Raw genomic sequence first — 60,948 nt, forward strand, 5'->3', positions numbered from 1 at the left:
GTAGGCTTACCAGCACTTTTATTTCTTTGCTGTAAAATGAAAATACAGCTAAATACACAGATAAATAATGCTTACTATTGCTGGGGAAACAATTTCCTTTTCAGCTTTTTATACATTGCCATAAATCTTAAGATATAGTTTTCAGAGTTGCACAGGGTATTTGACTATATCCTTCTTATTTAAATTGCAAATGAACATATAAATGCCAAAGGCCTGGATTTTTAAAGCACCTTGAGGGACTGCTAATCTTATTCATGATTCTTTTTCCCATTTAGGGAAGAAAATATTTGAAGTTAGGATACTAGCAGTGGTGTCCAGAAATATCACAATCTTTTCTCTCTGTAAGACAGAAAAATATCATAAAAGTATATATTAGTGACTAAAAAGCCTCATTTATAAATTAAACAGTGGTCACTACATTGCTAAAGCTACTATAGCCTGTAACTGTGATTAGGACCCCCTACACCAAGAATTGTACATACAGTGTAGAATAAACCATACCCCCAAGAAAGCATAAAATCCCAGAAATGAAACATGAATGAAAGCATTGCCCTGATAAGCTCACATATGGGAGACTGAATGAACTGCTGTGGAGGCTCCTAAAGCACCACATATTAAAAATACTTATTATGGCTTCAACCTTTGTGCCAAGATTTACTTCATTTGGGAATTTAAGTGCCATGTAAAAAAATTGTTTACTTTAAAAATAATGAGCCATTTTATTTCTATTTAATAGGAATCCAATAAGTTTGACATCTTCACTGTTCAACAGAAAGCCATTTTATATTCAGTTCCACTTAGAGACTGCAGTGGCAAGGGTTCCTTGGGTCTCATGATGCCAGCCTGGCAGATCCTAACTTGTTTTCTTTGCCAATGTGTGGAAATCACAAAGTTACCTGGGACTGGCACACCACAAAAAAAAGTCAGGCTTAGTGATGATGTGCTGTGCAAAGGCAGAAGTACTGACCAAGGAGCTGTAAAATGCCAAGAGGAAATCATGATGAGAAAGACGTAGCTTGAACTCATGTAATTCCTGGGAATTAAAAAGATGACAGGCACACTGATGCATTGCTTCCCACAGTTCACTCCTGAACTCTCCATGGGAATCAGGCACTGCAGCTTTTGCTTTCTGACTTGAGGCCAATCTTCTTTCAGAACAGAGCAGATTCAGGTGCTCAAAAATTAATCTAATAACTCAGTATTAGTATTAAAAATTAATCTAATAACTACAACTAATGTAGGCTACAGACTTGAATTCCCTTCCTTCCTTCCTTCCTTCCTTCCTTCCTTCCTTCCTTCCTTCCTTCCTTCCTTCCTTCCTTCCTTCCTTCCTTCCTTCCTTCCTTCCTTCCTTCCTCCCTTCCTCCCTTCCTCCCTTCCTCCCTTCCTCCCTTCCTCCCTTCCTCCCTTCCTCCCTTCCTCCCTTCCCTTCCCTTCCCTTCCCTTCCCTTCCCTTCCCTTCCCTTCCCTTCCCTTCCCTTCCCTTCCCTTCCCTTCCCTTCCCTTCCCTTCCCTTCCCTTCCCTTCCCTTCCCTTCCCTTCCCTTCCCTTCCCTTCCCTTCCCTTCCCTTCCCTCTCTTTGCTTCCCATTTGTCATTCCCCTTTCTGTTCCTCTCTCCCTCTCTCCCTTCTGTTTTTAGCCACCAGCCAGTAAAACCCTGTACAATAATCCATTGTCAGCCTCTGTTGCCTTTGCTGCCCCAAGCTGTGCTGAACAATTAAAAATTCATGGAGGTCTGCAAGAGAGAGGGCAGGTTTGAGACAAGGGGAGAGCCTACAGTCCAGTGAGAGCATTAAGTCAGGGAGGGTGAGATTTGCTTCTCCTTTCCAATCAATAAGTAATATAAGAATTTAATTATTTATTGAAGTAGATATTAGGAAGCTGATCTCTCTTCTCCATGTGACACTGATATGTTACTATTTCTGGCCCTCATTTCTGGAGTGAATTATTTATATATATAAACTGCCTGTGAGACTTTGAGTTTATTTATGTGGTGTCACACATAAGGGGAAGATTGTTCCACATTCATGTACACTGTGATGGGCTCTGAGATCAGCACTGCCATTTAGGAACAAGGCATTGGAATCATAATATGGAGAGGCATGCTAGGTCCAGTGCTCAGCAAAGGTCAAAAAGAAAATCAAACATTTGAAATTACATTAATAGGAAAAGATCATGAAAGAAAACAGTATTAAACCATTGATTACATCCATGGTTCAATACCAGAAGTGTCATGGACAGTTATGGTCCTCTGACCTCACAAGATATGTACTGGAACTAGGAAACCTTCAGAGACAAGGAATTCTAAAGAATAGAATGACTCAAGCAGACAATGACCTTCAACATGGAAATTAGGGCAGCTAAATCAAGACAAAGTCTTCAAAATCATGTGTAGGATAGCGAACTGTCATTTGTCTTATCCAACATAAGAAAATCAGGACCATCATATTAGGGTGGGAGAGGCTGACAAAAAACAACCAAACAAAAAACCCGAAAGAAACAAAAAAATCCCAAAACATTAAAAGCAAGAAGGAAGTTATGGTTGTATTAGGCCTGTGAAATTGTTTGCTTTAGGGTATCTTGGATGACAAAATGTATTTTGCCAAGAGGAGACTAACAAGCCTTTGGGAGGGAGATTAATTGATGATTACTAAGTGGACAAATACCAGCAGGGTTTGGGAATTTTCCAAGCTGAAAATTGTTGGAAGCTGGAAGAGTATGACCAGGGGAATTACTGCATATTCCTGCCTTCTTTGAGCTCTTCCACAGGAGCTCACTTTTCTCCACTGTTGGAGTCGGAGCAGTAAGATGTGGTCTGACAAGGACAGCAATTCCTGTCCTCTGTGATCTTCCTTGTGCATGGATCTGCTTCAGCAGTAAAGATGAAAGAACTGGAAAAAAATATCCTCATATCCAGAAAAGAAAGGGTAGATGTCTTGCATCACACTTCAATGACCTTCAGGACATGCACAAGAACACACAAGAAGCCTATATAACTCTATGGAGCTCAGTTTCAATCTTTCAAATCTCAGAATAATTCTTTAGTCATTGTCCAGCAGAGTTTGTTACTGAAAATTCTGTGGAATAAATGACATAATTTTGTTACCTGATAATTTTGTAGCCTAAAAGCTAACAGCAGTAAAACTTTCTGGTGTACACCCATTGATTTGTTGAAATATGTGTGGGTCAAATGATTCATCTTGATCCTCACAGACGTTTCTCATACTCTTGAAACTCAGAGGATGCACTTGGTTATTTAGAGATTAAAACTTTTTTTTTTCACCACCAGAAAACATATGGGCAAAAAAGAGAACAGATACTGTTGTACCTGCCAGTCTGAATCAGCAGTTATGGAAAGCTGCCTGCTGTTGCCATACTTGGTGTGGACCTGAAATCCAAATAAAGACATACACGTTGATTCCAAAGCACAAGCAGACCCAGTTTTAATAATCACTTGGTCAGAAACATTTGGAGCAAGCCCTATTCAGTCTGAAGATTAATTCTTAGGAATTCTGCCTTATAAATTCACTGTAAAAGAAAGCCAAAGACTATAATTTCTTTAGCAGAATCCAGCTTACTAAAGAAAACAATAATAGCATCACATTGTGGATGTGATGTTGAGAAGCCTGCATTAAGAATATTTCCCAAAAGTATCTTTTTCCTTTTGGAAGTAATCTCACATGTTGCAAGGACTAGAGACAAACTTGTGAATCCAGATATGTACTCTGGTGCTCTTCAGACAAACACATTGCATACTCACTTCCATTACATGATCAAGCTCCATTTTAAAAATATTAAGGTTTCTTTCCCTCAACAACCATACAGCAAATTGCTTTAGGATCTTGTTGGTCAGATAGTTGGACAACTGATTAACTTCTATTAATATAAACTAGTTTATAATTTAATCCTTATCTTGCACTGTTTCAGGCTTCAGACACTTCCCAGATTTGTGTTGCTGCTAAAGGATATTGAGATATGATAGATTTTCAGATTTCTACAATGATAGAATGTATTCCTAAACATCAGTAAGTGATGAAGGGACGATCCCATTTACACTCATTTTTAACATAAATATTTAACCACTTTCTTCCTACAGTCTTTAGTACCTTAATGTTCACTGTGGCTGATTTGAAAATCTTGTGTTATTAATAATCTTTGTAATCTTCATGGAGATTCCAAGATATATCTCTCTAGTGATCTGACTGATATTATTATTATCATTCTTTTAAGAATTAATTTTGCACTAGGTGTAAACCAGTTGTTGTCAACATCCAGAATCAACACACAATTTTAAAATACTTTAAAAAGTATTTTGAACTTACTGACATGCCTTCTGGTTTGGGGTTTTTTTGTCAATTCCCCACTAGTTTAATGTTTAGTCATAACTACAATTTTTATTCTGGTAATTTGTGTCTGTCTATCATTCGAAGAGCTGGAATGAAATACTGATTATATCTGACATGCCAGTAGCATTTCCCCTTCACTGAGGGTTCTCAGTGTTGTTCTTATTGGAGGACCTCATCTTTATTATACTCTCAGGTTTTTGACCAACTTATAAATTCTAATATCCTCAAAATTATCCTTGAATATCTCATTGCAATAGTAAATAGTTTGTGTTTTCTTCATCAAAGTCATTATACTCAATTTCTTTCACAATCTGCTTTGTGGTAAAGAAGGAAAGGGGCAAACCTCCAGAGGTGTTTTTCAAGAGCAGAGGAGGTTTTTCACATTGCAAACTGGCAGTGACATTATGCAGTGCTGTAGGAGGAGTTCTTTTCATGGACAATGCCCTGGTGGCACGCACCAGAGGAGCAATGGCAGCAGCAGGGGCAGCTGAGGTGGTAGCATGTTTTTAGTGGATGAAACACAAGAACTTGCCAAAACTGTGAGAATGTGACCCACAGGAGGACTTGTTGCCAGCTTCTTCTCTTTTCTAATTTTTTCTCTTTCTTCTTCGTTGTATTTGACATTTTCCTGAGACTCAGTTTTGTAACTCTAAGTACCTTATGGTGACAAACAGGAGAAATGGGGCCTGCTCTGATATGGAAAATAGACAAAGAAAATAGGCCAAAAAAAAAGTTTCAAATCCTGGAAAAAGCATTTGTGTAGTGCTTACGACCCTCCTTGTCTTCAGTTGCTGGTAGAAGCTGAAGCTCTCCAATTCTTGCACAGTTGTTTGTACACAGAACAAAATACTGTTGATTTCTATCCCTAATTAGAGTTGCTTTATTTTTCTCTCCCAACCTTTGCTTGAAAACGAATATCAGCCTTGGCTCTTTGTGGAGAGCAGCAAAAGGCTGCCCATGGGCTTTGGTGCTCCCCGTGCTGTGAGCCATGCAAAAGCTCAGTACCTGCATTAGTGGAGCAGCACCTGTGGGGACATGGGTGAGCAGGCGGCCTCCTTCAGCTTCTCTCCCAGCTATTTCCACACATGCAAGCAAATATTTAATGAAGCACTTTTAATTTTGTCCGTCCTATCATGTCACACACCAGGCATTTTCTCAGATCAGCCCAAATGAGAAGCTTAGAGAGAGTTTTCTAATAAAAGATTGCTTCACAGGTGAAGACAAGAGCTCTGTTCTCAGATGGTGAAGCAAGGGCTGCCCCTTAGGTTGAAATGCTGTATTTTGTTTGAATAATTGGGGGGATTTTTTCACACGTGTTTAGGTTGTCACTGAAGACTAAAAAACGTTAGCTAATGAAAGTTATTACTTCTACATTTGAAAAAAAAAATCCAGAATTTCAAAATCAGATTCCTTCTGCTGTTTCTCTGTGACTGAATGAGTTTATTTTAACACATGCAGATACCTTTTTACCATGTCTGTCAAGTGCTTTCAGGCCTATTTTACAAAGGAAATAATTGGAGGTTTTTGTTACAATTATTTTCAAGGTATGTGCAATACTCTTTGCTCTGCTAAAGAAAAAAAAATTCTGTCCTAAAATTTTAAAATCTAATTAATCATTTCTGCTCATTTAACTAGTTATGTGCAAATGTGTTTTCACTGTTACAGTTGTACAGCTTGAGAAGTCTTCACATGATTTTTTTCTCTGCTAACACTTTCACACCTGATGGAATTAAAGATGTACTGTACAAGGACACTTATCTAAAAATTATTATCTGTTAATTGTGTGCATCCATGCATGCCTCTTTAAGGAAATGCTCTGTGTCTCTGCAACAGTTTCTGACTATCATGTGATGCAGGAATTACCATGGTAACTGCTTGGATGCATTTTTTATTGTACAGCACAATGAGAATGTAAGAAAAGCTGTGAAAGTTGGTGGCAACACAAGTTACTGCTGCCCTTGGTTTGTGTAGCAAAGACCTTTTAGCACTCACAGTGATAAAAGCATTGCTATTATCTTAGGATAGAATGTTTCTGTTTTATACATGAAATCCAAATTAGGCATATTTTATTGCAAAATTAATTTGATTTTTTGTACATTTGTGATTTATGGCTCCGAGAAACGCATTTTCTTGCATTTAGGAAAGAGAAAGTGAAGAGGTCCTTTGCTCATTAATCTCAAGGATAAACTATTAGGCTTTCTGTAGTCTTCTGTAACATTTGTATGGAAATGAATATATTTCTCAAGAAAGGAATTCACAGACTCCTATCCCTTAAGGGAAATATATATTTCATGTTTAATGCTCTTTAAGAAATATGAACGCAGAAAATTCAGTAAAATTGCATTTTCTCATATAGGATTACCATGCTTGATAAAGCATTTTTCTTTGAAATGCTGCATTTTGAGTGAGAGGTGTAGAACCTGAAATACAGATGTTGATTTTTAGGAGATAATGGCTGTATATGCCCCTAATAATATCATTTTAATATCTTGTAAGAGTTGCTTTGTGTGAGTGCTACCAGGACGGAGCAGCAGCCTGTGCATGTAAATCATTCCCTGGCAGTGGTTCTGATCCCTCGAGGAGCATTTGCTACTCACTCACTGCATAGCTGCAGAGCTAAGAAGCTCAAAGAGGTCTATTGAAGGGCCCAGTGAAATCTTGTTTCTTGCAGTTCACTGCTGAAAGGAGAACAATAAAAATATTATAAATGGAAAAACAAATCTGTGCCTTGGAAGGGAGGCTCCAAAATGGAGGTAGAGAAATCATTTTCCCCATTAAATCATTATTTAGAACTGGTTGTAAGTCCTGTGAATTGTTGAACACAGTGAGCACTCACAGCCTGATGTTCAGGAGTCCCATTTACAGAAATGAGTGCAGAGAATGTATTTCCCTACAGCTCAGCCACAGACTCTAATGGGCCAAGCGCTCTGTGAGAATCAATAATTAAATTGGGCTGAAATTAATCAAACTTCAATCCAATTAATCCAAATATGGCTCTATATTTAATTCTTCCTCAAAAACATAGTTCTCCAGTGCTAGAAACTGGGAACTGTCTCTAGCTCTGCCTACCACATAAATTTGTCCTGGTCCTTTCAGTTTGCAGTTTTCTGAACATAGTTTTTCCAACCCATGATGAATGCTGCTTTCACAGTGATTTGTGCTTGTACTGGTGTTTCATATCAAGATTGTTACAATTTCACATATGCTACTTGAAGGATATTGTCATAATAAAATTTAAATTTCACGGGTTCCACAGTTGCCACATCTGAAGGTAGAACCATTGCCTCCATGTAAATTCTAAACAGGCAGAGGGCAAAGAAAATGAAATAACAAAATATTACATCTTGCCTGAGTTTCAACAAAGAATTCTGATCTTAAAAGTAAGCTATCTTTTGCTCCCAGTGTTTCTCCCTGTCAATATCCCAGTCTGCCACCTGCTAGATTGAAAAGCCCCACAAAGCTGCATTATTTTCCAGTACTGAGCCATGAGCTGATGTCACTACTTGTATAAGACAACAATCAAGTGAGTTTTCTCATCAGTTAGTTCCAGTAATGAAATTATCTATGTTCACAGTACTCACCGGCAATGCACCTCTGCTCAGGGGGTCTCTACTCTGTATTTATTTCTATGAATTTTTTTTCCAAACTTGCACTGATTTTTATTTGGAGAAAAAGATTTTACTATTAGTTTATTAATATATGTCTTCTCCTCCCACTCAAGAACTGTTAGAGATAGTGACCTAAAGGGAAGTATTTGAGCATCAAGTTGCATACCCTATGTGCTAATGCTCTAAAGGGAAAAAGGAAGCTCCATGTGTCTGATGTTTTCTCCAGTATTGATCATTCTCTCAGTCTGCAGATCCTCTTGGGAGGTTCACAGTGATAAAAGCTTCTCTGGACAGAAATGCTTTTACTGAATATTATAAAACACTGCCAAAAAATAATTAAAAACTACCAAACAAAAACATATTAAAAATACTGTTTAAATAGTGATTTTTTAGGACTTAAAATATTTGAAAAAGCAGAACTTAAAATAGCTTTAGAGCTCTTAGCAATGTTGTTCTTCTGTACATTTTGTGGGCAAAATCAGCACCACATGTATCAACTGATCCTTAAAAAAACCTTATCATACATGTATAGAAAGATATACACGCTGACATTCCAGAAGCATGTCTACCTCATCTATTTCCTAAATGTCAAGTGCTTAATTAAAACATTCTTTTAAGAACATTTCTACAATATATTTACTGTGTATCTGGTATCTTTAAAAGGAAAAAGGTGAGAAAATCTCATATTGTGTGAGGTTTTAGCAGACTTTGCCTTGTACATTGTCAGGGGGGAATAAATCCTTAGACAGTATGTTAGTGCCACTAAAAATGACAACATAAAATTCTGTATGTTGTAATCCTGAAAGGGGCTCAATCTGAGCCAAAAGCATTCAGCTCTCTCCATGTCTTGCTGAAGGAACGGTGCTCTGCCAAGCCAGGTAAGAAATTTTGCATATGGTCTTCATCAGATGACGAAAGGATAGAAATGTTTCCTGGTGATCTCACAGCATATCCTATTTCCCAGTCTTGACAGTGGCTCCCAGCAGCTTCCACAGGTTCTCTGTACAGTATCTGATGTGGCTGGAGTGATTGTGCATATCTGTTTGCACACTGTCCATATAGTAGAACTAGTTGGCTAATTATGACACTTTTCAGTATTTTTTCCTGAAAAGAAAAGATTGCAGCAAAAAATTAGGATTTTATAACAGTGCAAGCTTTGGGTAGAAAGAATATAGAAATATATATATATAGAATATAGAATATAAAAAAATAATTTATGAACAAAGGAAATTAATTTGGTCCAAAGGTTTTCCTCTGTATGCAATTAATCTACTTCCTAATAGAAAATATTCTCAGAATATTAACAGAATGTTTTGGGTTGGAAGGGACATACAAGGATCATCAAGTCCAACTTTTAAGTGAATGGCTCCTACTGAACTCACAACCTTGGTGTTATTAGTACAATACTCTGACCAGCTGAGCTCATCTCAGGGCCATGACATATCACATACTAGTGACATTTTCTTTTTTATTATTATGTTTCATAACCTTTTCTAAAGATTGCTAAATGTTATTTCAGGTCCAACAATATATATTAAATACGTAATTTTGTTTTTACATATTTTCAGTCTGGTAATTCTGGAATAAGAACGAAAGGAAATCACTTCACTGGGGTGGCATTCAACCACCTCAAGTAAAACATCATCCCCTTTTCCTAGTAACTTGCTCACAATCCTCTGCCTCAGCCAAAACACATTTGTCAATTAATGGAATTTTTAATTAATTAAAAGTTGGTTTTAATTAATTAAAAGTTGGTTTTTCTTTATCTACACGAACTGTTTTCTGTGTAATCAATTAGCCAATGATCTTTATGAGAGCACCAGTGCTACATTAAAGAGCACCCAACCAAAACTGAAACAGTGATGTACATGTAACAGCATAGCTATGCCATAAAGATCTCCAAGATGCATTTTGGAGATAAATGTCTCAAGCTAATAACCAATCATGTTTCCACATTTCATCTGCATTTTGTCCTCACATCTGCCTCCACTGGGAGCAGTATTCATATTCCAAACCTGGGGCAGATGTTAGACCCTTCCCATTATTATGATTTTATTTTTAAAAAGGCAGCTTGCCATAAAACATGCCATGTATTTTAAAATTCTCATGTGAAGGGAGTGATGAGTAGCAGATGCATGGTTTGAAGACACAGCTTTTGTAAGGAATCCTTAGTTCTCCCTCACTGCTCCATGACTAATTCTTTCTCCTCCAAATGCCAGATTTGTTACATGAGCAGAGCATGTGACTAGGGGGACAGGGAAAAAGTCATGTATGCATGCCTAACTTTGGTGGTGAACATAAAAAAAATAGATTGCTGTTTATTTGCAAGGCCTTTTTGCACCAGAGTCCTGACAGAAATATTTTGAAATGGAGAAAAGGGAGAAAGATTTGGTTTAATAAGCTTTTCTGATACAAGCAGAAACAGGTGTTCATGAGAGAATAAAAATGAAACTCAACACACTTGCCATATTTGATGTTGAATTCTGTTTAAAATTTTCACTCAGGCAAATATTTTTCTTCTGAAAATCCCAAAAGTAATTAATTTTTCTGAAAGGAAAATCTCAATAGTTGCCATGTCAAGCTCCCATCATAGAAACAGAGAAAATGGCTTGGGTTGAAATGTCATCTAGTTCCAGACCCCCTGTCATGGTGCTCGTTCTTAGTATATGGAATTCTGTATCTAACCAGCTTGACCCAGAGTGAGTAGATTAGCAACCTTCAGGAATCAGAGACAAAGGATATGAGACACAAGTCAAAGTATGCAAAGTGTGAATAGCTAGAAGTACACAACTAGACTTTGGAGAGTTTGGCACATCGTGTTGCCAGCTCTTCTTTGATGTTATCAAATATAGTAGCCACAGTGCTAATTTTTGTACACTCAGAAAATGGAGCTTGTAGCCAAATTGTCTCTTTAAAAACAGGTGTTTGAAAAAAGAGATATTATTAACTAAAAGATGGGCAGGCAACTCAGAAATACCAGAGAAAGATAGATTACAAAATTCATACTCCTGCAAACATTTCATTTTTTATCTAAACAAAGGGCAACACCTTCAAATTCTATACTTCACCACTATATTGGTCGCTGTGAGATAAAAAAATATTTTTATATTCTCAGTTACTATTTATTTTATATTCAGTATTTTTCTCAGTATTTGGATGTCAAACTGCTCTTTGTCAGGTGTACAGTATGTACAATTTTCCCTCTTTGCTCAGAACCATTCATAATTCATTGCCTGGCTTTGACTAACTGTATCTCTCATGAATTTACAAATAAGTGAAATTTCTTATACTCTAGTGGCTCCTTGTGGAGTTGCCTTTTTCAGACTAAACTGCGCATGATTCACTGTTTGTTTAAGGGGTTTTTCTTCTACATTTGCTATAATGTATATAGAGGTTTTGATTCTTAAGTAAATAGCTAGGAAAAATGGCCCAAATATTTGAAGACAGAAGTTCTTTATAAAGTAGTTCAGCAGTTTCATGATATGTATTTTTAAACTGATTTGTTATTTGGGGTTTTCCCTGACTTTTTATTCATTGTGTTTTAACTCATTAAATGTGCATAAATAAAATTTTTTTAACTGCAGCTGATATGGGGTCTGTGTTGTAAACTTTAGTCATTTAATTTATCACAAATTGCTCTTAAAGATCACAATTAAAGTTCTCAAATTAATGCCCTATAAGTTAATTACAATTTTTGTGTTTTGATCTTGTTTTCTATTAAAGATGCAGTCAAGGCCCTCCTGGTACATAGGTGCTGAGGAAATGTAGATCAAGGGCTGAAGTACTAGGACACTGTAGTGGTGAGTACTACTGAACTGTAGTCATGGAAAATAATAATTCTGTCTTCAAATTAGGATTTAAATGGGCTGATGACACTGAACAAGGAAAAGAAAATGTATTCATTAGTTTATGCTATTGCTTTGTGTACTGAGTGACATGGAGATGTCATGAAAAACTATATTAATTCATTGTGCATTTTTTCATCATATATGTGGAAAAGAAGCCAGTCAAGGTTGGACATGCAAATTTTAATTCTGATGTTTCCTGACTGCTAGCACTTGCCTTTACAGTCTTCAGTCTTCACACACACACATATAGACATACAGAGTAGCAACCAGAATTTCCAGTGACTCTGTTGCACATGCTCAGTTTGAGGTCTGAGCATCATCTGGGGGCAGCAGAAGACGGGAAGAATTAGAAGGTGGGTTTATTCTTCTGTCTGTGGACTTTAACCTCCTTTAAAGCCTCAAGGGGAAAAAGCGAGATTTTCTTTTCTTTAGGTTATAATAAATTCAACAACACTAAGTAGTAAGGCGATTGCAAGTGCTAATGCAAAGGACATAAGGTGAGTTCACCTAGAATTAATAGGGTTTTAAAATCAGAACTGCTATTTCATGTAGGCATTTTCATTTCTTCCATTTAATACATAAATTATGTCACATTTTTTTTGTGCCGTATCAGAGTGGAGGATTACCTAAAATATGTTGCTTTTAGAATCAATTAAGTCAGAAAAGACTTCTGAGATCATCAGGTTCAGCCTATTACCAAACACCACCATGTCATTCCACTGGGAATTCCATGGAGTGGAATGATGTGTCATTTCCAATATGGAAAGAGAATGACATGTCATTCCATGCCATTCCATTCCCATATTTCCACATGGAAATAAGTTCCACATCCAGTCTTTTCTTAAACACCTCCAGGGACTGTGAAGGTGGGATTGGTAAAAGAGGATCCTCCTGAAAGATGTAAAGTCTAGGATTGCTTGCTTGGCCTGTTACAGGTTAGTTCAAATCATGGGATCGAATCCTAATGGTAAAGTGTGCCTGTATTTTCTTAATAAAGCATTTTATCTTCTGCGAATATAATATGAGCATGTTGCAAAACTTACCCCAGACTGTGATAACTGTCAAAGTTGCTACTGACAATCTATGTTCTTTCTACAGATAATGACTGAGGAGAATGACATCTGCAAACCAAAGTGTCCTTTAATAAATGCCTTATTAGGAATATGATGCTGTTTTTTGTCATACATTCTATTGATCACAAGAAAAACAGAGGCTTAATTAAATTTGTTTTTCTTACTGCAACAAGATAAAAAGTGCTTTTGAGATTAAACTGTAAACTTGTCCTTATTAGTGCCCAAAAGCAGATCAATAATTCATCTCTATTTCTTCCTGTAGTTTGTTATTAATCACAAATGAATGGCCACACACACCAAATGAAGTGATGGACTGCAGTATTTTTCCTCAGGAGATCCACATAATTTCATTTCAGATGTCACCAGGTGGCCCCTGCATTGTCCATTCAGGCAACAGAGGCAAAGCCACAATGTCACACCAGGCTTCAACCTACTCTGTAAACACTTTTTGTTCATACATACTGTAATGTATGCTCATCAAAAAAGGGTTTTTAAAGAAATTTTAATTCCTAATAAAAATTACACGGACCTTTTATTCTGGAAGTGAATGAAGTTGCCTAAAAGAGTTTTAATATGTGACAGGTTTATACCCTGTTATTAAAATAGTTAAAAATCAGCAATGGAATTTTGCTAATTGATTTTATTGTCTTCTCTGATGTTTGGTTTTGCATCCTGTTTTGATATTGACCTTTAAATCTCTCCTCTGAATCATCTGGAGTAATCTTTTCTGTCCTGTTCTTTCTCACACCTTCCTTTTTCTGCATTTCTTTGTGAGATTTTTGTGAGATTATTCCAGGAAGAATCACATGGTATGTGATTTCATTGTAAAGGAAGGGAAGCCCAAGCTGCTTGAAATGAAAGAAGCAATTCCACAGGGAATGGTTAAGCCATGTTACCAACATCCTGCTGTTAAAAAACTTGTTTATGACTCCCTGTTTTATTTTTATAACATAATCGAAAGTGATATATTTTCAAGATTAAATCAATCAATAACAAAATAATAAATTAAGCATTTCCAGGTGGGGCCTTCAGACCACTTGTTAGTCAAACCAGGAGGCTTTTTTTCTGATATTTCTCTGGGCTGTTTAATTATTTATGGGATTGTCTTTCTCGCGTGGCTTACCTTTTTTATTACTGACACAAATTTAGGTGAGCATTAAGGCAAATTACCTAAGTGATGCTGTAACCAAAACATCTGGAACATCTGTCATTTGGGCACCATGGCAAGTGGAGATGGAGACATCCCTTGGAGAGCAAGAGCCACACCTTCCCCTCTTTTGCTCTGTGTCACACAAACTTCTGTCTTCTTTGCTTCAGGTGCTCTCACCAGCTCATGCTGAGTAAGGAGCAGAGACAGGAGTTTGCAGAAGATCAGTTCAGAGACAGAAGGATTTGAACATTTCTTGGAATATGAGAGACTGATAGCTGAGGCTCTGGATTCACTGCAGCCACAGCCCCAGCCCAGGGGAATCTCAAGCTGACCCACTTCACTGTGAAGTCCTGTGAAAATAAATCTTCCATTCTAACAGACAATTAACAAATTCCAGGGGCTTTGAATTTGAGGAAAATATATATAGTAAGGGCCTTGTCTCTATTTCTTCTCTGTTGAAAGAGAGCGCAGAGTGGATTCTGGTGAGCAGAAGCACGGTGGAGACTCTCCTAGCTGGTGGTGACAGCTCTAGAACAGAATTTCAGAGCTTGCCCAGAGCCAGTTTCCAGCAGTGCTCGGTGTGACAGGGACAATTCTGAGGAACTCGGGTTATTTTCGTTGCAGTGACATCAAAACACACTGCCTACATAGGAGCAGAAGTGGGTATTTTGGCACTTGATTCTCCAAAGTGTCATGGTCCGTGCAATGAAGTATCAGTTAGGGAATTGATCTTAAATGAGTGCCAATAGTTAAATGTTAAATAGTTATTGTTAAATATTTTTAATTTAACATTATGATAAATACATTAAATAAAATCAATATATATGTTTTATTTAACATTAGAAATGCTGCTATTTCAACACAACTCAAATTATTTCAGCTTGTATGCTTTCTGTTAAGTAGTTTTTGTGTCCTCTCAAATTAAATTAATGCACAAGAACAAATAAGCCACTGATGGCCCAAAGGATTCTATTCTAAACAAAAAGTGGAGTATTTACATTTAGTAATATAAACAGTAAATTACTGTTGCATAAGGCTGGCATTGTATGAGCAAGTTTCTAGGCTAATAAAAATATTCTAAGGCAAGAAAATAAATGAAGTAGAAAGTGCTTTTTAGAAAACTACCTTTTCTTTTTACTTATATGAAACACAGACACACAAAAATATCCTTTAAAATAATTTGCCTAAAAATTAAATTCTGATTTCTTAGATTTTCATTTCTGTCTTTTTCAAAGCTGAATGTCTTCACTATATAAAAATGATAGAGAAGTGTCTTTAATTGGGTGAGTATGATTGAGATATATGGAAAAAAATCAAAAGTATGTTTGCTCAAACATATATTTGGGAAGTAGATTTAATGTATATCATTTTTTATGTATTTCATTTTCAGGTTATTTAAAATGAGCCAAAAAATTTAGAGTTTTGTCTGAGATTATGATTATATTTTTATAATCATTATTATATTTTGTTTATTTTTTATTATTATATTTTAAAATTATATTTTATTGTCACAATAGAACACAAAATAAAATGACGCGGACACTGGAACTCCGAGGTAAGAAGAAGGGAAGTTTAATTTCTGACTCCAACATTTATAGACTTTCAAAAGTGACAGTGGATTGGAGGATGAAAGTGCCACCTCTTCAATGACACTGGACAAGTGTCACTGACATCAAATTTCTCCTCCTCCAGAGGGGAATAATTAAATAAAACAATAATAATTTACATAAAAGTGCATGAGAAAGTTCATTACAAGAATGTAAACAGCAGAAGGCTTAGAAGAACTTTGAAGAACAGGGTGACATTATTATTATTATTATTATTATTATTATTATTATTATTATTATTATTATTATATTTTTGTAATTAAAGAGCATACATCAACAGTATTTTAATGTTCATGCAGTGGGCAATACTGTCTCCCAAAGCTGAGCCACTTCTTCACAGTCCCATCACGCTTGCAGTCAAGAAAAAGCCACTGAGAGCCATCACCTTCAGGGTCCCTAAGCAGAGGCAGGTGGTCAGTGTTAACCCTACAGTGCTGCCTTGTGGTTTTCTGTGTGAAAAAAACCCCATACACACATGTATGTGCCAACCAGCATCTTTTATACATGCATTCATCATATATATATACACAATATATATACATATGTACATATATGCACATACACGTGATGTATACTGCACATCACATGCATCACAGTTCATTTGATGTTTCCTCTATGCAGGGGAAACTCTTTGTGCTTTATTGACTCTATGATCAGACATAATTCCACAGAAAAACACAACTGAGAAGAAGGTTGACCTTACCTTTACTTGATTCAATTTTAATTCCACTAAGCAACATTTACAAAAAAAGAAAAATATTGGAATTTTCTAGATTAAAAATAAAAAGAATTTTGTTGATTGTTCTGATGTTTACCTTGAAGAAAATTATCATGTTCTCCTCACAAACTCTTTTAGTGCAGGCCCATTGGGGGAGTCTAGCCAGTGTAGGCACACTCAATGGATTATACAATAAAAACTCTAATTAAATGGCAACATTCCAATCTTAACAATGCAATACTTTACCTTTTATATGCTTTCTCATCATTCATTTTCTGCTTCCAAGCATCATTTTTGAAGAGGGTGCGAGCGCAAGATGCTGAGGGCAGTTAAGGTCTGCAAGTGTCCCTGAGGCCCTGGCACAGAAATGTGTCAGACACAAGGCTGGGTGCCACAGAATGTGGCAGCTTCTGAGCCCACCTTAACCTCAGGAGAGAGTGAAAAGATATTTAGGTCTTTGCACTCAGGTTTTTTCTCCTCACTGTCCCTTCCATTTCAAACCATTCTATGATTCTCTGTGAAAAACAGAAATTTTGTCGGCTCCTCTGTAAGCTTTTCCTCAAGTTTCCTACAATGCTTTATTTCCTGTAATTTCTAACTTCTCCATGTATTTTATGTCTGACTTTAAGTCTGTTTCATCCTTATTTTTTACCTACCTTCTTACAGATAAGAGCCTGTCACACGTTAAACCGTTGCTAAAAATGTAATTTTGTATTGATTTCTAACCTCTCACCTGTGGTGTTTGAAAGAAACTGTTTCACCTGAACCAGAAATTGCAAGGATTATATGTTTCTAATGTTAAAATTTTACCAATGAGACATTTGCCAACAATAATTTTGAACATTAATTCCCAAACATGGCAGATTTTGTCTAAGCACTTGACTCAGTATAATTAAGCACACAGGCTTCTGTAGAGGCTCATAAGTAAACAGAAAATACTTTTCATTTTTGCTGTGCTTGGGGTTACAGCTGAGTGAAGAGACATCAAGCAAAGCTAGAATAGCAACATAAGACACACTAGCTGGATAGAGAGGACATCCATAGGTAACTAATTAAAATATCTGATTGCAGTTCTAGGTCCTTTGATTATTTACTCTTACATCTCCCAGCACAATGAAAATTATTAATGCAAAAGACACAAATTTCACGGAGGTACAAAAGCAGCTGCTGTTAAGTAGTTAATCTAGACTTATACTAGCCTTTAAACTGCTTCACAGCTTTTCATGAAAGGAACAAAGCATTTCATCTCTCAGAGGCAGCAGCTGAGACTGTGATGCTATCTTTCTTACGGTGCAGCTTTGAACTGTGACATTTATTCTGACTTTCACCCTCATTCCTATTCCTAGCTTCATGCTGAAAGAGAATTTAATTCATATTTGCAGATATTCTTTTGTAACTTGTATTCAACCTTTACCTTGAGGCTTTCTTTTTCCCCTTAGGCAAGTTTTTTTTAAAATTTGATCAATTGAATTTCATGATCACTTTTGAAAGTAAAGAACACTTTATGATAGCTTTATCTCTGCAACAAAGAGTATGTGTTAACAGGAGGGATCCCACTGAGGGAGATTCAAATATTTTAAGACTTGTCAATTTGACTGATTCTGTCTATATGGAATCATTTGAGGACATGAAGATGAACATCTGAGGTGTTATTGTAGCCCATCTAAATGCAAAGCTTCCTAACAATTTAAATGGAGCCTGGATTCCACCCCTTCCTTCTACTTACCTCGTTGAAAAGATAACCAAGGAATAAATAAAAATGTGAGGAACAATTCCATTTTTTTTTTTTTAACATATTAAGTGAGCAGGGAGTACCAGATGGGGAGCAGAACAGAAATTGGTGACAAGACCAAACCATGAGGTGACTGTGGCCATGGTCTGATTGACAAACAGGGGGGATTTGAGCTTCTGAGATTTCCAAAAGGGGAGGACTTGACCACACATGTGCCACAGGCCTGCAGAGCAAGCCTTTGAACCTCTGCAGAGGAGAAACCTCTGAGCAGAAAGAGCACAGCTCAGAAGAGGCTGAAGAGGTACATTTTAGCAATGCTACTTTATAAAAAATGAAGTGGCAAGAGAAAAACATAAACCTATTTACTGAGAAGAGATATAGAAGAAATATCTAAGTGAAGGGTCATGTCCCCTCAACTCTCCTTTTTCCTAAAGCAGACAGAGCTGCTGATGCTTGTCTTTGAAGAACCGAATGATTTTCTCCATCTCCCCCTTATTCCTTCTCTGTCATGTTCCTGATAATTGCTTCCTGCATTTTCACATGAGTAGGAGTCTGTGAAGAAGCAAAAACCTTAGGACCTATCATGCTCCTTCTTTTTCCCAAAAGAATGGATTTTTCTACTCTGCCATTGAAAGAAGAAGTGAAGAAGACAAAGCAGAAGCAGAGAGCTAAAATAAGAATGTGGAGATTCCTTGAGTAATGTAGCACTCATGGACAATTGTCAGGTCCTTACTGAGGTGTAGCTGGCTGAACAGTGCAGTGCCTAATGCCTGGATTAAAGTCTCTCCTTTGTTCCACATAATTCAAAGGTCTCAAGCTAAGAAAAAAACCCTGCCTATATTTAATGAAAGGAAATTATTTAAATAATTCTAAGATAGAGAACCTGTAAGATTCTGAAAATTATGAAGAATTGATTTTTAGTTAGTTTGTATTTTCTGAGCTGTCCATTTACCACAATAAATACAACAGTAATTTTGAAGCCCCTTGTTATCCTACTTATCCTACTTTTGAATCTTTCAGGTGAAAAGCACTGGGCCTGTTACTGCTCTGGTTAGTGTTCTGAAGCCTTGTGCTCAGTTTGATGTTTCTGAATTATTCTACTTGGTGAAAGAAAATTATTGAAAAGCAAAAAATTTTATTAGAAAAATACTTATTATTTAATATAGGGTTTCTTAAAGTTACTGATTGCTGTGGGGTTTATGTAAAAAATGGATGGAAAGTAGTATGTTTCAGTTAAGGAGCCTTGTTGGGTAATCAAGAAAAGGAAAAATTCCACAAACAGTAATCTGTACCTTTTAATTTTCTTTCATCTGTGCCATCTTTTTCACTAACACAGATTAATCTGTCCTTCCTGGGTTCATGCATCTCTCACACTGATCCTCCTGCTCCTTTCCCTTGCACATCCATGCCAGCCATCCTTCTGAGAGCACAAACGTCTGGAGACAGGTGCCTCTCTCACCAGAGCAAGAACAGAAAATGTGAGAGGTTGGGTGTGGAGCAGAGCTCCCAGCTGAGAGACTCTCTCCATGTCAATAGCAGAATTTCTTCTGCAGTCACTATAACTGTAGCCATCTACATTAAAACACATTTAAAAATTACAAGAAACTCTAGTGGTCCTTTTTATATAAAAGGATAAATAGAGCATTTTATTAACACTTTTTGCAGCAACAAAAGTGACACAGTCCACATCTTTTTCATTAAACACAGCAAAAGCTATGGTCACGTTTTACATCACTTTGAGGCACAAAGCAAAATACTTCTTTTCTTAAGGTCAAGGTATGATTTGCATTAAAAAAAAGGAGAAAAAACAATCCTCAAGTTGTATATTGCGGTAGCAGGGTTTCCAATCACTAGCACAATACAATGAACAGACCAAGAATCCAGAATGGATTGTTACATACAATAATATTCATTTGGTTGAATTAAGAAATGGATCATTGTTGTCATTTTAGAGTATTAAGAAGTGGTCTGGTGTTGCTAACTTCAGTTGGTTCAGTTTGGTTCAATCCCAACAACCCCAAGTATATACAACAAGCTAAATGTAGGTTAATATATCATCTAGAAGGTTATGCACTTCATAATGCATTGCACTTATTGCTTGGTACACTAATGTTGCAGTCACTGTTGAGTTATGCTCAAAGGACAAGCGTGATGCTTGTTGGCTTCTTTCATCCAACACTAGTTATTTACCACTTTGGTTTATTGTGAGATTTTATGTTACTCATATTCAGTGTCCATTATTATTACTAGGTTTGATTGAAAGACAAATACATCTTTTATTTCAGGGATTTCTAAAATAACAACATTTTCTATAATTACAGTATCTTCAATAAACATATCTATGTATACAACTGTGGCACAATGTGTAAAAATATGAAAGCTATTAAGGGAAGAATAAGGGTTAAATTATTCTCTGTTTCTTCTATTGGTTTCAAAATATCCTGCAAAACAAATGCATCCTTTTTATAGGGCTATTTGCTCATAGTAAACTTCTCTTTGGAATTTTGTAAAAGACTATATTCTTTTCTATGTTATATTGGGGTATTTTTTTCTCTTTCTAAAGACACAAGTACAAATTCAGAATATACTGCAAAGAATAGAATAATAAAGCTTGTATTTTGATAAAAGGATTTTCCAGGCTGCCTGAAAAGTCAGACTCAATATTTTATATTGTTTTTATATTAGTTGATAAATGCAGGGAAGAACATGACAATGTCTACATTTTCATGAGATTCTGTAAAGGATAGAAATAAGGATTTGTGCCCAAAACTTTCAGTATAAAACTCCTAAATAATTCCTTTATTTATCACAGAGTAGCCTGCAGCATGTAATCACCATAAACATACAATACGCCCTATTTGTTCTTTAGGCTTGATACCAGTAAGGGAACTGGATCAATCCTCATCAACACCTGGGACTCAACCTTTCTTCTTCAAGAAAGCTCTTGTCCTAGACTAAACACACAACTCCTACATTGCACTGAGTAAATGTGTGTCTTTAACACAACCTCAATACAGTGTAACAAATATATAAGTGCATTTTTAATGATCAAGTAATTTTGGCTTCTAAAAAGAGCATTAGATGTGCCAACTTGGTTGCTTAGTTGTGCTTTAATCTGTAATTATGAGTTTTAGCTCTTGTATACTGTAAAGTATTTACTTGCCTCTATAGTTTTGACCAGTAAACCCTTAAAACTCTAATGTTTATAGAACAAATATAACTTAATGAAAGTGATAACATCACAACTCATACAGATTGCACTTTGATGTATTTTTTTTACAGTAAGACCTTCCTGTTTGATATGTGTTTACATGTTTATACCACATTTTATTTCTGTGTGCAAACAATCACAATGAATTTAATCACAAACACTACAAAATATACCAAATATTTAGGTTTGTTATGAATAATCTCTTTCCTTGTAGTTGTATGAGTCTTGTACTTCCTCTTGTACAAATTCCTCTTTTTTCTCCCAGCCATTAGGCCAGCCACCATTGACCTGGGTTGTAGCACCGTAAGACTTGGTGGTACCATAATTTACATAATTCTGAGTAATGTCCCCTGTCTCCTCAGCAAGTTCATCTTCATGAATAAAGCCACATTTCTCTTCACTTGTCTGTTCAGGGTCTGCCCAGGGCTGTTTCTCTCCCGAAGCAAATATGCCATAGAAGATCACACCTCCATAGTGCACCAAAGCAGCAATGAGGAAGACATACTGCCACTCTTCACGTGTCTGCAAAGAAGAAATTAAAGCAGAAATGAGGAAGACATACTGCCACTCTTCACGTGTCTGCAAAGAAGAAATTAAAGCAGCAATGAGGAAGACATACTGCCACTCTTCACGTGTCTGCAAAGAGGAAATTTGCCCAATCAGAGTAGCACATAGATTTACCTAATTCTTCTGAGCTGCAAGATTTAAATTATGGATTGGGGTTGTGAGAGCACAGCTAAAACATTCATGTGTCCATTTCAGAAATTTTTATATCCATCTTTCTTTGAAAAATTTATCAGCCCACAAAAGCATCAACCTAATGGGCATATAGTGAAGCATGCCTCAAATTTGCATCCCTGGATGCAAGTCCCAGATTCCAGTATGGATATCCTGGCAAGTTGTATTATAGAAAGATCTTTCTCTTGAAACCAGTTGTACCGAACTGGAAGATTTGAAAATGGTATTTCCATTTACCTTGTTCTTTGTCATTGCTCCAACAATTATAGGGCAAACCATTCCAGACAAGGTCCCGACTCCATTAGAAATGCCCATTAAAATGCTAGCATACCTTGGGGCAATGTCTAAGTGGTTGACATTGAATCCTGCAATAGAAAGGTCAGTGAGTGTTCACACCAAGAGCAGAGCAGTACTTCAGTTGAGAAAAGTGACGTGGCATTTTTACTATAACATATCTGGGCTGTTTAATTGCATTTCATTATCTCTGAAAGACTTACAATGCTAAATACTCCTAGAGAGACTCTTGGTTTTCATTTCCTTTTAAGAAAATATTTTAAAGGGACACCAGGTTAATTTTCTCCCAAAACTGCAGTTTAAGAAAACCCCAAAACCTCCCAGCAGTGTCTGTGTGGAGTAGAGAACTCAGTAGATATTTAGACAGGGAAAGAATTTGCATTTCACAGTCCCTTCCATGACCATTTCATGCTGTAAATAGCATGTCTTTTCTTCTTCCAGTATGTAACATCTTCTCTTCCTATTGCCCACATTTTTCTTTTTGTCACACAGACCAGCAGAAGGGAGTTATTTTCTATTCTTCAGTGTTAAATTGGAGAAAAAACCAGTATCTATAACTGAATTACTAATTGATTTTGAAAGATATTTACTTGTTCTCTTGCATTTTCAGCAGCACAATTCTGTTGAAAATGTATGGAGTAACTATTTAAATAATCTAAAGAGACAGAATGAATTGTTCCCGAAATAAATACTTAAATAAGCGAAAACAGAGTCCAACCCTTTGGATACAGACGGTATAATGGAAAGGACAGGCAGTGTGATATGGCCAGCTTGGGGAAAGTGCAACACACTTCCCAAATTGTACAAAAAAGGAATGATACCTTGCAGAATGCGTGACATTAAGGACAGATTTGATTAGAGGAGATTTGAGATGTTTGGCACAAATGAAAGAGAGCCTGTTTGAGACATAAGGAAGCAGCATGGGAGAGGATACTAAAATCACAGTGGGAAAACAAGGGGAGGCCAGGTGACTTCTGTTTGGGATGGGGAAAGGCAAGGGGTTGATGAATCAGCAGGAAAGGGGAATAGCTGAACTTTAATTCAGAAAAGAAATCCCAGTAGTTAGGCCCCAAATAATATAATACTAACAGGCCCCAAATTAATAAAATAATACAATATTAACAAAGAAATAACCAGTATACAGTGGAAAAAAATAAAAGACTTCTATTTAAACAAAATTATGTACATTTAGGTATCATTATGTAATACCAGTCCATTTGTCTTCTATGTTTGATTTCAAGAAAAAACTGTCATGTACATTAGCATCCTAATGAGAAGAGGGTCTAATTTACTGCAATGAACATGGAAAAGATTGAAGTATTCGAACAGAAATAATCTAATATAAAATCTGTAATACCAAATGTACATTCCTTTATAATGATCATAAAGAATATCTATTTAAATAAATAATATCTATAATATAATCTATAATATAATATTTATATTATCTATCTATAATATAATATTTAAATATTATATATATTTAAATAAATAATGTCCTTTGGGAATTCCAGAGTGAGTGGGCTTTTTAATTACTTTCCATGAATAAAAGCAAAGATAGATGTTTTGTCTCCTAAGATAAAAAAGTTTAGTGTTAATAGTAATAGAATCTTACCAGATATGGCAAATCCACTAAAGCCTACAGCAAGCACTAAGAATGAAATAGCCACTCCTTTGCTGTGTGAATATCCCACCACGAGAAGAAGAGTTGCTTCCATACCAAAACCTGGTGAAATAATAAATAAAACCAGACATTGAGTTGCATTCCCTCTCAAACACTGCAGGCCTTAGGATGCCATGATGTTCCATAGGAAAACAAATAAAACACTACCTCAGAGTGGGATACAATCAGGTATTTCTTTCATCTCTAAAAAACACATGTTCTACCTTTCTCAAATGATACTTATTTTACTCTTTATATGCTAATTTATTGCCACTGTCTGTCATTTTTAAGATGAAAATAAACACTTGTGCTGGGGTTAGGTCATTCCAGTCAACTCCCACGGGTAACCTGCTTGTGAATTTTCCAGCCCTTACCACAGCTAATGTGGCTTTGACACCTCAGAAGTCAAGGATGAAATCTCAGGTTGTTGTCTGGGCTTTCTTAGTTCAGAGGGTGCTCAGATGAGGAGCTAAGGCGGAGTAAGTAGCTAAGAGTAGGCAAATTCCCCTCCATAACCTCATGTATTTCTTTAATAGTCTAAATGGTTTTCCAAATACCAAATAACTCTATGGAAATGGCCAATGAGAGCACCTGTGTTTTCTTTTATTTAGTAACCACATCTGCACTGCATAAAAAATGCAGAAAGTATTGCCTCCTGAGAACATACAACCGTGCAGTTTGTCTCTTTATTCTATACAGAACACAAGATGAACATCAAATCCCTTCAAGAAACATTCAAATAAAACAGAAAGGCTTACCTCCACAGTTCATTATCTTTCTGACATTAGTAGTTGAAACAATCTGCCTGCTTCTTAAAAAGTCAGCAATTTGTCCCCCAATAGGAACAATAATTGTCATCACTAAATGTGGCACAGCAGATAAGATTCCCACCTAAAATTAAAATTAGAATTAGCAAAGTATAAACCATAAGAAAATTGTGATTCTTCATTTTCTGAAGCATTCAGCAGCTAATTAATTATTTCTTTTCAATGTCACACTCTGTGTTAAAGCTTAAAGTCTTGGGCTATGAAATGAACAATGTGATCTGAAGATTTTATTTGATTTGATTTTATTTCATTTAATTTTATGAAGTACAGTGATAATTTTTAAGACCTTCTGATGCCATGACACTTGTTTTTTTATAGATTGTTTTCATAGTTTATATTTAAGCTAAGGCTTTTTCCCCTCACTTACAGTCCCTGTGACAGAATTTTCAGAAAATTCACGATCAAAAGTGTGAAACTGAATTGCTGCATTTCTTTCAGTGTTTAGTGCAGCTTTGCAGCAAGCCTCACATGCCCAGACAGATTCCCTGTGGATCATCATCATGTGCACAATGGCCATTTTTCTTTGATTTCTGACCAAGCTGCAAAGTGTACGTGGGCAAAAGATGTGTGTGAAAAGCTTTGTATATAGTGAAAGATAAAATACTGAATTTCCACTGGTGGTATTCAAAGTGCTCAGCATACATGGCAAAACAAGAGGTAGTTCTTTTGTGATGACTTCTCCAATAGATTTTATAGATTTCTTCTCCAATAGATTATTCATATTTACCTCCCAAGTCTGATCCAAACTTCACATGAACGCCATGGAGCCTCAGATCAGCCCTACATCTCACACTTTGCCTCTGTCTTTGCTCCTTTCTGAATGAGAAAGGGGGAGCAGCTCTCACCACATTAAAGGTGCATATAGAAAGGTGGCAAATTTATTATAATATCCTTCCTGGAACAAGATGGCCCTGCTTTTTAAAAGGCACCTGGAAAAATCCATTTGTCAGTGTTTTCTATAAGCTTTGGTGGGATTCTGCAGCCCCTGGGGCATCAGGGATAGAGTGTGATGGGTCTGCTGACACATTTCTAATACCAAGCATGATCTGGTTTTGAGCACTCAACTTGCAATGTAGCCCCAAATAAATCATCACTAAATCTCACCCTGCCTCCACCTTTCCCTATCCCATCCTTTGTCACAGTTGTTACTTCACTTATTCGTGCTGGTCAAGGAAACAGGAACTGGGATGAGTAAGATTCAAGATGTAAATCCATGCTAAAGATGTGTCACACTTTTTTTTCCTGTTCTTAATAAATCCTACAATACTTAAGTGTAGTAATACTACAATACTTAATACAATACTTCTTAATAAATACTACAAATACTAGCTCTGGTATTTACTTAGTTAAGACAGAAGCTTCACATTCTTGTTACATACCTTGCTTATTTCAAATCCAAACACTTCCTCAAAGTAAGCAGGCTGACTAATTAGCAGCAAGTAAAAAGTCCAGCTTCTACAGAAGTTTGCAACTATTATTGCATAGACTGGCATAGATGTAAAAAATTTTCTCCATGGTGTTTTGTATTTCTGAAACACAGGAAGGGGATCCAGTTACCGTCTTGGTCATTATCAACTCTGCATCTTTCCTTACCCTTTTCTTCAGCTGTGGTCCAACAAGCACATCTCTGCACAGCATATAAACGTTACCACAAAATGCACAAAGGGAGAAACTCAGGGATGCTTAATTGTAACACAACACTCATGCACAAGTGCTTTTATCTCAGTCATATAAATATGTACATGGACATAAGACCAAAATAGTGATGTCTTTAAATAATAATGTCTTTAAAAGCAAATGTTGCTGTATGTAAGGAAACAGTTAGATTTGACACTAACTACATGATTCCTTTCAGATTTACTGCAAACAGGCATTTTAGCATTTAAATCTTAATTGCAGTATTCCACCTTTCTTTTTTTTTAATCAAGTCTCAGCTGAAACTGCTTGGTCAATATATTTTTTGTTTGTATTATTGTATTTTTAAAATAAATTGCAGAAAGAAAAAAAACAAAAACAAAAACGAAAGACAGATGGACAACCCTGCTGAGTCCCAGCACCTGTCCACAAGCCCAGGCTTCCACCCATCTGTGTTGATCCAAGCACAGGATCCATACCCAGATAAGTGCTTGAAAATCGCTTCAGCAAGAATTCAGGCTCAATTCAGTCTACTATTGATTTGAATACTGGCTTTTCTTTAAAAAACAAACAAAAACCCAGCCTATAGATAGATACGTGCAACACCTTGTACATCTATTAAATTACATTTAAGTGAGAGGTAAGGATTAAGTGATTTAATTACTGAGAAGCCAGCCAGAAAATCTAACTTGATGGTATGGGAAGAATTTCAGCTTAAATATTTTAGAAGCAACTAAACTATTGATACAAGATAATCATTTTGAAAAAAAAAAAGTTTAATTAAAAAGCCACAGTAAAAAATAGAAATTGTACAGTCCAAATTAGAATTGTATGGACATCCTTCAAAATAACTCATTTCACATCAGATTTTCAAAACCATGAGCCCTACTGGATGCTGTTGAATATCAACTGAGACAGGCCCTCAATAGCACCCAAAAGTTTCAGCTATCAAAAAATGACTCTGTAATATTTTCAGTTGCTTATTTAATACTAAACCAAGTTTTTACTAAGTCAAAAATTGTTAATTCCTCAGTTCAGTCAAGAACCAGTGTTCTGACCAAATAGGAAATATAATGAGGGTCTACTGGGAATGGATGGTGTAAAAATTTAAGCAGATGAAGTGAGGCTTAAACAAATTTTTTTTAATTTTCCTGAGTGAGTGAGCACACATGCCAATAGTTTCTTTAAAACTTTTCAGCAGGTACAGAAATAAGATGATTATTAGCACAGTTGGAATGTTAAGTGGCTGGAAAATTCAGAGTTCATACATGGTTTTTAGGTCATACGTGGTTCGTGAGAACTAAACCACTACACAACTAACATTATGAGAGGCTTGATAACATGTCTCCAGCAAAATGAGAAATAAAGGGAATTGTTCTGAATTGTTCCCTGCAATAATGGGAAATGTTCTTATGGATCTTGAAGCATGCTCTATTGCAACTTGCAGTTTTTCTGGCAGACAAAACATAAAATAATAATGATGGGCATTTTCTGGTGTTCTGGGGACCTCAAGAGACACTGAGCAGTGCTTTTCCTGCAGTTTGCTTTTAGGAAGAGGAAAACCTTCCATAAATTACTTATATAGGAAGGAAACTGACTTTTTCAGCTCAAGATATAAGAAAAGTCTAAATAAAGTTGCAGTTTCAAACGTAGCTGTACCTCTTTTTTATAATTTGAAGTAGACAAAGAGGCATAAATTCCATGAGTCATCTGCTAGAAGAACTGTGTTCTCTTAGTGCAAAAGTGGAATCCACCCAGAAATCCACCAGCAGATTTAAAAACTTCCCATGCCCCAGGAACACATTTGTTCAAATTGTTCAAAATGCACTTTTCAATCTTATGGCGAGTGTTTGATTTTTTTGTTGTTGCCTTTTTTTGGTTGCTGGGATGCTCATTTTTCTTACTATCTCATTGGAAACCAGTGTGTGGGTAATGTTCTTACTTCCATTGCACCTAGGAGGTTGGCACTCTCTCCAATGCTTTCTTCTATGTATCTCCTTTCTTCATCTGTGATTGTAGGATGCTTTGCAGGACTCTCATATGAAACCAAAAGCCAAAACATGTACCAGACTATACCAAAGCTCCCTTTGGAACAGAAAGAAAGACTTAAAAAAGAAATGCACAATAAAGCAGCAAACAAGGAAGAAAAATCTGTGAAGCATTACAACAAGTTTAAATGGCAATTGTTGTCAGTGCTTCTTTACTGAGTTTTCTCAGTAGACATAACTCTACAACAGAGAGTTTGGTCCTGTGAATAATACTTGTGCAAAATGCATGCAGAACTATAGCACAGTGAAGTAATCTTTGCTTTGTTTACAGAATTATTTCACTGCAAGTGAATATTCACTGATCTTAACATCAACTTGTACAATGAAGCAACTTCCATTTCATTTCACCAAACTGTAAATGAAGGCCCACCCAGCTTTAAGATGCTGATGTTTGATTACTGCATTAAATTTTTACCTGCAGAATAGAAGACTCTGCCAACATTTTCAACATAGCAACGCACTTCCTGAGTAGTTTATTAAATTTCTATAATGCTTCCACTTAATTCACATAAACACAGTCTGAATTCCCTTGGGGCATTCTTTTCTGTCAGTGTAGGTTAACATAACTGGTGTGGATAAAGTTATGTAGGTCTTCAGGTAAAAATCAGGACAACTTATTCAGGGCAGGTACTCTAAATTTGCAGTTTTACCGGTGTGAGAGGTGTTAATGTGAGCAGAGATACATAGATCTGCCCAGAAGTTTGCACTGCTTGTGCTAAAAGTAATGGAGGTTTCAAGGTGAGCTAGCTTTTCTTATTTTATTATCTTGCTTTCTTACATACTCTTTTTAAATTCTATTCTCTCATTGCTCTTTTCTCTAGACTGTATTTTTAGATTAAAAGTCCCACTTCTCTGGGGTTTTTTTGTCCTCCTAACAGTAGCTGTTACATTTTTAGAAAGGGTAGAGGAAGGTGAGACAATCCTGGAGTGAGAGGAGCAGAAATGCATACCATACACATAGAACACAGAAGACCACCCAGTATATTGCACTAGAATCCCAGCTAGAGGCATTGCAATCACAGCTCCTGCATAGGAACCTACGAAACAAGACATGTGGGTGAGCAGGGGGGAGTAAATCACTTTCAACACTCTCGTGCATTACAAGAGGAGGGAAGGCAGGAGGACAAAGTTACTCACCACAAAAGGAGGTGGTTGCTAACCTACTCCTCTCTAATGGGGGGGCCCACTTGCTCCAGATGCCGTGGCAGGCAGGGTAGGTGACCCCCTGGGAAATGGGGGTACCACAGGTTAGCTAAAGCTGGTCAGGCACTCACTTAATTGTCTTTGCATGAGCTTTTGTCTTTAGTTGCTATAAACAAGAGGTTGAGAATGCTTTGCACCTTTACAGCAAAATCTGAACGCAGCCACAGAAAAACGTCAATATTCGAGTTGGGTTTTGTGTGTCACTTCAAATCATTACAGAGACTGTATGAAACAAATATAAAACATGTTTCCTTTTGTTCCCCCTCCCCTCCCAGGAAAGAATTCCAAATCGTTAAAGAGTATTAGTGCACAAGAACCAGAGTCAAAGGAAGGAGGACAACACAGATTCTTGAAGTCTTTCTAATGCAGGACTGATTTATCCAGCCCTTATTTTTTTTTTTAACCTAACATTTAAAGCAAAATTTAGGTAATACTGATTAAAGTGACACTGCTCTAAAACTAGAAAATAAGATCTATAACCATTCAGAAATATGCTCTTTAGAGAGGTTTTTCACTCTGTCTTTAATGAACCTACTTGAGCATATAAACTAAGTATTTGAATGATATTATTTGACTTTATTTTAAACCAGCTACCTTTTAGATCTCTCTTCAAAACCAGCCTTTAACTTAGCAATAGAAAAATTAAACCTGCAGTGTTGAAATTTTTAAAGGTGTTACACGAAATATACAGTAATTTCTGATTAAGATGTCCAAAGGTACACAAATTTGTGATTAGAAATTATGGTATATGCATATACACCATATATGTATTTTTATATAGGTCATATAAAATAACCTATATAAAGGTTATATAAAAAAAGGAAAGGGGAAGGGAAGGGAAGGGAAGGGAAGGGAAGGGAAGGGAAGGGAAGGGAAGGGAAGGGAAGGGAAGGGAAGGGAAAGGAAGGGAAGGGAAGGGAAGGAAAAAAGGAAAAAGGAAAAAGGAAAAAGGAAAAAGGAAAAAGGAAAAAGGCTCAATTACTTTTTTCCCACTTTTAAATTATGGTAAGTCTCTTATTCATTCCAACAAAAACATGGCATGGTCAGGACTTAAGATATAACCTTAGGTTTTTGTTAAATATTTGCCCTGTGATGCTGACCAACAAGTAATTGTTGAGAATTACACCAGTCTAAGCCTTCTGCAGTATAGGAGTTCAGTGAAACATCAGTGCTAAATGCATACCTCACTGGCTTCTCATTTTGCCATGACATTTTATAGCTGAAGGAAAACCAAATAGCAATAATTCATACATTGAAATCCTTTACACTGAACATCAGTAATAAATTTAAAACCATTTCTATCTTCCTTGCAGAGCTACAGTTGCTAGTTAAAGGCTAACTAACACCATGACATTCACTAGTTTTACAGTTTTCCACACCTCTACAAGGCCCTGCAGGATCCTCACGAAGATGACACATCCATAGTGCACCCTGGCTGCAGATGGGATTAGCATGTTCAGGGAAGATGTCAGCAGTATAGCAGCACCAAACACTCTGCAAAGGCAGCAAAAAAGGGGAAAGTAAGTGACCTCAGTGCTCTCCCAACTGATTTGCTCTCCATACATATGCTCATGTATCAATGTAGGTGTTCCCTACGTGTCTTCTTTATATGGGGAATATGCTGACTGCACTGGAAAAGTGTCTGCTTCCATCTAGTGTAATAATCTGTCTGTGAGACCCAGAGCAAACATGGATGTGTTCATCTATTTAGCATCATTTCCTAAGGAAATATATCTTATGCAATCACAGGTATAGATATTAATTTCCCTATAAACACCCACTTTAATTTTCACACTAATTTCAACCAAATCCGATTGAATTCTCCACCCTCTAGAAACAAAGTTAGAATTTGTCTCCAAAGGGTGTGCTAAAAGAGATTGTCAGTAAAAGAATTTCTCATGTGCTTTAATTGTAAGAAAGTGACACCATACATTTACTCCTCATAAAGCAGAAGAGAATTCACTTTCATACAGGCCAAAAGCATGGGGAGGAATTTCAGAGCTGGGATCTCCTTAGGGGATAATCAATCTGGATTCATATATCTGTAGAAACCAGATAATTCTTACTGCTGTTTTTTCAGAGGCTACTCACTGAAAATTTCTCATTTTGATTCCACAGCACCCTAATTTGAAATAAAGCACCTTACAAAGTCTAAATAAATGCATGAAGTGGTGATTCATTTTCAATTCCACTGATTTGATGGGATTTTTATTTGATTCGATTAATATCCAACTCTTGTAGGAGGAAACCTTTTTCCAGCATCATTGTGTCTTTTTTTTGTCTAAAGCTGCATAATGCAAATATAAATCTGATGACATATGACATCACAGTATCTGATGTGGAACTGATTTGACAGAAACCTTTGACCTCCACTTGTGTTCTTCAGAAACTGGTACAGTGCCATAAGTCACTGAGAAACAGACCCAGGGCTAAAGATGCAGGATGAAAATCCTCCTCAAAGACACAATGTTCCACAGTCTGTATTGTGAAAAATGCATGCATTTTATGATTGGCTTTTCACAAATATTGAAATGAATATGATATGTGTTGTGTTAGAAAGTAATGATGTATTAATTCTCTTAAGTAGTGTGGTAAATATAATTTTAGGTTAAAACATAATGTTAAAATAGAAACTGTGCTATGTAGGATACTTTTTTTTAAAGAAAGGACTCACAGCAAGATAGCAGCCACAGGACACCTGAATCTTTCAGAGAAAGAGAATTTATTGCCCCATTATCAGAAGAAACGAACTTCTTCCCGCCTCGAAGGTGCTGTCAGGATTGAGAGGAAGAAGCTGACACTGCCCAGACAGAATCCTGTGTTTGAATGGAATTTATGCATCATGGATGAGGTGTATGAATATGCAACAGGCTGTTGCTTTTAAGGGTTAATCCTCTGTTAACGTGGGTCCTTTTTCGGGCTTATTTTGTCCAGAAAAGGCACCCGGACATCCGTAACTCTTTGTCTCTATTGTCTCATATTGTCCTAATTCAATTTGTCCAAATTATTATTACTCTAATTGTATTACTATTTTTATAACCATTTTATTACTATTAAACTTTTAAAATTTTAAAAACAAGTGATTGGTGTTTTTCACATACATGTAGAATCACAGTCTGAAACAAATCTTCAAACAGCAAGCTGAGGATATGCCACTTTTGTTTGACCCATATTGAAGGGCATGGTAAGGAATCTTCAATAAAAAGCCCTAAATCTCCTCTCCTCATTGTGCTCCCTTTGATCTCTGTCTCAAGTTAAACAACATTTATCTGTCTGTACAGCATATTTCTGGCTCTGCTTGTTAGCATGTTCAATACATTTGCTGGGACTGACTGGGCACCTGATTGTGTTGCATTGTGAGGACTATTTTGACCTGAATTGTCTTCTACTCTTGATTTCCTAACATGTAAGTTTCTACTCCAAAACTACATGCACTTCATTTTCTTACAATTTAACATCTCCTTATGCTCACATAAACTCCAGTGGTGTCTTGGCCTGGTAAAATCACTTGAAGATAGAATATTAAAAAATGCCATCTCTTTACAAGGATGAGATTTACAAAATGGTTGCAGTAGGTAACTGTTCCTCCAAGGAACAGTTTTTTAATCCTGTATCTGAGATCAGCCTCTACTTGCACACGGCTGAAAGCTAATTTTCCCAGAACTGCCTCTGTCCTCATGTTTACTGAAGAGAAGCTGTTTCCTTGAGTCTGGTCCTTCTCAAGACAAGGAAAATGCAACTGAAGGAATGATCAGAGACATGCTTCTCCCAGACTGAAATCTGGCCTGCATTTAGGCGCACAAGCACTGGGGAATACTCAGTTACACCAGGGTGTAGATGGTGAAATAATTCTGCAGCACCACTTGTGAGCCAATTCTCTGTCTGAACTATGCTTCATAAGAATGATTTCCTCTCTCTCCCCAGAAATCTAAGGATTTAAAAGTAGAATAAGTTAAATTATGATTCTTGCAAGAAATGGCTTTTTTATGCTTTTTGTGAGTGTCTATTAGAAGTGATGTCATGCATGGCTATTTTAGTGAGTCCATTTCCTCTATAGCTCAATCAAGAGCAAATAAACCTTCCTATATTTGCTTTGTATCTCTCAGCACACAATCATAAATATCATAAGCATTTCTCCTTAAGGCCCCTTAATCTTCTTAGGTTTATTTCCACAAATACTAAATTCTACCTAACAAAATACTGTAATATAGTGGTGTTTTTTATAAAACCTTACTGTTTCATTGCTTTAAATATCTCACTTAGCAATATTTATTATTATTGATATAAAACAAAACTTATTTTGAGCTACATATTTTGTCAATCAAAATATATTTGAATGCAGCTCACATTTGAATATATTTAGTTGGTAAATGGAACATTCTGATTGTTCCTAGGGCATTTCTAAACTATTTTGCTGACTCACACATCAAACCCTCAAATTGTGCAATCCTTTTTTTTTTTGCTTACATTTTTTTTCTGTCTATTAAGCTAGTGATTTATGATCCTTTATGTTTAATTTCTGCACCTTGCTCAATTTTTCTACAACACTAACTCCAGCAATGGGTTAGAAAGTTTAGATTTCTGATGTTGCCATGGCAAATTAAATGTGTGTGTGGTTCCACTGTCATTTCCAGCTTGTTTAGGAGTGTTTGTTCCTCTCCACAGCCCACTGCATTTTTGTACAGTTTTCTACAAGTGTAGTTGTACACGTTCTACTTGTCCAGCTTTGTACAAGTGCCACTTTGCCCTCTTGGTGTTCTGGTGTCACACTGAGTGAAGAGCTGTGGCCCTTGCTGGACACACATTTTTAAAGCTGCTGTGCCCTTGGTACCTCCCCAGCTGTTTGCACAGCTGGGCTCTGGAGCGAGCCCAGCCTTGCTGCAGGGAGTCCCTGGCTGAGCTCAGCCTTGGAAATCCAGGTGGCTGCACTTTCATTCTGAGGTATCCTTGCAAATCCATTTCATTCTGGGCACACTCCAAACCCCACAAAAGCTTTTAATGCCATGGCACAAAGTGAAACCTTTAGCAGGCTGAAGGTAAACTCTGGGAAAAGGGAGTTATAGCACAGAGATGGAGCAGGCGAGCCCAATGGCACTGCCATGATTCTGGGCCCTTGCCTTAGGATGGAATTAAAATGTCATGACATGTCTTCAGCAGCCCCTAGCCTCGCAAAAAAATTCCTTTCTGACTCACAATCAGCAACTACATCTGTAAGAAAATAAACACATACAGAAGAAGACAATAAATACAGTAGTAGTGTGTCAAAGAGATGGGAAAAACCCCAATAAATTCTGGTCCTCATAAGTGACCAGAAGCAGTCCTGAAACAAAAAATTATGCTTTTTTTATCTATTTCTATTTCTATTTCTAGACTGAGTAGTTCTATTTCTATAGCTTATCTATTTCTATTTCTAGACTGAGTAGACTCAGTCCCAAAAATCAGAATCTAACATTGATCTTCAGTGTTTTGCTGACCCTGGCCTCAAAGGTCATGAACTGTGACTTAATCCTCCTGCAATATAAGGAGTAATAATAGCAAAATCATATTTGAATGAGAGACATTTGGGATAGGAGAAGAGAAAGAAAATTACTTTGACAGCTCAGAATCAGTGCTTAGAATGGAATGAGGTTGCATGGGGAATTAATCTGTTTGGGTTCCAAGTCAGTTGGCTCATTTTTCTCTTTTAAACAAAAGAAAAATAAGTGTATTTTTGGATTTCTAATCTCTGCACCTGCGCAGCAGCCCTATTGTCATCCACCTTTGTCAGGAAATTCACATTCCATGAGCATTCTGCAGTGTTACAGATATTCTGCAGTGTTTTACAGATATTGTTACACAGCTGGAAGCAGAGTCAGCTCCAAAAGTGATCTGAGCACAGAGCACAGGCAGATGGATGGCAGATCCAGTTACACACAGGATAACTGAAAGTGAGGAGTCCTCATTAGAGGCATCCTTTTACCCCAGGGACTGGGAATGAAAATTGCTGCAAAGGATTCATGGAACATAAAACTAAAGGCCCTTTTAGGTGTGTATGCAGTGGAAACAATTCCTCATCTGAGCCTCCTGTATTTTTATTTATGTCAATTTTTTAATATATTTGATAAATTCCACAATTATTGATGTCTCTATTCTCTGGATAATGACAAAACACTGAAGATCAATGTTAGATTCTGATTTTTGGGACCGAGTCCACTCAGTCTAGAAATAGAAATAGAATGAATCTTTTCTAAAGCATATGAAGTACCTTAACTAAATTTGTCCCTTAAAAAAGATTGAAAAGTAACTCTGTATATTTAAAATGAATTTTTAAACCTTTGTTTAAACAAGAAAATGCTGTAGTTTTAAGATGTGTAAATATATGCTGTATCAGTGAATTATTAACATAATTTCATTACAATTCAAAATCAATAAAGAACAGTAAGTCTCGGTCACTTACAACTACAAAACACCATTGCATGTATTTAAACAGATTTGCATTGAAAAGTACAAAGGTATGGAAAGTGTTCAATGGCTTCCATAGAAAATTATCTCAGGACTGTAACTGAATAGTTTTTCCCTCCAAAGTGCCACTGATCATCATTTCATGGAAGATCTATCTGCTGAATAGGAAAGTTTGATTATTTTGTTTGTTTTCTAGGGAATCAGAGGGTGTGGGTGGGTGTGTGGGGATGTGTGAAAGCATTTTGCACCACTACAATAAATTAAATTCAAAATATTATAAATTGGTTTATTCTGACTGTAAACAGGAGCCTATGGAAAATATAAACCATGGTCCTTTCTGAAAAACCTCTGATTTGACAATTTCACATGAATATTGATCATATTCTAGAGGAGAGTGTTTTCATTGGATGAAGTGTGTGTTTTGATCAAATACTTGATTTGTAAACAGTGATAGAACATTTTCCCTAGTCATAGTTACAAATTCATTAGGTAAATTTGTTAGGTACATAGGGTGGAAAACAAGGAGGATTGAAAACACAAGCTTTCTTCTGAAGTTTTCCCAACCTAGTTTAAAGATTAGACTAAAAAAACCCGCCATTATAAAACAAATTTAATTTATTTGGATTCAAGCCGGTGAGTTGGTTTGCCATTTTCCTTACAGAAATCACATGAAATATGTTGAAGAAAGACTTATTTTATGAAACAGATATGAAAGTTAAAGCTGGGTTTTGACTGTCCTTTGCTGCTCTTTCTTGAACAGTGCTTTTTTGGGAGAGTGCTCGTGTGGCAGCAGCTCTGAGCAGCAGAACATGTGTCACATAATGCGACTTCTTGGACTATTCTGTCAGCTCGAGCTTTCTGAAATGTATTATTTCACTTTATTGTCTTTATCTGTGACACACCTTCTCCTGCAAAGGGCAGCAATACAGCATAGAGTGGCTCTGCTGTACTTTCATGCCATCCAAACCATATTCGGTCTGAGAGGCACTGCAGGGCTCACTGCTGCACTAAATGCTTCATTCTGTCCACTAAAACACAGTGTCCACAAAGAAGGAGGACAGGACCTAACTGGAATGTCTGTGGGCTTACAGCAGCTTCTCAGAACCTTTTCTTCTGCAAATGTTGCTGGCAATGACACTTTGTGATCCACACCTCAACTTAGATTTTTCTTTGACTCTACAGAAATTTCAGGGGATACCTGGCACTTAATATTTCCCTCCTTACAAAGCATATCTCTACCTGTACCAGGTGTGATGATCAGGGCCTTCTAGGACTTTGATACAGAAAATGTGCATTTTGATGGCCTGAATTTGCTATGGTTCAATCTGCCAGGTTGGAAGATAAAAAAATCCCAAAATATTAATGAGATTTTTAGCAAAACAGAAGATTCAAGGGACTGGATCAAGCACTGATGTGGAATGCCATGCAAAGATTAAATCCATGTGTATCAGCAAGCCAGAAGAAGTCCTTTACATTTCTGCCTTCTTCAAAGCCCACTGATGCCACAGACTCATACCAAAACCACAAACAGTTTTCAGGCTGTGCCTTCCCTTGCCTGTTCACAGGCCTGGTTTTTGATATGTCAGTGTATATTTTATAAAAACTTGGGCACTGTTGGATGACAGCATCACTGGAATGGATGCTAAATGTAAAAGAATCCTGGGTCATTAAATTCAAATTATTGTTCTTACCAGCAAGTGCATTTACATTATCCTTTCATAAACAGATCTGTTTCCATCTGAGAAGTTACAAGCATTTGGCCTACTTAGCAGTTTTTCTTTTTCAACTTTTCACTTCATATATCCAGTATATATCTTCTACATATAGAAGACAGATATATATATATATATATATATATATATAAGACATATATCCAGTATATGTCTTCTACCCTTGTTGTTTTATTTTAATGGTTTTAATCCCTTCAGTTTCCACAACCTCAATCCTGTTTTCTTTCTTTTGCATCACTAAGCAAATCAGATCCTCTAGATCTTGTCTTGCTTTTTTCCTTCATTCATTTGCTCACTCTGCTAATCCTCTCTTTCCTGCCTGAATTCAGCTGGGGAATCTCTCAACCTGTGGTTTTGTTTTACAACTCATTCTATCTATATATGTCTAGCTAAAGCTCTGACTCATTCCTTCTAGCTCATTAGCTTTGGGACAGCTTGCTCTTTAAATTTGTAATCTGCTAAATAATGTTTCAAACCAGGACTGTCTCTTTCAAATCAGCTTACCAACATGCTGGTAAGCTGATATATAACACACTTATCACAGCAATCACCTGTAGGTTTAATTCTAAAATGCTTTGTGGAGTTATTTGGGAGGATAACTACTCTGTGTTGGACTCAAAAGCTGGACATCTGTACTGCTTTTTGGGGTGTTTTCTGGTTTATGGGGCACAGGTTACAGCTGATTGTATCAGGACTGCTCAGAGCAAAGGCAGATTCCTTCAGAGCACAATGACAGTGACATTAGTGGTTTTATGCAAACAACCTAAATAACATTTTGTTGCATCAAACCCGGTGTACAAATTGTTTTGGACTGAAGTAACAAAGCAAATAGAGGTGCTTAAGGATACTTGTTGCACAGAGTGTGTGCAATTAATGCTCTGAAGCATCCCTGGGTTTTGTTTCAGAGACAGTTTATTATTATTATTATTATTATTATTATTATTATTATTATCATCATCATCATCATCATCATCATCATCATCATCATCATCATCATTATTATATTTATTAGATACCACTGTAAATGCAGTGAGGATTTGTGGAAACTCGAGACCAGAAGAGAACTGGGGGCAAAGTTATTTGACAGCATTATTTGACATATCTGGGTGATATAATCCTAATAAATAAGAAGTTTCTTAATCAGCTGGTTCTGAAAGGGGTGTCCTGACATGGGGGTTGGAACTGGGGGATCTTTAAGGTCCCTTCCAACCCAAACCATTCTAGGATTTTCTGAAAGTATCTGGTGTAATTTTATGAAAACTGTGTAGTGGATTTTATACAAATAAAGATTTCAAAAGATTTTCATCAGTGGAGGATGGAATGCAAAAAATAAGCTCGAATTTCAAACATAACCCTACTCCTGTAGTTATATCTCAACAAGGAGGGTTAAATTCAGAAAACTTTAGATTTAGTCCTGAGAAAATTAGTCAAGGATAAATGTGGTTCTCTGCATTTTGTGTCATGAGGATTACTTCCCTTCTGTATTTAATTAGTTCCAAAATGCCACAGTTGTCAGTGCAGCGTTATGCAGCTGCTTCTCAGCACCAGAGAAAATAACATTTTAGCCTATAACAGTCTAGCATGAGGTGCCTTGAAAGCTAAAAGTTAAGCACCATTAATGATGGTTTACCTGTTTCCAACGTAGGTAAACATAAACTCTGCCCTTGCTGACTCTGAAAAAGTAATTTTTGCTTCATAAATAATCAAGGAAAAATAATCTTTCACTGACTGTGAAAAGATTAATTTTGCTTGATAATAGTGTGATTTTTTTCTTTTTTTTTTTTCTTCAGCTGTTCCACATGCATTTTCTGCTTTTCTTCATATTCATCTCCTTGACTGCAAACTGTGAGTAGCCACTCATTTGGAAGACTCACACTACCTGTATTGATTTTTTTAAATTATATACCTATCATCTCACTTGTTCATTTCCTTTGTAACCTAAATACTCCTGATAATATTTGTCTTAGTCTAGTTGTCTTTTTCAGTCTGTAATCACTCTGAGAACCCTGTGGTAATCACATATCCTCTGAACAGAGAGAGACAAAGCTGTCCCAGGATTTTCCTGGGAAGCTGGGAGAAAGCTCAGGGAAAGAAATTAAAAAAAAAAATTATCTCTGTTTCTGTAATTGTTGTTTATAGATATGATTCTCTGGTGGTGTTCACAGGGGTCCCAGGATGAGGGAAGAGATGAGAATTTTGACTCCATGTTTCAGAAGGCTGATTTATTATTTTATTATATATATTATATTAAAAGAAAATGATATACTAAAACTATACTAAAGAAAGAGAAAGGAGACATCAGAAAGCTAGAAAGGAATGGAATGATAATAAAGTCTTGTGACTGACCAGAGTCCCAACACAGCTGGACCTGTGATTGGTCATCAAGTAGAAACAACTCACTGGAGTTGTTGGACCAATCACAGATGCACCTGTTGCATTCCACAGCAGCAAATAATATTATTGTTTTTCTTTTCCTCTGGGGCCTCTCAGCTTCTCAGGAGAAAAAATCCTGGCAAAAGAATTTTTCATGAAATATGTCTGTGACGTGGTTCTCCAGAGTGTGCTACTCATAGCTCACCAATAGTGTGAGAGAAGATTCCTAAAGGCCAATCAGGTCTTAGGTCCACCATTGTTTCTATAAGAACTGTAGATTTTAATAATAAAGAGCCTTTTCATGCCTCCTGATGATGGAGTCTCTGTGTCACCTTTGGCTGTCCCAATACCCCTTTGGTGATAATAACCCTGCCTCTGTTAACTTTTACTTATGTTTATATTTCAAATTAACTAAGTGGAACTGAAGCCATTGTGGGGAGACACTGTTTAGCTGTTCTGTGGCACCTACAGTCATTCTGACTGGTACAGGCTCTTTCCTGATGACTCTGTTGACCCATCTCCTGTAAACATCTCCCTGTGGAATGCTCACCCTGACAATTGATGTTTTCCTAGATGATAGACAGAATGCAGTGTTCTGTTCTGATTTGGGCCTTTAATTTGCATAAAACAGCACAGGGATAACAAAACTGGGATTGTGCCATGAATATTGGAGTGGTAGATGAACTCAGACACCCAAAAAACCAGAGACAATAATCTGCCCTTGCCATTAGAGATGAACACTTGTTCCCTAGGCTGAACGTGCTTCATAGGACAATTGCTGAAAACTGAACTTCTTTAAAAACAGTCTGTGGCCAGAAGCCATAGTAGAACAGCTTTATTTGGCTTTCTTAAATCAAGATAAAGCAGGTTATTTTCATTCCTATGTGTGTATGGGAGGAGGGGGATGTGTCTCTGTGCTCCTCACACTAAATCCTATTATGAGCCCTTCATGAAGCATTAATATGTAAGAGCCGACCTCCCGCCATCTAATCCAGTTTAATAAGGGCTTGGATACATTATTAATTTTTGTCACACATCTGAGGCCCCCTTTTATCAAGCACAACCCCCACCCAAATCCCTTGTTGCATCATTAAATTGTGAAAACAGCTTCATCACTCACGACAGAAAAATGGAAGGTCCCTGAACCATATGGCAGAGGGAGCAGCAGCACCAGCACCACTTTCCCCAGTGCCCTTCTTGGACACTCTGGGACTCAAAGGAGCCTGCAATGCAGCAGGGTGACAGAAGCATCCTGGGGGCTTTTTGTGCAATTTTGGCTCCTTTGCCTGGGAACAGATGAGCCCCACAGCAGTGCCAGGGTCAGAGAGCAGCTCAGCCCGCAGGATTTGGGGCTGGATGTGAAAGGTGGGGTTGGCAAGCGCAGCTCTGGGGGTTCCCTCACAAGGCAAGGTCAGCTCGAGTCCTCAGAAGTTCAGAAGTTGGCACTTGTTTAATCAGCCACTAATCCCCTGCTCGTGCTGTGAATTAATCATTGTTTGCAAGTCAGAAAACACACAATATGCCTGCCTGCTGAAAGAATGGAACAGTTTCTCTTTTTAAAATAGGGAAATGTAAAGATGTGGACTTCTGGACATCTTTCTACTTGTATTTCTAAAACAATACCTTACCTTAAATGTTTATGCTTGTTGTAATTAAGGCAGAGTTAGGGAGATTCTGATTCCACTGACATGCCAATGACAGTTTCAGGGGAAATCTGTGGGACTCTGAGACAAGATGCACTGACAGTTGTCTGAAATATCATTCATTTTATTCATACAAATAATCCTATCAGATTACTTGCTGGGAAGAAGGACTTAGCCTTTAATAACACGAGGAATGGCACTTGAGAAACAAAGATTAATTTGAAGTGAAATGTTAATTTGCATAATTTCATTCAGATTAGAATGACAATGATTAAGAGTTCAGCATAGATGAGAGATAATTACATTGTGGAGAAATGCAGTATAGTCATGTAGTTACATTTTTTAATGTGAATGCTGCCAGGATTTGAGATTTGACAGATAATAGGAAATATATGTCATTACCACAGGTGATTTTAATTTTTAAAAATTGGCATTCTATTCTGCCCTTTGGGTCTCTGTGTCAGAATGTTCTCATGTTTGACTACACACAAATGAGCTAAAATGGTTACTCAGCTTCATTGTATAAAAAATACCCTGTGATTATTGCAGATTTACTTTCGAAAAAATGCTTGGCACATACAGTCAAAACTGATATTTCTATTTTAAATTTGTAACTGCATCGGGAATTAATTCTCTATTGCATAACCTAACAATGCCCTATTAATTTCAAAGAATCTTTCCTGATTTACAGCAAATCTTTAAACAGTTCACTTAGGAAATCAGTGAGGAAATACTGCCACAGCATTTCAGTACTGCTCTTGGTAGGGCAAGGGGTTTGTTATAGATTTCCAACATAAAGGATATTTAAAGGGTGGATCAGAAATTTAAAATATAATGATAGTCAAATTATCTTGAGATGAGGTGATAAAACTGAGCACAGTTTCACACCTTCCCATATGTGTGTGACAGCACAGCAGATAATTTATTCACAGACAGCTGCAATAGCATGAATGTGAAATAGGGAATATTAATTTCAATTTATTAAATTTCTAGATTATAAACAAAACATGTGCTTACTTATGGGACCATGTAGCCTAAAATTCACTGTAGCAACAGCCCTCAACACTTGTTTATCCCTTATATTTTGCTTATTTATCCCTCTACTGCAAACATTTCACAATAGCTAAAACATAACTTCCGTTATAGGAATTTCAAACCCAATGAAAAAGACTACAACAGAATTTCTCTGGTCGGGCCAGTGGTGGGTAGTCACTATTGTTACTATTTAGGCTTTTTTCATTTGCATGGCTGTCAATTGCTGATTCTTGTCATTCCTTTCCAGAGGACTAAAGCATACACTTATACCAAGCAATTCTTCCAGTGGAATTATTATGTATACTTCCAATCAGATTACCTCCTAGTAATCTTTTTATATACATGTATCCTGAATGCATAGTTCTTGCTGTTTTTTTCACTAAGCATCTCTTTATACTGTCATTTTTGAAGCAATTAAAGATCTCTAAAGCAATCTCTAATTTTTCAACACCCATGCTACTACTGTATACTGTTTCTACTGTGGATCTGTCTAAAAGCTATTTATCTTGAGGAGGCCATTTTTGCTTTAGCCACACTCTCTCCTTCCTCTCAGTCTCAAGCACACATGAGCCATTTTAAAGGCAATTGCAGATCTCTAAAGCAATCTCTAATTTTCCCACACCCATACTGATACGAATGTGTCCAAATTACCCACAAACATCCAAGGCCAACATCACTGACTTAAACACACTCATTGCACTAAGTAAAGAAAAATAAACATTCTGGGATGGCACTGATTACTTTAGTAGAGTCATGTTGGAAGCTTGTGATGTGTTTCTATTCCCACATGGCCCAAGATCCCACTCAGTGAGGCTCCTTTTCAGAGGGGTCCCTCCCTCCCTGATGTTACCTTGCACTCAAGTGTCATCTATTGAACAGAATTCAGTCAACCAAAGGTTTAATATATCATCTGAACAACTGGATCCTTTGGGACCCACAAGTTTATCAGCACTTCTGCTTATTCCCCAAATGATGGAATGTGAAGACCACAGCAAGTATCAGCAATATCATGATGGAATCTGAATTTTGAGAGGTTCATAAACTCTAGATGATCAGACAATCATCAGTCTCCCAACGTGAAAAACATCACTAGTCCAGTTACAGTCACTGACTTGGCTGTGGAAAACACAAAAAGAAGGGAAGGTTCCATCACCCCACGTGGGGCAGACACCCCGGGCAACCTGGGCTCCCCTCAGGATATCTGGGCAGTGAGATGCCTGGGAATGATAAAATACACCCGAATCATGGATGCTTCCACAGGAATAATACCTAACTAGATAAAATACACCTACCTTAACTGGAGTAGTCCTCAGTTACTGTCATAAATGTAAATGTTTGTGAAGAAGAGAAAAATCTGATTCGATATGACAACTTGTGTGCTTCTGCTACTGACTTTTCCTGGCAGTGTCCCCACCATTGTCTTGCAAATCTCTGTAGTTGCATCACTTTACATCTGAATTGGTTCAAATGGGTGTTCTGGTGGTGTTTGGGGGAATGAAGACAGCTTTGATTCTCTGGGTCAGATTCTGCAGCCTTTACTCAACCAAAACTCCAATTAATCCTGAGTAGTTACAGACTGTGTAAAGATGCGAAAATGATTAAAGGAGGAAAAAAAGGTAAATAACCCTTTAAATGGCTGTTAATGGCTATTTGGGAAAGCCTTTTAGATTTCTGAACCATTATCTTGTAAACAGAAAGACAATGGACACCCCAGTTTAAAAATTATATGTTTTGATTTATTTGTTTTTAAGGGTAGGATATTGGTGTTTGCTCAGTTACAGAGCATCTCTGTGTTTGTAAATACTCGTTTCTACTGTAGATCTGTCTAAAAGCTATTTATTTATTTATTTAGGAGAGCATGTTTTGCTTTAGCCACACTCTCTCCTTCCTCTCAGTCTCAAGCACACCCAAACCATCCTGTTCACCAGGCTGAGCCTCTCTGCCCATGCAGCCTACCCTTCATGCTGCGCACCCCCGAGAAGAGCTAAGGCTGAATACGGCTGAGTTTAGCACCCATTTGCACTTAGTGCCGTGCTGGTTTGAAGAGTGGCACTAGGACCTTTGCTGCTTCTGCAAACGATGAGCCCGTGGCATTAAGCAGGGATGTGAAAGCCTCATGTGTCTCGAATACTCAGTGGATCTAATTAACAGGTAGACTCGCACCCTGGGTGCTTGAAAAAATGCCAGACACCATAGAAACGAGTCCTTAAGTCCCCGGACCATCTGCACTTTCTTTTCATTGTGGAAGTCTCATTTAAGCATGTTTTTCGACCATTCTAAATTCATTTATGCTTTAATGAAAAACTCCCACTGACGGTTTTCCTTTTCATTAAAACAAAAATCATAAAATTCTTTAATTCAGTCACAGGAGGAAAAAAAAACCCAACAAAAAACCTCTCAAGCTTTGATGAAATAATGAATCTTTGAATTTGCCTCTGAACACGTGTTGTTTGAATATCGCTGCCACAACCTCCTTAAGTGACCGTCTAAAGGAAAAGGAAACCAGCATGAGAATATCCCCCGCAAAGCCGGGGGGCTGCTGGAAGGAGCACTGAGCAATATTGATGAAATGTGAAGCATGACACCATCACAGAGGAGCTCCCGGATGGCTTGCAGGCTGCCCTTCCCTCCCTGAGCGGGGTTAAATTGGGGTGCAGGGGAGCCCCGGCTGCGCGGGCTCAGCCCCTCTCGCATCCCTTTAGGCACTGTTTTTAGTTGCTGTTACCTGTTCGCTGCCAGCCGGGATGAGATGTACCCTCCGGGGATCTGCGTGATGATGTACCCCCAGAAAAAAGAGCCGTGGATCATGCCGACCGTTTCAGGATCCCAGTTAAACTTCGCTTTCTTCCATTGCAAGGCAGCGGGACAGAAGGAGAGAAAGACAAGAGGAAGCTGTAATTGTGCCCCTCGGGAGCTTTCACCCGCAGCGCCATCCAAGGTGTCCCAGTGCCCCGTGCCAGGTCAGCAAACAAACCCAGAACAGCGATGGAACCAGCACTGCCCGTGCCTCCGGGGACACCGGAGGGGCCCGTGAGCCCCGAGCCGCTCGGATGGGCTCGGATGGGCACGGCTGGGCTCGGATGGGCACGGATGGGCACGGATGGGCTCGGATGGGCTCGGATGGGCACGGCTGGGCTCGGATGGGCACGGCTGGGCTCGGATGGGCACGGATGGGCTCGGATGGGCACGGCCCGCACTCACCTCCTGCCAGCCCTGCGGGGCTCGTCTGAGGGGTTTGGGTGTTTAAGACTCATCCGCGTTTGCCGCATCTTTCTCACCGCTCTTTAACTCGCTTTAAACCGGCTCTGGTCATTTAACGCCTTTTGAGAAAGCCAATTCGCCCCGGTGTTTTCAAACATTCCTGCTAAACCTCCCCGCCTCCTTTACGAAGAGATGCACCCGCTAACAGCCCCTTATTCGATGCCCTCCTTCTCCCATCCCCTACGTTTATTTTAGGAGATATCTGCGGTTTTCAAGGCTGTGTGGGACAGGCACGGCGTGGGGCGAATTGTTCGCACAATAATAGCACAAACTGGGGCTAGGAACTGAAATGGAAAAGCGGGAATAATCGGTAGAAATTGTTTCTGCGTCAGGAACGGGATTTCCGTCCTTGGAGGGGCAGCGGCAGGAGGAGGGACCGGGGCTCAGGTGGGGAAATGCCGCGGAACCACCCAGAGCCCGTCCCCACCTGTGCTCAGGTGCTGGACTGCGAGTTGTACTGGGGAGGACGTGGGATTGACGAGGGAAAAGTCCCCACCTCTTTTATAATTTTTCCTCCTCGGTGTATGGTGCTGTTATTGACCATATCCACGATGGCCACTCCCAAGTTACAGCGGATCCCGAAGGAAATGCAGAATCCCAGTCCGCTCATGATGGCAATGATGTACCTCCGGGGCAGCCCGAAGCACGTACAGTCGCACAGCGGGGCTTTCTTTTCGGGCACTTCCATGGGCTTCCCATCTTCCGTCAGCTCGATGGTGTCCCCGGGCTTCTGCCTCTTCTCTAGGACTCTGCCCGACACAAGAAGGGAAAGTCAAGGCCCGGCCGCCTGAAGGCACAACAATTTCGGGGAGCTGCAGGCTTAAAATTCACCGTTCCCCTCGCTCCTCTGGCTTGGAGATTGATTCGAGGATTTATTCCTCGCTTCCCATTCACCTTCAACTGTTCTTTAGCAATGACCTGTGGGAGTGAGGATTAGTCATCCCCAGCTCCCCCCAGCCCTCCGCAGCAGCCCAGGGAGGAGCTCTGGCTGGGAATTGCTCATCTATCATTAAAGACTTCTGCTGAAATATGTAGGGCGCACCAAGCAGACATCATCTGTAACCACTGCAGAGGCGCCATGTTGGGCAGCCAGAGGCACAGACACAGAAAAAGGAGGTTTTGTTGCCTCCTGGAGGTTTTATTGCCTCCTCGCTGTGCTAGAAACGCCAAGGGGGTGATCTCGGGGCGCACCTCGCTCCAGGTCTGCGAACAAAAGAAATGTTAAGAGAGAAAGACGGGAGGGAGGAGCGAGGAGGAGAGGGCGATGTTGCTGTTTACTTTACATTTGCAAAATGGCTGTCAGTGAAAAAAAACCCAGCAGGACCGAGAGCTGGCATGGCCGGAGGAGGCTTCCCCAAAGATCTGCGCGCTGGGAGCGTGTGAGCGCTCCGCAGGCTTGACCTTCCCAGAGCAGCTGTAAGCACCATCGCCTTGCCCTCACTCCCTCGGTTTTACTGGGAAACGGTGTCTCCTAGAGAACGATCTGAAGGAATCTGAAGGTTGTTTGCAGCTGTTTCCAATCAGCTGGAAAATACCACGAAAGGTGATTTAGAACATTCAGATTTTTTTTTTTTTAATCTTTTTAAATGCTGGGTCGGTAGCAAGAAAAACCGGGTTTATAGAGCAAGTATCCCATATTGAATCCCTTAATCTTCTTCTGAAATCACGGAGATATTAAAAACCAGAAAAGCTAACCAATTTTATCGTCTTGAGAAGCAATTACGTGACACTCTGGACTCTACAACCGCTGCCTCCCAACTCTGCTGTAGAAGCGTTTTCCCACTCGAAGGAGCATTTCTTTCACGTTAACTCATCCGGCTGATAGGGCAGTAACAATTACCAGAATAAGGCTTAAAAGGTTATCCGTGTTCGGGAGAAAATACAGGGATTTTCTCCATAAACTACTCAGCTGAAATTCTCCTGATTTTTCTTTTTTGGGCGTGTTATTTCCATGCTTAAAGATCGCGGCATTAAGAAATGTGTTAAAGTTGTGAATAAAATAAACTACCGTGGGTTTCTGTTCAAAATTCGTTCGTATGGATAAAGAGTAGGAGTGTTTTCTCCCTGAATGGGCGTCTTGTCTTCGGAAATAGGCTGGAAATCAATGTGTAAGAGGCAATAAAATGGTTTAGATTCTAAGAAAAATAAACAAAGTACTTAATTGCCGCGAGCTGACAAAGATTAGCAAATCACGCGTTTATTAGTCGAGGTGTGAATTCAAACGGAGTTTTGCTGGAAAATACAAACACCGTTTCTCCATTATTCACTGTACAAGTAGTAGGGATAATAGTTTTATTTAAATTTCGTAGACTCTATAAGAACGAAAAAAAGGTGTATTTCCTAAATTATATTTTAAGCAGTTATTCTGGATTATCCTTTTTTATTATTATTAATTTTCAACTATTGAAAATGACTTAAATGTAAACCAAAAACCGTAGGAAATTAATTGCATTGTTGATGACTTTAATTTTGCTTCTGGCTTTTCTCAATGGTACACTTCCTATGAAAATGGAAGCCTTAATTTTGTCTATATCACTTCACTGATATGTCCCCTTCCCTTAAAATGGCAGCAGAAGTTGTGACTCATGCTGTGAAACAGCCTGGTGTCTGTGCCCAGCACTGCCGCATAGATATGGAAAAAAGATTTTTACGTGACCTACCCTGGGCAGACAAATCCGCAGTTACCTTATAGCTGCAATTCGGAAAAAAAAAAACCCTAAACCAAAAAACCAAACAAACGTAAAAAACCAAAACTAAAACAAAACAAAACAAAAAACTCAAACAAACAACCAAAAACCGAACCAAACTAACCAAACACCCCAAGCCAAATATTTCGGGGTCATTTCTAGCAGACGGAACAATCGAAAATTGTTGGAATTTCACAGACTATTCTCAAACGTTGTGGAGGTCACTAAAGTCATCAGATTGGATGGAGAACGATGTGTGAACTTTAGTGCATGCACTTCATAGGCATGCAAGAATCTAGGTTTATTTATCTGTGTGCACAAGGCACAGATAGAAGTGTTCTTTACACACATAAATATAGAGAAGTGATGCTTTTGAGTTTAGCAATCGCAGCTGTATATAATTTATAGGACAAGCAGATGCTTCTAAAGGCAGATGGATAAATAATTAAACACATTCCTCTATATGTTTCAGCTTCAGGAGAAAAAAAAATCGTTCGGATATCAATTATTTATACATCTCCATGTTTTCCTTCATCCGACGAGGAATTACACAAAGGACAAGACTAATTAAAACCAAAATTTAAAAAAAATATATTTGTTAAGGGCAGGAGGCAAGATCCTGTGGGTGCATTGGGAAATTAAGATGGAACAAAAATACAGGTTGCTGCTCTCTCCTGATTAGGATTTCAAGATGGGATCCCGTTTTTGTGGAAGAAAGGTGGGGTAATCTTTTGCTGCATCTTTACTGACACCATCTACGAGTCAGATAGGGAAGTTACGAGGGTGCCATATTGAGCAGCTTCAGCACTAGTTTCCAGGATCTAGATTCTATCCAGCTGAAGCAGAACAGCTCCCAGCCCTGCCACCGCTAACCTCAAAGCATTCCACCTCCTGCAGCAACGGGCGCTTACGGAAAGCTTCCCATTTTTCTGGGAAGTAGAATCCTGTAAGAGATATCGCTCTTACCTGTAGAGTTGACCAAGGGATTTTCCAGCAAAATTCTTCAATCCCTCCTTGCCGGGAGTCAAAATCCTTTGTTTTACCGACTCCATTCCTTTGGGGATGCTCGCCGGATAATGCTCTGCTCTGGATACGGCACCGCTACGAGCAACGATGGTTCATATTGGTTTAACCTCTTAACTTTTCGTCCTCATTCAATGGCTATCGGTTCACCTGCGGCTAAAGGCAGAGCGAGAGGAGAGTGCGCGTGTGTGTGTGTGAGTGAGCGAGGTGGAGACGGCGTGCGGAGCCGGGGGGGAGGGCGAGGAGCGCGCCTGTGTGCGGCAGCGACAGGGGCGGCGGGGAGGGCGCGCTGCGGGCGGCCCCGGGGCTTCCGCCGGCGCGGAGCTGCCGGGCACGGTCACAAACTCTCCTGGGCCTGGCAGGGCTCGGCAGCGGCGGCGGGAGGCAGAGCCATGCCCGGCACGGAGCGTTCCGAGGCGGTGCGGGCGCTGCGCGTCTCTGGCGGGGGCGGGGTGCGCTCGCCGCCCTGGGCAGGCGCTGCCAACTCCCCGGAGCCGCGGCCGAGCTGCGCCGAGCCGAGCTGAGCCGCGGCGTGCCCGCTGCCCCCTCCCTCCCTCCGTCTGTCCGTCTGTCCGTCTGTCCCTCCGTCCGCCTGTCCGTCCGCGCAGCGCTGCCTCCGGCGCGGCCGCGGCTCCGCTATGCCCGGGCGCTCCGGCCCTTCAGCACCGCGGACAGCGCCGCGCCCGCCCCGCTCCGCGTTCAGCTCCACGTACAGCCCCGAGTACAGCTCCACGTACAGCCCCGCGTACAGCCCCGAGTACAGCGCGGTGCTCCGCGTACAGCCCCGCGTACAGCCCCGAGTACAGCCCCGCGTACAGCCCCGAGTACAGCTCCACGTACAGCCCCGCGTTCAGCTCCACGTACAGCTCCGAGTACAGCCCCGAGTACAGCGCGGTGCTCCGCGTACAGCCCCGAGTACAGCCCCTCGTACAGCCCCGCTGCCCTCGGGCAGCGCGGGGCGCAGGCAGAACGAGGCCTTGCGCAGGCAGCCCCGCTCCTGGGCCCGGCGGGCTCTGCCGCAATAAAGCTGCTGTGGTGCCATAAACAGATAACACCCGCTGTCTGCTTAGACAGATACAGGTTTATACTGGTGTATAGGTGTAGGTTTCTATAGGTATAGAGGTACAGGTTTATATATTGGTATAGGTTTATGTAGGTCCAGGTTTATATGGGTATAGATATAGCTTTATATAGGTATAGGTCTATATAGATATAAGTATAGGTTTATATGGCTATATAGGTACAGGTATAGGTTTTTATAGGTATATAGATAGAGGTATAGGTTCATATAGATACAGGTATAAGTTCCTATAGGTATAGGCTAATATCAGTATGTAGATACAGGTATAGGTTTATATAGATACTGGTGTAGGTTTATATAGGTATAGGGGTATATAGATTCAGTATAGGTTTATACAGATATAATTCGGTATAGGTTTATACAGATATAGGTATAGGTTTATATAGGTACAGGTTTATATAGATACAGGTACAGGTTTATATAGGTATATGGGTATAGGTTTATATATGTATATAGATACAGGTATAGGTTTATATAGATACAGGTATAGGTTTATATAGGTATATAGGTATATAGGTATAGGTTCCTCTAAGTATAAGTATAACCCATAGGTTTATATATAACCTTCCTCTAGGTATAGGTTTATATCAGTATATAGATACAGGTATAGGTTTATATAGGTATACAGATATAGGTATAGATTTAGGTATAGATTTATATAGGTATAGATTTATATAGATATTGGTATAGGTTTATATAGGTATATGGGTATAGATTTATATAGATATTGGTATAGGTTTATATAGGTACATGGGTATAGGTTTATATAGATATTGGTATAGGTTTATATAGGTATATAGATACAGGTTTATGTGGGTATATTTACCTCTGTACCCACATTTACTCACACAGCTTATTTAAGTCATGTTAGGAATCCATCAGTGACTGCTTTCTGGAAAGCAATTCAATATTTTCCACCTCTTTTTTGGTCCTCTGTTTTTGTGCCTCTGAGTAGGCCACTGTAACACTCAATCTTGGTCTGAGATGTTTACAGCACTGGAATGAACTGAGCATATTCTGAAGAGAATTATTTTTCCTTTCAGAATCTAATAATAATAAACTTTTATCTCTTTGGAGAAAAGGTAAGATGCAAAATTCGGTATTTCTAAGTCATAGCCATTATATTTCTCTTATTTCATTTTAAAGTTTCTGTAATGTGCTACTTAAAAAAAAATAAAATTTGTGTTTTAAGCAAGTCTTCTGATATTATTATTATTAAGCTCTTTCACTTGCCCAATGGGTAACCAAATGCAAACTGTATTTTCAAAGGAAGATTCCCTGATGAAAACATATGTTGTAGCTGCAATATCCGAAAGGGAGCTGCTCTTTGGGTTTATAGAAATATTTCTTTCAGATGTTGCCCTCTGCTGGAGGGTGAATGAAGTTTTACAGCGCCAAAGCACAAGACCAATTATTTTAATATTGAAATTCCCATAATGGCTGATCCACGTAGAATTTCAAGAATTCCTTTCAAAATTGTAAAAGAATGACAAAGTACTAGAATAGAAAATAAATTATCAATAAACCATGTGAAATGGAAACGTTGCTAATTAGCATCACAGCACAGCCCTGATTTCTGCATCCCAGTAGCTACGGGATGTGGTTTGCAGCATTGTCACAGCCCTTGCAAACCTGGAAGGTTTTTCCCAGAAGAGGAAAAAGGAAAAGCTGCACAGTTACATAAGCACTTCTTCCCAGCGCCTCGTGGCTCCACTGTGCCATTGCAGATGCTCAAAGGAAACCCAGATTAATAGATTTTCCTGAGAGGCAGCAGGAGCAGAATATTGTTTCGCAGGGATGCATTAAATGGGATTGGATTCTGTAATTCAAGCCTTTCAGAAAGGTACTGAGTCCTTTTCTGAGCTCGAATTTGAGGCTCTAAAGCCTGCTGGGCTTTGTTTATTTATGCTGTGCAAGGAGCTCTGGCCCTTTTTTTAGAAAGCTCATCCCTGGCACGGCTTTGATGCTATGGCTACTAAGTATTAGCAAAACAATAGCATTTAAGAAATAAATGATGATTGATTTGAGAAAGATAAATAATTTATCATATCACACCAAAATGGAAAAGAGAAGTCCAGATGGCACATTCCTGCTTATTTCTCTTACTAGAGGAGAATTAGATAGTCCTTAATGGCATAAAATATGTAAACCAGCAAGCAACCCTGATACAGTGAAATCCTATAGTGGCGAGGCTCTGCTGCTGTAGGTGTCTGAAAAAGAAATTTTTTGTCTATCAGATGGTACCTCCAGATATTACTGAGTCATGTCCTGATGAATCTCAGCTGGTCTGGCTTCACATGAGAGCAGTGAACTAATCTCATTAGTTCTACAAAACTTGCACAGTCTTCTCAGCTTTTAAAATGTAATATATTGAGTATTTAACCTTGGTAGATTAAGCCATTTCTGGAAGAAACAGCACATAACATTAATCAAAATTGCTATTGGTAATTGTTTTTATAACTAATACATGTCCTAAACAGAACACTCACAAAAGTGCACTCAAACTTCAGTGAAATCACAATGAGCTCCTTCCACTGGTGTCAGTGGCAAAGGGAAATAGGAAGCTATGCAGAATATATATATATAAATATATATTAAAAAATATATATATATAAATAGGAAGTAGTGCAGAATGTTCTAGTCCAGGTGATCACTGCTGAATGTTCCCATATTGACCAGGGGGAAAGAAACTCAGCCAAAAGTTGCTGAGTAAAAACTGTGGTTCTGAAATGGCTCTAACAATATCTGGGGGATGACATGGTGCAATCCAAGATGCTGCAGATGCCTGTGGTTTTCACATAGAACAGAAAACTTATTGTTTCATCTGAAATCCTGCAATTAAACACAATTTTCTTCATGTCATTGGATTTTCTTTAACTCTTGCTCATGTGAAGGCTAAAGGATCGAATCTTTACCTGTATTTTTATTTCTGTAAATAGATATTTTTGCAAATTTTGAACCAAATTATTTCAAGAATTTAATCTCTTTCAGTGGTGACGAATTACAGATGTGGTTCTTAGCTCATTTTTTCTTATTGCTATGTATCTAATCTCAAAATTTTCTACAATGACCCTCAGAATAGTGCCTAAATATTGTATAGCTCTCTTAGAGAAGTTCAAAGTCAATACTCCAATATAAATCCCTTCTCTTTTAGTCTTTCTGAAGAGAACTACACAGTAAGCTAAAATTTTCATCATGGTACCTACCCAGTGATTTAAACCCAGTAATTATTTAAATTCTATTTTTGACCTTATCTTTGCTGTTGATTCACTGCAAAATGAATTTTCTCTTTCCCAAGTGTCATGCAAGCAGAATTTATAAATGGACATTCATTTTATGATTCATTTTGAAAAACAAGCAAAGATGTGTTCCTTTAACTTCAGATGATCATACATACAAGGTCTGAGACATTTTGTTCTTCCTGTTGACAGAAAGGTGACAGAATATTGCTCTCAATAATCCAGTGTCATCTTCAGGAAAAAAATCATGTGCTCAAAATCTTAGTTGTGCCATTAAACCCCTGTGTGTAATACAGACCTCTGGTACTGAGGATAGCATAAATATGCCTCAAAAATATGAATTATGATCTAATTATTACTCCTGTTTATGGTAGCTGTCCACTAAATCCAATGGAATTTGATGTCAGCTGAAAAACAAAGCAATTTTTTACCTTTTTTGGGACTATGGAACTGCAAAATCACAGAGCAATGCCAAAATAATCTTCATGCTTGCCAGGCTACCAGAAAGGAGGTTTTCTGGAAGAAGCAGGAGCTTTGTAAACTCTTTTTCAGTAAACTGCTTATATAAACTGTTTATGATAGAAAAAAATTCTACCATTAAAAGAAAAGATTGAAATAAAATCTTGTGCCAAATCTTGACCTAAGACGCAGAAAAATGTGTCCAAAAGATTGGTTTAAATCAGGAATTTTCTCATTCTCCCTGAAAATTTGCAAGGATCACTTCCTGAACAACTTTGGTGAGATTTCTCTTATTCTCCTGAGTCAGGACCATTCACTGCTGGACAATCCCTTGAAAAACTGCCCAATACATCATTTGAGGATTTAGAAAAAACTGCCCAATACATCATTTGAGGATTTAGAAAAAACTGCCCAATACATCATTTGAGGATTTAGGTGTAGTGTCCATGAGCTGACATATTAAAGAGGTGTCTATGCTGAATTTTGCATGCCAAGCTGTAAAGATTCCTGAATCCAAGTTAAAACCGTGTGAAGTTGGGTTCACAACACTTTATAGATAATTTTGCCTTTGGAGGCCCGTCCATCAGTGTCTGTATTTTATGAGAGGGGCTGTGCCTACGGCTACAGAGCCAGGCTTGAGCACAGAGTGGCTCTGATGTCCCTCTGATGGTGGGAAGTGTTTCACACCAGTGTCAAAAGGAAGAGCTGTCACCTGCTGCAACACTCACAGAACTTCCTTCTCCTTCCTCACAATCTGGGATATTTACATCCTGAGTGGTGCCTTAATCTCCTGACCTGCAGGCCATGGTGCTGGTTTATGTGTCATACAACAACCATGGCAGAAGCTGAGCTGTGGGCTCAGATTCTGCCTCTGCATTTCCACAGCAGCACAATTATCCTTCTTATTTTGTGTCTGAAAGTGAGCATGCTTGGGCTGAAACATGCTAAAGGATGGATGGGTCTGGGCAGAACTCACACATTCACATGCTCCCTCTCAACCGGACCGTGCATTTTTGAAGTAAAAATCTGGAATTTCAGGCTACCATCACAGGGAAAAATGGATAAATCCAGCAGGAAGCTGGCCACAGATGCAACATGAAAGTGGCTGTGGACTTTGTCAAGCAAAGCAGCTTTTCCACTGCTTCAGCTGTGGCTGATGTTTGGCAGCTCAGTGCTTGCAAACTGGGCTACTCCTTTCAGTGCCCTTATGCAGTTGCTAGAATGTTCTTACACTGCTTGGACAGTGGTTAATAGCACCAGAAATGAAATGTGATAGGGTACAGGAGTTTCACACATTTTCCAGGGCAGTTTCTAGTTTTAAACCAAACTGGAGGTAATTTGCTCAGGGATCTGTGCACTAACAGAGATTATTAAATATTCTAAAGATATGCTACATATTTTGTTTTTGTTTTTGTTTTTTTGTTTTGTTTTGTTTTTGTTTTTGTTTTGTTTTTTGGGGGGTTGTGGTTTTTTGTTTGTTTTGTTGTTTGTTGGGGTTTTTTTGTGTTTTTTGTTTTTTGTTTGTTTGTTTTAATTTAGGAAAATCTTGTTTCTAAGCATGTAAAATCTCAGTGTTCATTCTAATAATGCCTAATTATCAGATACTCTAGCTCATGTTGAAGCCGTTCCTTCAGCCCTCTAGTGGTAAAAGGTCTTAGGTAAATGACTAGAACTGCAGTCGATTTTTATGTTCTATTGGCATTGCAGATTTCACCATGGAAAAAAAAAATCACTAGCTGATTTGTAGTTACTATATAGGACTACTCCATGGCTGGAAATTTTTCTGTTGTGTTACAAAAAGATTCGTTTATTTCCTCCATCCTGCCTTTCCTGTCTAAAGCCTAGCTCATTTTTAGTATCAGTATTTTTATTGTTAAAAATGCCCAACAAACTGATAAAATCCACCCAGAAGCAAATGCCTTTTAAATCATGAAAGCAACGATAATACTTTTTTTTTTTCATTATTATTTTTCTGGTATATCTGTGGACAAATTTAACAGCATTGAATACATTTATCTTAAAAGTAAATGGAGACGCTTACATTCTTCCTACATATTACAGGAACATCTGTTCCTCTGAATTCCAGTGCTGCTCCATGAGCTACATGCAGAGGATCCCAAAGGGCTGGAAGCCATCTGTCATTCTGCACAGACAGAAATGCTCCCACCTCTGGGGCTCAGGCACAGCTCTCCCAGTGCCCAGGACAAACATGCAACACTTGGTGAGTGGGATGCAATTACCCATCACAAAATCCAGCCAAGGGTTTGTGATTGCAGCACATTATCCTGTCTTCTATTACCATGATGATTAATGGTTAATACCATTAATCTGTCATTACATTATTATTCCAGGATAACCATCACTGGATTGTTTAACAGCTTTTATGCAAGAGTCAGTTTGGTCTTAGTGACAGTCAGGTCTCTGTTCATTGCATGGGAAACCTTGTGAGAAATGTAGACATTGAAGACTGTTATGGTGGCTTTCTACTGCAAGAATTAGAAAATCAGAAGCAGATTTTATAAGGCTGGAGTAGTCCTCCATTTTCTGTTGACTTGTGTCTTAACATAATTTTAAAATGTATTAAGAAAAGTTTGGGGAGGAATTTCCATTGATTCAGATCACAAGTTGCCCTGATCTGAACAGGGCTTAAATCTTCTGTATGCTTTCATTTGCTAGAACACTACAAGAGATACCAAAAGCAGCATCAGATACATCATTTGATCAAGAAACTATTCCTGGTGAGGGAAAACAACCCAAGAAAACTCACAATAGATATTTGGGAAATAATTGTGCTTAGTACAACAGCAGACTGATGCCTGAGGTGGTGGAGCAGGTTCTGGACTCCCATGTTGGGTCTGAGACTGATATTGCAACCCAAATTTGTCACTCAGCTTTAATGTGCCTCGATTTTTGGGGGGTTATTCTTCTTTAGGATAAATATTGATTTTTCAGTAGACTAAAATACATTTACAAAATGCAGTAAATGCTGTGTAGGAAGACTGCATGTAGATTCTTTTACATATAGAGTTGTTTCCCTAAAGAGAAAGACATACATATTAGAATCTGTACCTACAAAAATAATTTACTACTGGACAATTGTGTATTTTCACATCCAAGCCATAACTTTTCTCTGTAGAAGGATATTGAGACAATGAGCAGAGCTCATTGTAGCAAAAATTAAATAAGGAGGAAATACGTGTTTAGAGGATGTTTGTGGTTAGTGGAGTCTGTAGAAAGTAATTGTCATGCTTTCCCAAGAAAGAAATCTGAGGGAGACTTTCATCCATCCCATATTTTCTTCTTTGGTTTCATTTCTTGACAAGCTGACAACCATCACACAAAGTCAAGACTGAAAGTAATTCATTTATTCTCTTGAATTTTCTTGGAATAAGCATAGAATTATTGTCTCCAGTATGGATCCAAAAGAGGAGAATATGAAATCTGTGCAGATTTCTCATGTCAAACATTTGCATCTGCATTAGATAACACTAACCCACGTTAACAATGCTACCATGTCTTCAAATGACTAATACTTTATTAAAAACACCCCATCATTGTATTCATAATACAAAATCAGATATTAGCACAGAATCACAGAATCATTAAGGTTGGAAAAGACCTCTAAGGTAATTGAGTCCTGCTGTTAATGAATGCATCTGACTCTCTGAGGCTTCCTGTCCTCAGTAACCCTGGTCAGGATCTGGGAGATCTCAGTGCTCCCCTGCATGCTCTCCAATGCTTTCTTGTCAGCAACATGCCTTTTCCTTCTTCCTTACTGTGCCTCTCTTATTTTCCTTTAGAATACTGCTTTTGATAAAGTTTTATTTATTTTTTTTAGTTGTAGGGAGCTTGTAGTGTTGGCATGTTCATATTTCTGCCAAATGGGACCAAAATGGGTTCAATAGTGATTATGAAAGGAAATGAACACACACACACACACACACACACAAAGAAATGTAAGTCTCATTTTGTTAGAAAATAGGACTGAACCCATCAGTGTTAGATGCTGTTGTGTTGATCTCATGTTTCATTAATAGCAGAAGCAATCTTTGATATTGCTGCATCTTTTGAGGGACAATGTGTGTGTCTTCTCTAAACCACAAGGTCTTACCTCTTCCATAAATACTTCACAAGTGCTAGATACCTTCTTTGGAGAGCATGGCCATGGGTTTGAAGGGAGAAATGTCCAAGTGTTGTTCTTAAAGGAAAACCAAAGACTGTAAAAGATTTTAAGGGAATCAAAAGACATAAATGCTGTTCTTGTTGATATGTGGAATACTTAAGGTGTTCCTTCTCTCCCAGAAATATTAGAGCAGCACATAAATTAAGAGGGCAGGAAAACATCTGCTTTATTTTAGGGCACTGCTATTGGTGGTTGCATTGAGGGAGGTGGGAAGATGAGGATGTCACACAGACAGATTACTTCAGGCCAAAGCACTCAACCTATCCATTTAAAAATACCTGGGATCTCTAAATGTGGCTAAAAATACCAAGTTCTCGATTCAGACATCTTTTCTAAATGTCAGCATTGAGCTCAGATTTCATACGCATTTAATTTTATAATCTGGTGCTTAAGAGTAAATATTTTACAACTATTTTTTCTTCTTGCTTGTTATAAATAAATCATCACAGATCTGGTAGATCAACTCAGTGATTCCCCTGGAGAAAGTCTGCTGATTTTTGTGTGACTCAGTCTCTGTGTGACCAGTTTAAACATTTTTAGCTATTCCAGTGTTTCTTCTGTGGGGGAGGTGAATTTTAATTACCTGTTCTGGGCCCTGTTTGCAAGACTTGGAAGTTCAAAGAGTTGAAGAGACTTGTGCTGAACCTTCATCCCTTCCCAGGCTCAAGGTTTCCTTGTCTGTCTCTTAAGATGCTGTTTTCATCCAGGACAAGCATTTCTGTCCTTTGGTTTTCTTTCCAACAACCCTCATCTTAATAGCTGACATCTGCTGGGCCTCCACCACGGACTTTTATTGAATTATGTCTGATTATTACAACTCATTCTGTACTTGAGTCGCTTTGTGACTCCTCTTGGGCCAAGGATTTGCTGTTGCTTCCCTTTTTCTACCCAAGGGACTCCCTTTTATGGGCAATTCTTCCCTGGCTTTTTCCCTTTCCGGAGCTGGAGGAGTGCTCAGCAGCAGCTCCTGTGCTGTCCCTGTGTGAGGAGTGATCAGAATTTCCATCAGTGCTGTCTCTGTCTGCCTGGTGTGTGATCCAGGGATCCCATTCTGTTTGCCAAAGCCAAATACTAAAGTGCAGATAGAAAGCCCTGACAAGACAATGCTATTTATTCTGTTCCAGTGCTACAGAAACTTCTCAATCTATCAGAAAAATAACAGCTGGAAGGAGGAAAGAGACAAATGCCAAAGTCTCTGCTTGGACTGTGCTCCTACCTAGGAGAGCAAGAGGAATATCTCTGCATAATATTAGGAGGAATATGCAAAGGAATAATATGCAAAGGAATTCTGGATCTGCCCATCTGTATGGAACTAATTTAAATGTGCCCATGGCATTCTACCAGCTGAGAAAGATTCCACAGAATTTTCAGATCCTCTATGCTCTCCTTCCAGAAGTACTGCCAGTTTCTCAAAAAATTGTTTCACCATTTTTTGTTTGTTTGTTTCTCAAAAAATTGTCTCGCCATTTGTTTGTTCTGAAGCCCTGTTTAGGTATTTCTTAGATGCTAAGCCTGTTTTATCCATGAAAAATGTCCATCATGCCACAGCCAAGCGAAGATCAATATGAGATATGAATAAATACATCAGAAAAGGGAGGTTGCAAGCACAGTTTTGTTGCTGTTGGCCAGATGTCCAGAGCTCACACCCCAGGGGCTGCAGCCAGGTAATTAATGTCTGCAACACCTAAGTAAAAAAACATTTAATTGTTTGTTTTCTTGTTCTCTCACTTTGTATTTTCCTGTATTTCCACACTGTATGTCTTACTTTATACATAATTCCAATAAAATCACTGTTGCTATTTCAGAAAAAAGAACCCAAATTTTATTACAGCGATTTGAATGGTTTTTTGTACACATCATTTTTTTTCTCCTTATCATGATAGACTAAATTTTAGGTACTAGTTTTCCCTAGTTTTGTTTTGTTTTGATGTGTATAGTAATTGGTCTGAGACTGCCAATTCATCCACAATTCACACCTACCATGATGTTATATATTCCTTATTTTTTTTTGTGGATATGTTCTGGCTTCTGAAGTGCTGAACACATCAGAAGAATTACAAAGGCTGGATTTAGTGCCTTTACAACAACAGG

General features: G+C 38.3%; 1 protein-coding gene across 1 annotated transcript; it reads right to left on the reverse strand.

The window, feature by feature from the left end:
- Positions 1–19,697: 19,697 nt before the first annotated feature.
- Positions 19,698–50,416, reverse strand: SLC17A6 (solute carrier family 17 member 6). Its single transcript, XM_071417110.1, has 12 exons — positions 49,839–50,416; positions 46,682–46,934; positions 45,650–45,768; positions 31,082–31,196; positions 29,637–29,724; positions 29,450–29,536; positions 28,394–28,536; positions 26,196–26,345; positions 24,748–24,880; positions 23,942–24,052; positions 22,270–22,397; positions 19,698–21,816 (listed from the first exon to the last, which is right to left on the reverse strand). Exons 1-12 carry the CDS (start codon positions 49,922–49,924, stop codon positions 21,484–21,486), a joined length of 1,746 nt encoding a protein of 581 aa, XP_071273211.1. The 5' UTR covers positions 49,925–50,416; the 3' UTR covers positions 19,698–21,483.
- Positions 50,417–60,948: the final 10,532 nt, after the last annotated feature.

The sequence above is a fragment of the Agelaius tricolor genome, unplaced genomic scaffold, assembly GCF_023055355.1.
Source record: "Agelaius tricolor isolate 1412-34295 unplaced genomic scaffold, bAgeTri1.0.p SCAF_67, whole genome shotgun sequence".
NCBI lineage: Eukaryota > Metazoa > Chordata > Aves > Passeriformes > Icteridae > Agelaius > Agelaius tricolor.

Bases quoted from the DNA above. Each gene is read 5' to 3' on its own strand.
- SLC17A6 (XM_071417110.1), bottom strand. From the start codon at position 49,924: ATGGAGTCGGTAAAACAAAGGATTTTGACTCCCGGCAAGGAGGGATTG. The intron at 46,935-49,838 runs GTAAGAGCGATA...TGTGTCGGGCAG, and splicing joins TCCCTTGGTCAACTCTACAG to AGTCCTAGAGAAGAGGCAGA. The intron at 31,197-45,649 runs GTAACAGCAACT...CTGCCTTTGCAG, and splicing joins TCCCGGCTGGCAGCGAACAG to AGTGTTTGGTGCTGCTATAC.